The sequence below is a fragment of the Callospermophilus lateralis genome, unplaced genomic scaffold, assembly GCF_048772815.1.
Source record: "Callospermophilus lateralis isolate mCalLat2 unplaced genomic scaffold, mCalLat2.hap1 Scaffold_160, whole genome shotgun sequence".
NCBI lineage: Eukaryota > Metazoa > Chordata > Mammalia > Rodentia > Sciuridae > Callospermophilus > Callospermophilus lateralis.
This window is the reverse complement of record NW_027512699.1, coordinates 201370-268958: the sequence shown is the minus strand read 5'-3', so window position 1 is coordinate 268958 and position 67589 is coordinate 201370. Positions and strand designations below refer to the sequence as shown.

The following is a 67589-nucleotide window of genomic DNA, read 5'->3' as shown; positions in this document are numbered from 1 at the left end:
CTGTTATTGTGGTTTCAAAACTGCCACAATATTATAAAACCCTGAAAGAAAATATTCACAAAAAGTGAAAAGAAAATAAATAATAAACAACAGCTACAAAGATAATTTTTTTTTAAAAAAAGCAGTTTTGTGTTTTAAAAAACTGTCTATTCCTTTGTGCTCCGAGGAATATGTCTATTCAATTCATAAACCACACCAAAGCAAAAATAACCAGAGGCATCAGGTCTCATCATAACTTAGCTTTCGTACACCAAAGAGCAGTTAATCATCGCCTTGTGATTTAGGATCAAAGTGGGCAATTTTCACTATAGTGAGTAGTGAAAATTCACCCTAGCTAATTAGTAAAGCCAATGAGCACTGCTACTACCATAGGCTGTGCTATATAACTGTCCTACCCAGAACTATTATGAGTGAAACTGGATGTAGGCGAGTAAGGTAGAGTACTTAGTGGGCAAGTGTATAACCCCTCTGAGCGAATTCCCTCTTCTACAAAGGAGAACCATGGTCCCTACTTTGCAGTTATTAGGGAGATTAGTGATGGTATATATGGAGCACCAAACCAGTTGGCTAGAAAACAGAGTAACTGCCATCATTGTTACCGTCAGTTCAAAGTAGTGATTCAGTACATAACAGCATGATACGCAGATTAAGAGTTAAATCATGAGATTCATCCATATAAAAATACATCCAATAAAGGAATTCAACCAAGAACTCTTGCAATCAATGCAACTAGTTCAATACAAGTGGTAAGGAGAAAAATAAGCAAAAAAGAATGGTATTTATATTTTTTGCTTAGAGAAAACACATTTAATTTTTTTTCCCCCAAATGGCTCTTGCTTCTCTGTGTCACAGATCCTCTAAACTATTAACATGAATAAAACCAAACCTTAGAACTGTTTCTGGCAGCATGTGACATATAAACAGGTAATGGGAATGCCTCCAGAGCGCCATGCCAGGCTATCTGAAACCGCAACTTTCAGTTCTCCACTCAGCCTTTGCCGGAGTGCCTACTCAAGTTTAACCTCCAAACTGGTGTTGTTGGGGTATTCATCCAATTCCTTCTCTTTAGAGGTGACTTTAAATGTAAAACCACACCCTCCCCTCTGTACTGCTCATAGTAATATTAAGTCCACCTACTATAAGAGACATCTGTAAGGTGGAACGTGAAATTGCTGAGGACAAGGAAACACTGCAGGAATTTTTAAAACAATAAAAATATGTAATTTAGGAAAAAAAACCTGGAGTTTATATTCAAGGAAAGAACAACAAATTGTTGTTGTTTTACTGTCAATTACTAGTATTTTTTTAGAAACCAACTATTTTGAGCTCATTATACAGGTCTTATTATTCTTTTACCTTTTAGAAAACCTAACCATAATTAAACCTTTTTCTGCATTACCCAAGTCTCACCTTTCCATTTACAGTGGACAGGAAAACCAGTATAACCACCTAAGAACAGACACCGTGCAGCACAGTTCCTAGTACTCCCAATAAAGATCTATTAAACAATTTTTCATTATGGCATATATTAGGATTTTGCAAATGTATCCATTAAAATAGTTGAAAATTTTGCAAAAATGCCTTGGAAAATTTTAGTTAATCAACATAATTTCCTTATTAAAAAGGCTGTATATAATCAAAGACACAAAACAAAAATACTGACCAATCTTTTAGCTAGAGAAATTCAATGAGAGCAGAAATAAAATTAGAAATTAAAAAAAAATAACAACAAAAGTCTAACTCCTACTATTGGAAAAATTAATTAAAATTGTATTAAGCTTTTAAAAATATCCCACACAACAACAGCAGAGAGATCAACCTGATGGGCAGATACCAGAGATAGGACATCCAATGCTCTGCACCACTCAGCTAGAAAGCAGTGAGCGCTTTGGCAGGAACCCACTCCAGAGAACACAGCCCACCTCGGTCCAACATGATATATCCGCAAGGCATAAAGAAAGCACAGATACAAAGCTGCTTCCAACTGCCTCACGACCTGCTCCACCTGCAAACAAGAACTATGAGTGAACGTCTTGTTAGTGAGTGGAGCTATAGGACCCATCTGCCATCATTCTCAGACACCACAGCCATGCTACTGTCACTCAGCTTTGGTCAAGGATCCTGAAACAGAGCTGCCAGCTGCTAGGGAAGATCAGCAGACCAATCCACGAAGGCTCACTGTTCTCTGCTTTTACTAAGTGTATTCTCTAACACTGACTTGAAGCAGAAACAGTGCTAAACAGTGCTGTCCCTTTTTCTGCCCTCTGTGTACAAGTAAGCAAAAAGCAGACTGCATGTATGAATATGTATGGAACTCCTCCCTGCCAGTTCTGACTCTGACATTCCTTGGCAGAGTGATCCTGAACAAGATCTACAACCTTGAGAAGGGCCCAGTCTTCATCTAGAGCTGGTAGGAACCACCTCACAAACACAGGGCTAGTAAGAATACTCATGGAGCACTCAGCACTCTCTGGGATACACACAACTCTGCCAGGAGGCTCCACGTCACCTTCAGAGCCTCCCTCCACATCTGTTTTCCACCTGTTGTTCAGCATTTCCTTCCCTGTGACATCCCATGACCCTCTGAGGGATAACTTATGTGTTGCTCTTTCCTTCTTCCCCTCCTCTCCTTCCCTCTCAAGAACTTTCCCACGAAGCTCCTTTTATCACTCCTCTCCCCAAGACTCCTGTTGAGACACATCAACCATAACCCCAAGTGTGAACTGCACTTTGTTACAATGACAGAGCTCCACACTGCAGGTGTCTAGTGCTGGATACAGCCATCTCTCCAACCTTACCTACCAACCCAGCCACTTATATGGTACTTGGCAGCAAATTTTGAATTATAATTGAGTTTTATAATTCAAAACACTCATGTTGGTTTCTACATGAGCAGAAATGCTATTAGAACACCAAGCTGGACTTGTTCCTGGAGCCCTCAGAGTCTAGAACTTCCTATGTCCTTTATGTCATAGCAACAGAAAGGCTCCCGATTCCTCATCAACAGCTGCACTGCAGCTTACTCATTCTCTACCCCTGGAGCTGACATTACTAAGTGTCTCGCTCACCTGTGGCCTGTGATCCCCTCATTTGGGTCTTCTGCTGTGATTCTACACCCAGAATTGCACCTGACACAAGCCTGACCAAGACCTGTTAAGGAGCTGGAGGGACCTGCAGACACCACTTCTCTGACTGCTCACAGCGCCCAGCCTCCTCTGCAAATCCCCATCCCACCACCCTTTCTAAAGAAGGCCTCCCTGGGCAATCCCGCCCTAAATGCCTTTTTTCTCTTCTGAATGTCACCAATCCTTACCGCCTATGCTCTAGACTAGCAATTTCTTTTTAGGCTACCTGGGACTAAGTTCTCTTTGCATATGGAGTTTTTACCTTCCTAGACTCACTACAGGTCTCCTTTAGAGGCTTCGATTATTCAGCACCCTTGAGCAAGGATTTCAAATACATGCAATTTCAAAATACCCGAGTGACTTCACAGTATCAAGGTTTTTCATTTGAACTACTCTACTTTAGAGACAAATGAAATATTTTCTTTTTAAGCTAATCTTAATTTAGTGTTGTATAGTAACTAAAAGTCACTGTTGATACGCTCAGGGCTATTTAAGGTTTTTATGAAGGGTTATATGACCCTTTTAAGTGATCTTAAGGAACTACACCTGAAAGCCCAATAGTGAAGAAGACAAGTTTATAACAAAACTAGGAATGAACTGTCTTTTTCACCATTAGGCCTATCAAGTACAAAACTTCTTGCACTATTAAAAACACTTTCTTTCCTTCTAATTTGCTAGGAACAGTGAGGTCGGTAGATGAGAACTGGCCTCTAGGAGGGGAGGGTCAGCAGAGCCAGACTCCAGTTCCAGCATGGGGAAGACCATGGAGAAGAGACCTGGTCCTTATGGTTCATAAATACTCACCCATTAAAGGAGTTGCAAACCGAGTAGTTTCTTGGCAAAAAGCATGCCAGCCCCACTGAGACATGGCATTTACAGTTACCAAGACCCCACATGCTTCACAAAGTTCATTCCTTTCCACTATCTCGCAAGCCCTTGAGGACAGCCTTGTGAAGTTAGATAGTGTAAGTAAGTAACATCACTATTCTGACATCCATTTTTAAGTCTTGGGGAGAACTGCACCACACCTAATAGAAATCTAGTGTCCACATTTCTATTTCCTTCCATCAAACCCATCTGTGGAAAGCTACTGTTGTTTCTTCCAGACAGAAGGACTTCTATCACGTATGGATCTCACACAGCCAACCGAGAACAGGCAACACACGCCACTGCACTTCAGAAGTGTGTGCACCAAGAGCCCTGGCTTGTTACTAACAGGCAAATTTAATCTCTCATTTCTTATAGTCATAAATAGGAGCAGGACAGAGATCAAGAAGATGACAGAAACTTGTAAATGTGGCCTTTACTATACAACTTTATAGATTATAATCTTTCTATGGTTCACACTTAAAAAGTCTGAACCCCAACACCACCCCCTCCCTGACAAGAAACTTCTCACATTTAACCTTACAGGGCTACTCAGACATGAATAAAGTCAAACAGAAATGTGAAGCTGAGAATCCAAAATAAATCCAAGTCAAAAATGCCTGGTGTATGTATATCTGTAGCCCATGGCAGAACTGCATGCTCTTTGGTCAGAGACAATATCAACGGTGTTCTCACAGCACTGTGTTCTTTCCTTCTCTACACAATGTTTGTATGAGTCTTTGTTTGACAATCAAGGAATATTTATTGAGGGCCTACTACCTGTCAACCAACCATCTAGGCGCTCATCAGTGACTTAGTGATGTGCTACTGTCCCCCTACCAGCTTGAACTCTAGGCACCAAGGGAAGACTTACTGCTGCCTTTTTCTGATCAAAAAGTCCCCATGGCAGGGACTTAATAAACATTAGTTTAATGTGAGAGAGGAGAGAGAAGGAGCCAGTTTGTGTGTGTAAAGGCATTAGGGCTTTTCAACTGCCCAAACAGGCCTTACCATCCACCAGAAATCTGATGACTTCTGAAAGGCCCACATGCCATGCACAGCTGTAGGCACAGCAGCTGTCATGCAAAGTAGTCAAGGTCCAGAACTAGGAAGAAGAATTCCGCCCTTTGTTTCTCTCTGCCTTTCTCATAACCAAAATGAGGTTAGACCCAATGTCAATCTTCCTGTCAGCTGTATGTCTTCAACATCTGGCTTTCAGAAATACTAAGGTAACATTATCTCTGAGTAAAATTTGTACTGATTCACTCTCTGACATCACTGCCTGAAAAGATATTACTTAAATATCTGAGGTCACACATAGGCCTAAATAGAACTGAGTTAATATAAAAAGCTCTCCATTTCAGGTCTTTGCAAGCTATAAATTAGTTTTCAGAGTATTTAACTTAAAAATAAAAAAAGGTTTGACTCATTATTCAAACTCTCCAAACTTTTAGGTCACAGACAGCAACCAGACCTCTTTTATGAGTAAGCTGTCCAAAGCAGATGTTACGTTCCAAGCCTGAGCTTCATGCTAGTCCTTTAATTAAAACCTAGGATTCAGTGGGTTATATGCTTCTCACAATAGTTATGTGAACAATAATGGGATAAGAAAAAATACCAATTATTTAGCTCAATATGAAAAACAATAGTCTAGGCATGAAATATATAAATTCATCTATCAACTACTAAAACAAACAGTTTACATTCAGGTTTTTCCTCTATATCCAATTAAATGGACACAACAATAAAAGATAAATAAGAAAGCAAATGAGTAGTGAAATACATTCTGAAAATGCACAAACTATGCCAAACAGAAAAGCCTTAGGGTGAGGTTGCTATTAAGCTACAAATGTTTAAATACATAAATATGTTTAGTAGCACAGTAATGAATCCCCACTTCCCAATCTCCAGCCCATACAAATCACAACTCTTGTGGAAAGGCTGATAACATAAATTATAAATAAAATACATACTAAATAAAGGAGCAAGTAAAATTTTGTGAAGAGTTTGCCAACAATCAAGCACTAAGCTTGATATAAAAAAAATTCCAATACAAGGTTAAAACAATTAAAATAAGACCTAGAATGTTCTAAACTCTGATCATCTGATTCAGAATCAAATTATTTAATGACCTTCAGTGTAGTCAGCACAAGGCCCACCAACTAGCCAGCCCTTAGGGAATTAGTTATGTTTCCATTATGCGGCGAAATACAAAGAACGAGTAACTGAAAAATCAGAATGGTCTTCTTGCCTACATTTTTTAAATATTAATGTTAAAATCTTCCAAAAGCAAGTACTTTATGCTTTTATTTACAGCTGGACTTCCACAACATACTTTGCAATGTTCTGGACAAAAAAACAGACTCATTTGTTGGGATGATTACAAAAAGTTACTTAAGACCTAAGATAGGATAATAATAATAATGTACTTGTATTAATTTTAAAAAACAAATAAACAAAAACAAAAACAAAAAACTACCAGACCATGCCTTGGCACATATTCAAACTGAGCTCTATAAAAGACTCCCAAATTCACACTAAAATTCTTCATTAAAAAAAAATTCCAACAACGTATCAGCATGCCAGCTGGAAATATGATATAGCCGACCAAACTATTTTCCTAACCAGAAATTTAACCCTCCTTTGTAAATGCGACTACACTTTACCTTTTGTTCAAAAACATCATAAATCATAAAACTATGAGAAGTGACTCAAAACGACCAAGCAGCAACTGCCCCCCCCCAACTTGCACGCCGCCCGCAGCACCCTTTGGGGAGTCCCTGCCCTCCGGGCCCGGCCCGGGCCCGGCCTCTCCCCTCCCCCCTCGCTGTCTCCTCCCGGTCTCTCTGCTGTCCGCGGAGCGGGCTGTCAGCCGTGGCCGGAAGGCAGAGGCCGCCCGTCCAGCCCGGGCCCGACTCTGACGTCCGCTGGGCAGAGCCCGCACCCTGCCGCGCCGTGCACTTTCGCCGCGCGAGCGCTCAGGCACAAGTTAGCAAACAGCCCGAGCGGCAGCCGCCGTGATTCAGCAGCGGGGCCGGCGGTGATCGCGGGCCTGCCGGGCCGAGTCCGAAAAAGGTCACCAAGACACCGCGGGCGCCACGCCCAGCCCGCGATCCAACCCGCGACCCTGCCGGCTGCAGCGAGACGGCTGCTGCTTGCGGGCCGGGCGAGGGCGGGCAGCCAGCCGGCCGGCTGGCAGGTCCTACCTTTCCGGGTCTTGGGGGAGCTCTGCTTGCTCCGGGCGCTGGCTCGCTCTTCCTCAATCGCAGCTGCTATCTCGGGGTTGTCTTCCCCATTGTACCAGACCAGGAGCTCCTCGCCCGGCGCGATTGGCTGTGGGGAGAGAAGAGACAAGCACCGGGCCAATCAGAGAAGAGGTTGTTGGCAGAGGCGGGGCAACGCCTCGGCAGGCGGGAGCTGCACGCCTATGGCAAACAGCTGTCGGGCGGGCTCGCCACCAGCAGCGCACGCTGAGGTGTTGCGGGGGAGGTGGCTCCACGAAGGAGGGGGCGCTTCCGGGAGGAGGAGCTCACAGCCGCGCGCGAGGAAGGGGCACGGCCAGGAGGAGGAGTCTATGAAACGGCCCCGTGCAGAGGTTCCTACGCAGGGAGGCGATCGTGGCCCCGCGCGGGGCTCCTACCGAGGAGGAGGGGTTCACCGCCGCGCGCCCTGCCAAGAGGAGGCTCTCTCGGTCACGCGCAAGGGGCTCCGCAGGTGAGAGAAGCCCAGGGCCCAGTGCCACAGGATGGATGAAGGATAGGCCGGCTGTGGATCGCGGAGGCTCTCATTCAATCCCCAGGCGCTTCCCCATCTTACTGCTCCAGTCCCCGAATCCCCCATGAGAAGAGAAGACACAATATGGAACCTCTTTCCGCACAAAATCCGAGTGAATGAGAAATTTAAAGCACAATTAACAAGCAGGTGGCAGCACATGATTCTGATTCCAAAAGCAAGCGAAGCCTGGTGTTGAGCTGCACGTCTACCCCTGCCCCGCTGCCCACGTCACAGAAAGCTAAGAGGAGGCAGCACAGGACTGTGCGCAGCTCTCCTCCGGTCAGCGAAAGGGCATTACGACTTTTAAACACAAGGAAAGCACCACCCAGGTATAATGTTCCTAAAACTCAGAATTCTTCCCGGTCAGTGTGACTGGGAGAGCAAAGACACACCAGTAGATTACACCTACAAGACCCTGGGGGCGCGGGGGTGCTGAGTGGAGAGATGGCCTCTAAACAGAACTGAGGAAAAGAGCTTCTTGGTTTCTCTCTCATGGACTGACCTGATCAAAAAGTTGCAAGAATAACAATGCAGGTAAAATTCCATCAGAAACCCACTGAATAAATAAGAATTCATGACTCAATACTAACATAAATGAATGAACAAGTAGATACATACAAAGGAAAATTCTTCCTTAAAGTCCATCACAAGGAATCACAGTGAAAAGAGAGAATCAGAAAACTGCCCCCTTGGCAATCTTCGTTGTACAACTGATTCAGGGAAGACTCACCAATGGTGAAAGTCTGAGGAGTAGCACAATTTGCATAGGCTCAAAATATCTCCTAACAAAATACCTATTAATTACAAGGGGAAAATTGTGTTTTCCTAATGTGACAAATGAATATCATATGTCTCTTGGAAGGATACACAAAGAACATGACATTGCTTTTGGGAAGATTTCTGCCCAAAAGACATAAATGGAATTTATTCATGATGAAACCTAAGACATTCTATAAAATAGCCATTTCTCCTTGAAACTGAAAAGTAAGCAAAGACTAAGGTATTGTCCAAGCTAAGGAAACTTGATATGATAACTGAATACAACAGTATTCTTACAATGAAAACAAGTAGAACAATTGACAACATTTGAGTCAGGCGGACCAATTAAAATGTTGTCTCAATGCTAGCTTCCTGATTCTGATCATTGCACTATGGTTATGTAAGAGAATAATCCAGGTATTTTGTTTTGCTTTGTCTTTTTTTTTTTTTAAGGGGAGGGAAATTCCATCTAAGAGGTCAACAAATAGCTCCTCACGCCAATATAACTTCTAGTATAGATAAAGTCCTTAAAAACAAGTTACTATTAAATAAGATAGTGCACCATAATCAAGTGGTATTCATCCCAGGAATGCAAGTTCAATAGTTCAATATACATAAATTGATAAACATAATTCATCACATCAATAGACTTAAAGAATCATATGCTTATCTCGAAAGATGCAGAAAAAGCATGACAAAATACAGCAGCCATTCATGTTCAAAACACTAGAAAAGCCAGGGATAGCAGGAATATACCTCAACATTGTAAAAGCTATATATTTAAACCTAAAGCCAACATCATTCTAAATGGAGAAAAATTGAAAACCTTCCCTCTTAAAACTAGACAAGGATGCCCTCTTTCACCATTTCTATTCAACATAGTCCTTGAAAGTCTAACCAGAGCAATTAGACAGAAGAAAGAAATTAAAAGGATAATAAAAGGAAAAGAAGAACTCAGACTATCCCTATTTGCCAAAGACATGATTCTATATTTAGAAAATCTAAAAAACTCCACCAGAAAACTTATAAAAGAATTCAGCAAAGTAGCAGGACATAAAATTAAAACCAAAAATCAAATTGCATTCCAATACATCAGTGATGAATCAACTGAAATGAAAGGGAAATTAGAAAAACTATCCCATTCACAATAGCCTCAAAAAAATAAAACATTTGAGACAATCTAACAAAACAGATGAAATACCTCTACAATGAAAATTACAGATCACTAAAGAAATTGAAGAAAACCCTGGAAGATGGGAAGATCTCCCACATTCCTGAATAGGCAGAATTAATACTGTCAAAATGGCCAGACTACCAGAAGCACTATATAGATTCAATGCAATTCCTATTAAAATTCCAATGACATTCTTTATAGAAATAGAAAAAGCAGTCACGAAATTCATTTGGGAAAATAGGAGGACCAGAATAGCCAGAGCAATCCTTAGTGAGAAAAGCAAAGCAGGAGGCATCACAATACCAGACCTTAAGTTAAAATACAGAGTAACAAAAACATGGTATTGGCACCAAAACAGACATGAAGACCAATGGTACAAAACAGAAATACAGTTTCATCATATTAGACAAAGGTGCCATAAACATACATTGGAGAAAAGACAGCCTATTTCAACAAACAGTGCTGAGGAAAGGAAATTCATATAACAAAATAAAATTAAACCCCTCTCACCCTGCATAAAACTCAACTCAAAGTGAATCAAGGACCAAACTCAACTCAAAGTGAATCAAGGCATTAATTAGACCAGAGACACCCCGCCCACTAGAAGAAAAAGTAGGCCCAAATCTTCATCATGTCAGCTTAGGAACTGACTTCCTTAACAAGACTCCTAAAGCGCAAGAAGTAAAATCAATAAATGGATCCAGGCGAGATGGCACACACCCGTAAACTTGGTGGCTTAGGAGGCTGAGCCAGGAGGATTGCAAGTTCAAAGCCAGTCTCAGCAACAGTGAGGTGTGTTAGGCAACTCAGTGAGACCCTGTCTCTAAATAAAATACAAAATAGAGCTGGGGATGTAGCTCAGTGGCGAAGTGCCCCTGAGTTCAATACCTGGTACCAAAAAAAAAAAAAAAAAAAAATCTCCAGGATAGATAAAGAACTCAAAAAACTTAACAACAACAAAAAAAAAAAAAACAGAAAAATCAATAAATGGGCAAAGGAACTGAACAGACACTTCACAGAAGAAACAAATATATGAAAAAATGTTCAACAATTCTAGCAATTAGAGAAATGCAAATTAAAATTACACTAGCATTCCATTCACTCTAGTCAGAATGGCAATTATCAAGAATATGAGTAATGAGAGCTGGGGCTCAGTGGCAGACTGCTTACCTAGCATGTGTGAGGCACTGGGTTTAATCCTCAGCATTTCATAAGAAGATAAATAAATAAAGTAAAATAAAGGTATTGTGTCCACCTACACAATACCTTTATTTTAATATAAATATAATCATTACTAACATAATGATAAATGTTAGTGAGGATGTGAGGAAAAGTGTACACTCATACATTGCTGATTGGACTGCAAATTGATGCAACCACTCTGAAAAGCAGTATGGAGATTCCTCAAAAACCATGAAAGGAACCACCATTTGATCCAGTTATCTATCCCACTCCTTGGCATATACCCAAAGGATTTAAAATCAGCATACTATAGTGACATCAATGTTTATAGCAGCTCAATTCACAATAGCTAAACCATGGAACCAACCTAGGTGCCCTTCATGCCCTTCAACAGATGAATGAGTTTAGAAAATGTGGTATATATACACAATGGAATATTACTGAGTCATAAAGAAGAATGAAATTATGGCATTTGTCAGTAAATGGAGACTACCATGATAAGTGAAATAAATCAATTCCAAAAAACCAAAGGTCAAATATTCCTTCTGGTACACAGATGCTAACTCACAATGAGGGGTGGGGATAGAAGTTCACTGGATTAGACAAAGAGGAATGAAGGGAAGGGAAGGGAGGGAGGAGAAGAATAGGAAAGACAAAAGTAAGATGAATCAGACATGACTTTCTTATGTTCATATATGAACATACAACCAGCGTATCTCCATATCATGTACAAACACAAGAATGGAAATTTATACTCCATGTATGTATATCAAAATATATTCTGTCATGAATAACTAAAAAGAAAACAAGCAAATGTTAATTTGTTGCATTCTCCACAGAATTCTGTTTATATAGTTCAAATTTCAAAATAGTCTAAATTCTTCAAAATATAAGAACCAGCCACTGTTTCTTTGGCTCCCCCAAGAATGGCTAAAATCTGCCACTTTCTTATCTTTGAATCAATATTTTGTGTGAGGCACTGGGTTCACTTTTCTTTTTTCGTGAATCAGTTAAACCTAAACCAAAAAATCTAATTTAATAATCACAAATGCCTTTGGGCACCCTGATGAGCTAATTTAATAATCACAAATGCCTTTGGGCACCCATTAGCTTCATTTATCTTCTTGTTACAAGTCACAAATTTATGAATATGGTGGTATTAAATAATATTTGAAATGCCTAGGGTTCTAGGAAGTAGTTAATTGTTAAACAAAATCAAAAGTAAAACAAGAACACAGAAAGGAGGAGTGAGGACAGCTGTGTTCTTGATATATTCCTCCCCCAATGAGAGTAACCAGGACCCTGGTTGAAAACTGACAGTTTCAGGGGATCACCAGGAATAAGCGTGCCTGCCTCCAAGGCTCCTCCACCCGGCCTGGGCAGACTGCCTGCTGCACTGGCTACTTCACGGGGGAGCACGCCAGCACCCCCAGTTACTCTTGTTGCTGCAAAACACACACTATGAAAACACCAGAATCCTATTGCACCTGAAATCTAATACAAAATTTTTAAAAGACTATTGGGCTGGTAAAGCACTTCCATCAAGAGAAACAACAACCTGATTACAGAATAGCTCTTAAAACTGAGATGTTATTATACTATGGAGCAATATACTTCCCAACTTTGTATTAAAGCAGCTACACAGCATTCCCTTATGAAGAAGGGAATACATACATTTTTAAATATATATATATTTTTTAAATCAAGGATTGTTTTCTTCTGTACTATGCTGTTTTCATTTCTGCACTCCTTAGAATTTTCAAGATTTACACAAAAGTTCTATCATTGTAAGTACAAATCCACATTTTTAAAAAATGAAGTTGAAAGACCAACCAACCTTTTTACATACAATTATGCTTCATTTAAGGATGAGATACATTCTGAGAAATGTGCCATCACGCAATGCCACTGTGGTACAAACCTCACAGAGTGTGCTCACACAGACTCAGGCACTGTGAGGTCACTGACTGATGCCATCGTATGGCGGTGCATGATTGTACTGTATTTTGTTGTTAAAGAAAAAATTAAAACAACAAGACTTCAAACCCTTGCAACTTTTCCTTTGGATTCAGGCAGTCTTTATAAAATCAAGCACTCTCTCTTTTCTAAACATCGGCATATATAAACCTGAAATTTACCAGACCAATTAGGAAGAAGCAAGGGTCCCTAATATTCCTGATGCTAGATCAAATAAGAAAACTGCTCCAGAATCATTGGAATACCCAAATTCATACACACTTATCCACCCAAATCCATTCCCCAACATGATGTATAAAAAGTCATGAATCAGATCTCAACCTCAAACCTTGAACGAGTGAACTGAGCCTAAGACTAAAACTCATACTTCTCTCTCTGTGAGTCATGAGGCCCCACCTGATCTGGCCCCTGCCCACATCACCTCCTACTATTCCTCCTATTCCTCTCCTTCCTCCAGTCACATCAGCCTATGTTCTGTTTCTCTAAAAAAAAACACACAAAAACAAAAAACAAAACTACTAGTGTATTCCTCCTTCAAGGCCCTTTGCTTCTACCAGCCCCTCTTCCTGGATCGCTCTCCTCCAGATCTTTGTGTGGCTGTTTCCTTTCTAACCAGGGATGGAATTCAACCTCTTTCTCAGGAAGCCTTCCCTCGGCCGGAAGCCAATCAGCCTCTCCCTACATAGTCCTCCAGGGCATCTGACTGTCCTCAGAGCACTTGCTTCGATCTGGAATGATTCTATCGACTTAATTACTTGTTTATCTGCTTCCTCCCCTATAAAATGGAAGTTCTCTGACACTAGGACCTTGTCTGTTCTGCCCACTACCCTAGAAGAGTACCCGTCTGCAGTGCACACTCAGTATCTGTCAAACTACTGAGTAGATGAATAAATGGATAATAGGCTTGTTAACTTTGAATAATTTTTAATCAAAGTACCACAAAACTAGTGTTGAGATTTCCCAATTATCTGGGTAGAATGAGAAAGTGATACAAAGCCCATAAAACATCACACGTAATTCATTCACAACACCTACCCCACAGAATGCTTAATCCAGAAGAATACAGTTAGACGATCACCAATAAGGAATCTGAAAGGCCTCATGAACACTTGAGTAAATATCAAAGGTCAGGACTGGGGGAGGTCTGCAAAAATCAGAACTGTGTTATTTCTGACAAATTTAGGTAAAAATGATAGTAGCACAACTAGTTACTTCACATTCTGAGTAATTATGTTGGCCTAAGCTACTACATATTGGATTGCTTCATCTTTACAACAGGTATATGAATTAGTATTGCAGGTTGAGTATCCCTAATCCAAAAAATCTGAAATCCAAAATGCTCCCAAAAAGGAATCTTTTAGGGTGCCATCATGATACCACAAGTGGAAAATTCCACACCTGACACCTCATGTGATAGGTCATAGTCAAAAGGCAAGCACACTAAAAATATTGTATAAAACCACCTTCTGTTTATGTGTATATGAAACAAATGAATTTTACGTTTGGAGGCATGAAAATGGGGGTCTCATCCCCAAGTTATGCAGATACATACAGATACTCCAAAATTCAAAAATATCTGAACTTCAAAACACTATTAGTCCCAAACATTTCAGACAAGGAATACTCAACCTATACTACTACCACCATCTTGATAAGTGAGAAAACTAAGAGGAATGAAGGAACACCACATGCCACACGTCTAGAAGCCAACATTTGCTCACTAGGTGGTTTGCTCTAGAATTCCCACTCCTGGCACACACCACATCACCTCAGCAAAAACGACAGCTGTCATTAACAGCCCTTAGTTACTGGGTGCTTCTCTATCCATGTTCACCCAGGTGCTCATCACCACACTCTGTGACCTGTATCTGACCAGGAGTGAGCTAGGGCACCAAGAAAGGACATGGGAGGGCCACAGGGCTAGGGCACCCTGGCTCGCCGTGCCCAGGCGGTGTGGCCTCGGAGTTCCCCCTCCCACCCACTGCCCTGTGTGGCTTCTCAAGGTCCCTGCAGTCTAATGTCACTGCAGGTCTGCTCTTGAAGAGAACAGACTTTAGTTTGAAGCCTAAAGAAGTAACTGCAGGGCCACCTCCCAGGGCTCGTGCTCCTTCAGAACCTCATTCCCACGGCCTGGACTGACTGACTGACGCACAGTCACCTCCTGGCCTGCGTTCCATCTCCACCAAGATTCCACCTCACAGATTCAACCAGGTATCTCTCACCTAGGTGAATTTGTAAAACAGAATGAATTCTTGAATCACATTTAGAATCCAATTTCAATTCCGGTGGAACAAAACTGCAGTAATACCTACCAGAAAAGCATGCTGCTATAATTCAGCAGAAAGAAAACAGGAAGCAAGATTTCAGAAGTCACATATGAGAAAGTAACACACACATACAATTCCTACAAGGGCTAAATGCAAGGCCATGGGTATAAATGAAGTAACGGGCCCTCCAACTGGGTAGCAATGGCAGGAAAAAATGTAGCAGAAAAAAAATTGAACAGTTACCTGCTTAATGGCCAGTGACAAAACTCAACCTGCAAAGCTGGCCTGTACCTTCAGTGTTTGCTCATCAAGACTTATCAACTCCATAGAGACAATTATTTTTACGGACTGTCCCTCAGTCTATATTTAATGGAAGCAAGTGAATAAAAACAAGCTTTCCTTACAGCAACTTTAGCAAAGCCATCTATTCCAAACAAGCAACAACCATCGGCCTCTACAACCTCAACATTCCACCTTGGAACAATTCCATGCATGATGTGTAGACCTGTCTTCCCCAAGACCATGACCAGTGAAAACAAGGAAAGAGATGCAGTCTTGTTGGTGGCACACCTGACTTGCCCCTTCTCACCTCAGTGATTAATGTCTCCCAATAAAAATGTGGCAAAAAAACACAACATTCTGTGTAATTTCTATTCTGAATAAAACTTAAGGAAAGGAAAAGCCAACCCAAGGCTTCATTGCTTCATTTACATTGAAGACTATGAACATATGAAGACTTTGAACCCAGCATCACCACAACTATTGATGGCTTCTTACAGTGGAATAAATCTGCCAGTCAGCCAGTTTCCGTGTGTCCTGGGAGGAGGGGAGCAGCTGCCCCACGCTTTATTCACAGTATCCAGAAAGACACAGCATGTGATTACTCAATCCCATCTTCGTGTTTAGTTAAGTTCCCTGACATACATGAAGTAGAGGCAACCATTTCTTTACCATAGGACCTTGAGTGTAAAAATGAACCACTTCAAATATAGTCCTTTCAAGGTCAGAAAAATAGTTATTGTCAGTCACAGCTAAGGACCACATTTAGAAAACACATGCAGAGTCACTTGCAGTAGACTTATTCCAACATTGTTACCTTTAAAGTTTTATAGTAAATGGCTCTGTTGATTTCCAGTGGAAACAAATTTTGCTCCTCTCCTGAGCAAGCCCAGTTCACATATCGCAGCCAGTTCCCCTTCTCCGGATCAGTGGCATCGATGCTCATCCATCCCAAATTCGGGTAATATACCTTGGAAATGGGGGAAAACAACCTTTGTTAAGATAGGAGTACTTACAAGTATCTTCATGTTCAATGTTTAAAACAAGTCTTCCTCATTACACACAACTACTCGATAAAGCATTTTACAGAAACAAAATAAGTGACAGAGAAAAGAAAAATACCAAGTAAAAACTGAAACTCAAAACCATGTGATTCCCATTATTTTTTTATTTGGGCCTGCTTACTTTTTCCCTTAAACAGAAGGAGCTATGTAACTAATATACTTGATGATCACCAAAAGCTTTGCAAATACATGCATAAAGGAAGTGACAACTACATTCCTGAAAATGTGACTTAGGACTGTGAAGCTTGAAGAGTGCTGAGCAGGGCAAATCCCCATTCTCAGGGTTGCTCTGCCACTCCAGCAGGGGGGCCTGGCCCTGTGGGTGACCCAAGTCAGTGGGTCTTTTTCTGGCAGGATTGACAGGGACTTCAGGAAGTAAACACACACTGTAAACCAGTCACGAGGGTGATGGAGCATGATGCTCTGCAAACTCAGCCAGCTCTTACCACTCTATCCAGGGCTCCTGTCAGGACTAAGGTGCCATGGGTCACACTCTAGGAAACATCAATGCCTTCCAAAAACATACTGAAAATTCAGCCCTTCTTTGAGAAGTCACATCAAATCCACTCTTGCAGGAAGCGTCCCTGCAAGACCCTTAGACAATTTCTCCCAGAGAGGCTTCCAGCGCTTAGCTAACATTCCTTCTTGTATTTATTTATTTTTTGTGAAATACCAGGGATTGAACCCAGGGGCACTTAACCACTGAGTAACACCCCTTTCTGTATTTTATTTAGAGACAGGTTCTCACTGAGCTGCTCAGGGCCTCACTATATTGTTGAGGCTGGCTTTGAACTTGTGATCTTCCTGCCTCAGCCTCCTGAGCTGCTGGGATTACAGGCATGCACCACCATGCCTGGCAACATTCCTTGGTTTTAAAGAACATCTATTTTTCAACAATTTTTCACTTTAACTTTTATATATGCAATACATGTACACATTTTATTCACCAAAACTAAACTGCAAAACACCCACTAGGCACTGAAAGAGAAACGCAGAGAGATAAGAACAAGTTTTTTATTTTCCTTTTAGGAGGAAAGAAAAGAATCTACATGCCATAACTCTTACCATGACTCCCACCACTTGCTCCTCCTCTCCTCTCCTCCCACGTGAATCACCACCCATAGCTGCACTGTTCCTTCCAGAACAAAGCACCAGCCCCTACCTGATGTCCTAGAGGCCTGGCAAGCAGGGTGCAGCACCCACCCTCCTGGGCAACTGCCGGGGCTCGGGGCTCATCAGGCACGACGCTCCGCTGCCCACCACTTCCTGCTTCCTCACTGAGCCCCAGGAGGCTCATTTACTACTACTTCTTCCACCACGTGGAAACCAAGGCTCAAAAGTCAAATGACTTTCCTTTCAAAGTCACTCAACTGCGGACAAAATGGGCTTAAACCCAGGTCTGCAGAACCTCCAAGACCCAGAGCTGCCCCTACCACCCCCATAAAAGTGCATCCCTCCCTCTCCTCAGCACCCAGTCTTTCCACCTCACTTTTCCTACCCTTCCAGGTGCTAGGTGCAGTGCAGTATCGTCTGTCGCTTCAGTTCCTTGTTCAGGGCCTGTCTCTCCCACTAGAGCCTCAGCACCCTGAGAAGGCATCAGCCTTTTCTCTTGTGCCAGTGCCTCCAACATCTCAACCAGTGCCTGGCATACAGCAAGGTAACAATAAATGACCACCCGAGTGCATAACCACCACCATCCAATGAATGCCTACTGTGTGGTGGGGACTGTGGCAGAACCCCCTCTGCAGTCAGTTTATTTCATCATCATAAGCACCAAGGTACATATTTTAACTGCCATCCAGCTGTGAGCTGATTCAAAACTTGACTGCTCAGAAAGCAACCACCTGCACCACTCTCAAGAGGTAACCATGTGGCATCAGGCTCCCTTGCACCTCACTGTCATACTCCCTCTCCACATTCCTCCCCTTTGAAACAGAGTAGCCTATGTGGCAAGAAACTGCATCACAATGCAAAATTCAAACTTAACACACCAAAACAGCAAAAGCTGCTTTCATTTAAAATGTTTCAGAGACACACGTGTTCATAATGTCTGCGGGCACAGTAAAATAAGGAAAATGGGGTGCGTGGTGCTTGAGTATTACCAATCCATCTTAGTTATTGTTCACTAACTCACAAGGCATTATTCCCCTGGACCGGAGAGAAAATGCCCCAGGCGCAGAGACAAAGTCTTGTTTTGATGTATCCCAGTGCATGTCAGGGCCTCACTGGATCCCCACCTGCATACTGGCACAGCAACCAAGATAGATCAATGGGACTGCAGAGACAGGCATGGCTGCCAGCAATCCCACAGTGTGGAGGAAGGCAGCCACATCCACCTGCCCACACAATGCGGCTCTGCTGGAACTTCCTAGCTCTCAGGTCAGCACAGACCTTTGTGAAAAGCAAGCTGTTCCAGTTGAGTGAATTCTTTCTTTGTACATAACTCCCTGTGCTTCAAAGGGGACTAAGGCATCTTCTAAGTCACATTGGTGTGCAAAAAGAAAATACTTAATTTTATAGAAAAAGATGGACACTTCAATTTTTTAAAAATAGGAAAACAAGGAATTCACAAAGGAATACACATAGCCTAAAAACCTCAAAAAAGAAACTTAATGATCAAAAATAATTTCAAATTAAAAGTTTTCATTTATTAAATTGTCAAAAATTATTTTTAAGGGAAAAAAAAAACATATTGGAAGGGTTGTATGAACACATTCTCCCAAGTGCTTACAATCAGAGAACAAACTGGTATAATTGTTTTGGGTGGAATTTTAGCAGCACTTAACAAAAAAAATCTTTCAATATATACACATTCCAACCAGCATGCAAGCTTAGAGGAATTTATTTTAATCAGACAGTTGAGCAACTGTACCAACACTTATGTACAAGGCTGTTCCCAGCAGTGTGGTTTACTACAAAACCATATGGAATCAGCTCAGAAAACTATAATCCGTCAATACAAAAGAGTACTAAGAAGACACTTAAAAGTTATGTAAGTGATTAATCGGATTATTTCCTGTGAGACACTGCTATACCCAAGAATTTTTTAATGTGATACATAATTTCTGTAACTAAAAGAAAATAAAGAATAAAGATAACAGGATATTGTAGAAATCTATTTACCAAGATACATAATACATTGATGATTGAATCAAGCTATTATAGAAAGAATCAATTACATGATATCATTTTGTCTTAAACATATAACTATATAAGAAAAAATTCTTAAAACTTAATGAATGAAAACACAATAGTGGTTTTCTCTAAAAAGATAAATGAGTCATAATTTTTACTTTTTTCTTGTTTAATAAGAATTGTCTATACCTTTCCACCATTGACTTAGTAGAATCTGCATGGCAAAAGAGGGAGATGGACCGGGAGGAGCACATGCTCTTCTGAACAAAAGCCTAAGTCTGAATGAAGGTAACCAAGGCCTAAGTCAAAATCCTCTTCATCATCATCATCACACAGATTTTAAAAAGCAGCAGCGCATAGCTTTCTCATTTTACTGAGCTTAATCTTTTTTTAATATTTATTTTTTAGTTACAGGTGGACACAATATTTTATTTTTATGTGGTGCTGAGGATGAAACCAAGTACCTCATGCATGCTAGGCGAGCGCTCTACCTCTGAGCCACAACCCCAGCCCGCCTGAGCTTAATCTTATACCTAGGAACTGGGATGAGAATGTGCTCTTATACAATTCCCATCTTAGTAGGTCAAAGCCTGGTTTCCAATCAAATTAATTTTAATGAATGACAAACAGAACCTACCTCCAAAATGTGATCAAATTTTGCCTCACGTGACTACAGATCACTAGACTTCAAAAGTGCCATCCGCCATTAGGCTGGAAAACCAACTCCAATTTCCTCCTTTCAGACAAGACAGGCAAAAACAGGACGAACTTCTACCCTCACTTAAACCCACAAATGAAACAAGATAGGCTTCATGTAAGAAGTCTACTTCCAGATCTTTACAATAACCAGGAAATACTCAGCTTACTGGATCCTAAGAGAAATGTTATTACATACAATTAACGATTTTTTTTTCTGACTGAATCCACAAAACAATCCCTTTTCACAAAATAAAGTTCTGTTTATGTAGTATCAATGCCACTCTACCAAGCACCAGACTAGGGGCGTTATGAGTTATTTGTTTAACCTTCATAAGAATCTAAAGATAATCTATGAAATACTAAGTCCCTTTCCTAAATGAGGGAAACTGACAATGGATAGGCCACTATAGTAATCAAGTCAATAAAAATCAGAGCCAGTGTTCAAACCTGGCCCCCTCATTTTTTTCCTATATCCTACACTAAAATAAAACAGTATATAAATAAGGGAATGGAGAGAAAGGTTCCCTTTTGTCTTGAGGGGCGCTCTCAATTTACTTCCTGTCTTCCCTCCTTACAGACCCCCTTGAGTCTCTTACCTCCTATGTTATCTAGGCCTACCTCCTTTCTGCTTCCATCACTAATCAGGAAGCAGGCACCAACTTTGTGGAGTGTCAGTCTGATACCACCCAATTTCCATTGAATTTAATCCTGTCATTTTGAAATTATCATAAAATAATCTAAACTCAAACTTTAGTGCACATACCAATTTAAATACACATTCAAATTCATTTCTTTATATCATTTAGAGAAGATGTGCAGCAAACTTTATCATTTGTTACTTTTTAAGTGCATTAATTCACCTTGTAAATTTTAAAAATTCTCATTCATTTATGCAAACATACCATCATTCACATCCTCAACTGTTTACCTGCAAGGAACCAACTAACTGTGACAGAAATCACTCCCAGAATTTAAGGCAACAAATAAATCTTATATTGTATCAGCTCTCTTGGTGAAAGAGTCTATTTTCATGGGAACCAGCTCCCCAGAGTCAGAGTCCGCAGTAGCAAAGCCTTCTCCCTCCACTCTTCTCTGGACCCCTTGCAGCACAGGAAAACTGGTTTGCCAACACATCAGCCAAGAGACAGAGAATCTCCTGGAAGCCAGATCCCCATTTCAGTGGCCGTGGTGTGCCCACACTGCCTAAGGCTCCTTTTCATATTTCATCTCCTTGAGGATCTAGTTTGCTTGACTAGTTCTGTTTCCCACTTGTACTGCAACTACAAAAAAAAAAAAGAATTTTTATTCTCTATGATCAAATGTTTTTCTTCAATGTTTGGGTTCAACTAATATTTTTAAACTGAGCCAGAATCGTCTTAAACTACTAATTTCATAAACATATTCCAATCTGCAGTCAAGCAAATCAACGAGAATAAAGAAAAAGAAAAGGGTAACCTAAATTTGGTGTGAAAACATTTAATAAAAGTTATATCTTATATAAAGAGAATTTATTAAAACTGCTACCTAGAAAATACCATACTTCCTTAATATGTTCAAATTCCAGTCATTTTTCAATAATAGAGCTGGATATTTGCAGGTCTTATTATGGATTACAAAACTTTCACCCCACAGAAGTAACTTTCTGGGGAATACAAAAATGGACCTTCGGTATCAACTACTTCACTCTTTAGATTGCTTTCAGAGGGCAGGGACTTTTAAAGAACTACTCAAATGTATCACTATTTTCTGAAATGTTCTAAACATTCTGGAATAAAAGAAGTAAGAGAATCCAGTCAGTCATTGCACATTTTACCATAAGCCTGTTACTCACATAGGTGGAATCGAAAATACACACTTAAAAAGTAAATAGCTTAGCCTTTCAGACCCTTAACGCACAGTCTAACATCCATCTCTATGGAGCAAGCCACACTGACTGGACCTCTCTTTTGAAATGACTCTCAGTAAGTTTTGGACTACAACCACACAAATGTTCTGAAAAATATCAACACAAAAGATGATCAATAACTGCTAACTGGTTCATAGCAGGCCCCCAATCAACATCTTCTGGATAAACAAAATAATTTATTCTTGAAACTCTTAAGTCAGAAACTCTGTGGGCCTGTGGGCCAAGGATGTTTATGAATTCCATAGAACCCTAGAAATAACACGCAAGCTCCTCTGTGTACATGTGCATGTGCATGTGCATACTTTCTGGGGAGACTTTCAGGGAGTGCTATGGTTAGAGTGTCTCCCCAAAGGTCCATGTGTGAAGGCTTGGTCCCCTGGTTAGTGGGACTGAGAGGCGGTGAACCTGTAAGATAAGGTGGGACTTAGTGTGAGGTCCTTAGTATTATTAGTGCCATGCCCTCAAAAGAAAATGTGGGGCCCTGCGGTCCCCTCCCACTCTGCTCTGGTTTGAGGTCTGAGATGTGACTGTTTTGTTCCTACATGTGTGCTCACCATGATGTGCTGCCATATCTGCGGGATGCTCTTTGCCAACAGGAAGAGAACTGCACAGGCAATCAAAGGGGGCTCCTGATGTGACTCCAGGGCTACCAGCTTACAGACATCCAGCAGCCCAGGAGGTCAAGAATTTCTGATTTGTGGTAAAATTTAGGTTATTTCTAGTAGTCCTTCATTCCATGAACATGTCATCAGATATCAGGTATCACCAGCAGTTCATAACATGACAAAAGTTATACACCAAGCCTTATGTTCCAGAACTTAGGACAGGGCCTGGTATTTGGTAAAAGCTTAACAGATAGGCACTAAATAGGTAAATAATAGGATCCCAAAGAGAAATTCCTTTTTGTCCTAGACCAGGCTGACAATCTGAGCACAGCTAACTTGCTCAGAAATATCAATTAATCCTCTGTACTTCAATGTCCTCATCTGTCCTGGATTTCCTGAGAGAAGAATGTGATTGGCTCAATTGTTTCCATGACAACCAGCTCTGCAGCCATCCCACTTCCCAGCACCACTCACTGAACGTTTAACACCAGGCACTTCCACGCTAGCTCACTCGCTCACTCCTACCCTCCTCTTCCTCACACACCAGCCGGGTTAAGCATACTTTTTCCATCAAGGATTATGCAAAAAATATTTTCTGCTTAGCAGGCCAGACACAGTTTCTGTTGCCACTGCTTAACTCTGCCATTATGGGACAAAAGCAGCCACAGATAACATGTAAACAAATGAACAGAGCTATGTTCCAATAAAACTTTACTCATGAACTAAAATTTGAATTTCACAAAATGTTCCTATGTCACAAAACATTTGAATTTTTCCTACCATTAAAAAATGTAAAAACCCTTAGTAACTCCAGGGCTTAAAAAACAGGGGGCAGGTTGGACTCCCCCAAAGATCCAGACCTTTCCTAGGAGGCTGCTTTGACACAGGTTCAGAGGCTGGAAAGCAGCTGTAAGGGCTCATTGACCCTTTCTGAAAAAAGGTTCTGCAGAATCAGCTAGCTGACTTCTCTCCACTCTTTCTTCTTCCCTGCAATTTTAACTTAAAAGTGACTTGAAATTAAAAGAATTGAGATAGCAAGGTTTATGCCACACTCTTGCTAATATTTAATTAATCGTAATGGTTCTGACTAATAAAAAGTGCTTTCACTTCATTAAAAAATTAAAGTCTTCTCATCTCAGAGTCATTTCTCTATCAAGTTTAATTGACATGCAATTCTACTATTTCCCTTCATCCTCCTGACTCAAATTTTGCCTGAATGAATAAAACAAACAGAAAGAGTGAATTATCAGATTTCATCCATAAGAAAGGTTTTTAAAAACTATTAAAAAGAGCCAGGGGGCTAGGGATGTGGCTCAAGCAGTAGCGCGCTCGCCTGGCAAGTGTGCGGCCCGGGTTTGATCCTCAGCACCACATATAAACAAAGATGTTGTGTCCGCTGATAACTAAAAAATAAATATTAAAAAAAGAGCCAGGTGTAATGATACACCCACCATATGAGAGACATTTAAAAAGCAGACAGAAAAGCAGAGTTAAAAGAACGTTCACCAAGACATTCACAGTGGTTATACCTGCGTGCCAGGAGATGGAATAATTTTTACCTTCTTGTTTATTTTTCTGTACTGTTTAATTGATTTTGCAATGAGAATGTATAAAGTTAAAAAAAAAGACTTATTAGAATGTACATCACCAAGAGTGAGACCTAACATAAACTAAGAACTTTGGGTGATAAACATGTGCCAAGGCAGATTCAATAACTATCATGAGTGGCCCAGTCTGGTGTGAGGTACTCATGGTGGGGAAGGCTGTGCTTGTGTAGAATGTGGGGGTGGGGATTAAGGTTTGAGAGCATCTCCCAAAAGCATGTGTTGGAAACTCAATCCCCAATGCAACAGTGTTGAGAGGAAGAGCCTGATGGGATGATGCGAGCTCAATGCCCTGCAATGCCTTTGGCCACGTTGAGGCAGCAAGAAGCCCTTCAGCATGTAGTTCCTAGATCTTAGACCTCCTGGCCCCCAGAACTGTGAGCCAATAAAAAGCATCTATAAATTGCCCAGTCTGTGTTATTTTATTATGGCAACATGAAACAGAACAGGATAGAAACATTTATGTATTTTCAGGTCAATTTTTCTGTGAAACTAAAACTGCTGTAAAAAATTAAGTCTCTTTAACAAACAGACATATTAAAAGAATTCTCATTCAAGCAATTCAAAAGTTCTGCTCGCTAGAAGTAATTTGAGTACCACAGAAGTCAAGTGGGAAGGCTTTTATCAGAAGTGGTTTCAAAACACTGCAGATTGCTCAACACTTGGGGTAGCTGGGAGGAGTACTGCACACAGCCCCGCCTGCCAGTTCACTAACGTTACCCACCAGAAACAGTGAAGAATGCACTCTCCTCTTCTGAGCACCTATTTTGTGCATTCACCCTGAGCATACTCTACAGCTTTTCTCCTGTTATTTCTGACTCAGTAGAATATTTTCAGTAAAAGCTTAGAGGACATAGTGCAGGTTAGATTACCAAGGGCTCCAGAAAAGCAATTTAACACTTTGTCTTAGATAAGCTTTAAAATAAGAGTTCTAAGCCAGTTTAAGGGCCTTGATGGAAGAACACATACCAAGATAAGAGTCTGATGATCAGCACTTGTTACATTAGAGACATTCTGATGCAAGTCTGAGAACAAGACCAGAATTGGAATAAATAAATGGGAAAATACTACATTTTTATCTTTTCAATACATTATAACCTATATTTCCTATAGTTCATCACATGCATACTTGTATATCACGTGCAGGCGTATATATACATACACCTTATTTTTTAAAAAAATATCTTTAATATTTTTTGTAGTTATAGATGGACACAATACCTTTATGTTATTTATTTATCTTAATATGATGCTGAGGATCGAACCCAGGGCCTCACACGTACTAGGCAAGCACTCTACAACTGAGCTACATATAACCCCAACCCCTACACCTTTATTTTTAAAAGAGTTTAAAAAAACAAGAGGCCTAAAGTCCATTATATCAAACATACACCCTATGGTGGGAACTAAGTGAATGAGATCCTACAATTTCAATTGCTGAAAAAGAAAGCCAGCCTTAACAACCAAATCCGTAAGCCTGACTGAAGAGAACTGTCACCATTTTAAGAATTTACAAACTATGACTAGTATGTAAGTACAAGTATCTTAAATTAACAGCGTAGTAGTAACAAGTTCATAGTGCAAAGTGAGTCCCTAATATCTCATGGTTCCAAATCACAATTTTTCAACAATCTACTGTCAAGTCAATACTATGTATGAATTTCAGTGCAAATCAAACTCAAAATTCACATAAGGCAGGAGTAATCATTTACACATTATGCCTAACAATACAAATTGTTACACTGGGAAAAATAGGTGCCCTTAACTTAAGCTTAATATGAATGGCATTTGTTCAAACTTGGCATTACATACATAGAACTAGAGCAAGCATTTGCTGGTACCTTGACATTAACATCACTGAGATTAGTGTTTAACCTGGTAGAGCATGTTTGTTAGTTTCCCTTGATAAACTTTTAAAATTTAAAAGTACAGTTTATTTTGGAGCACTGGTAATGACATTTTTAAAGAGACAGGCACTCTTCATAACCCAATTGAGTCAAATGTATGAAAGATGATATATCATGAGCTTTGTAATGTTTTGAACAACCAATAAAAAAAATGTAAAAAAAAAAAAAAGAGAGAGAGAGACAGGCACTCTTCAGCAATTAAGACTTTTTTGCCTGGGCAGTTTTCCTACAATTGCAAAATTCCCTCACCACAGAAATAGTTGAATGATAAAACACAAGGACTCTCAAATTATCTTAAAGCCCCTGGGTTAGTTCTCAGGAGGTGCATTACAAAAAATTCACAAGAAACAAACCCAAAATGATGAACAAACATCAGACCAAGTTAAGAACACTGCTATGGCCTTAGAAAAAAACAGCCACACATTAAGCCTCCCAGTGCCCAGAACTTCTGGAGGAAGTGCCCAATATTTCCTAGCCATGTTTTGCTTTCAGGCTTTCAGATCTTAATATGTGAGAAGCAGATGTGATTCAATTTAAGACAACCTAATAGGAATGCTTATTCAAAAAACTTAACTTGCTTTTAAAGGAGTCACACCACAACCCTCCAATACCTGAGGAGCTGGAACAGGGCACTGGTCTGAACTACAATCAACATAAATGCAGAATTCACACAGAATACCTACAGAATGACACTGACAAATTTTTGTCTTCTCAACTATCCTAAAGTGATTTCTTTTAGTATACCCATTGTTTAAATTGAGGATTTCACTGCTGAGGTCAGGTACCCTGCTCAAAGTCATGAAATCAGAAGCAGGATCTGAGCCCAGTCAATGAAAGACAACAATTTAAATGCCCCACTTTAAGGCAGGACAGATGGCTCCTGACTCTGCATCTGTATTCCTCAAGCCTGGGCCTGTTTCCTGGCTAGTTCTCCTTTAAAAGGGGCCTGCTCTTGCCCTGTTCCATTTTCCAGAACTGTTGTGAGATCACAAAATTAATTAATGAAAATCTTCCGAAAAATTAAATGCTTTTTCAGTTTGCCATGTGCTAAATATAACCAATTCTAAGTATTCCAAGGATACAAAAATTACTTTCTAAAATATAGAGTAACCAGTGTTTTCTTTGCAGCCACTTGGAGAGTCTTTTATGGTATATATCTAGTGACACCTGTAAAGTGACAAACCACCACACAGGAAGTTGAGGTCTTAGTTGCAAAGTAAAACACCTGGACAGTCAAAATAAAAAAAAACAAATTTGACGTTTATTGTTGAGGACAGTCAAGCAGGTTCAAATACAAAAATACATTATCAGTAGAAGTCTGTACCCAGGAAACACATTTTCTCTTTAATAAAAATATTCTTGATTTTAAAGAACATATTAAAATGATTGTTTTAAGTTCAAAATGAGAAAACCTGAGAGAACAGGATCATGATGGCTTTAAAATGTACAGAACTCTGATAAACAAAGAACCAGAATTCTTTCTTACCTCCCACATTTATACATTATTCTTAACCTGAGATCTTTTTTTCTTATCACCAACAAATGGCCCAAACTTTTTGCCTTTTAAAATTGGTTTAGTGGCCCAGACACCTAGAAAATAAAACCAATATTTTTAAATGTATTGTGATTATTTTAAAGATTGAAAGCATTGAATGAAGTCAATTCAATTTCACGAAATAGTTAAAAAGCTAGATTCCCTAAAAGTAAGATAATGTTAAATCAACTGAGATAAATCAAATTACATCAAATCCTCAACAGGGATTTTTATTTTTCTTCTTTATACTTTTCAATATTTTCTAAATAGGTTTAAAGAACCTGTATTGTGTTATAACCAGAAAAGGTTTTATATTTAATTTTTCCACGTAAGATTGCTCATATAGTACAATCACAAACACTTCAAAAACAATAACAACTGAAGAGAAAAGATATTAGAATGGAATAAAACTAAAACAATTTAAACTTTTCATGCCAGTCATGGCAGTGCACACTGGTAGTCCCTGCAACTCAGGAAGCTGAGGCAGAAGGATCACAAGTTCCAACCTCAGAAACTTGGTGAGACCCTATCTCAAAATAAAAAATAAAAAGGACTGGGGATGTGGCTCAATGGTAAAATGTTCCCACGTTCAAACCCTAGTATCAAAATGCAAGTAAATAAAAAAACTCTTCATTTTACATTTTTACGGATTTCAAATTTTCTCCACTAAATATGACTTGTTTTTATAAAGAATTAGAAATATAATTTTATAAGCAAATATTTTTTATATTCATTTGACATTCATTTGTTTACAGTGGAAAACCTCTTCTCTCTAGCTACACTTCCTGAAAATGTAGCTCCTGAGACAACTTGTTTTTTAGAGTTTCAAACAATCAAAATGCATGCTCATCCAGGTATGCCTAGGATTGTTTCTATCTTCTGTGTACAGATCATAAGCAAATGGATGCAATGAAAAAAGCAAGTTGGTGAATCAGCAGGAGCCCAGCCTGGGAGTCAAGAAACTTGGCACTCAGGGCCACTCTGTACAGGCTCCTTCATTTTCTAACCTCAGTGTCCTTATGTACAGAATGGAGTAGAGGGTGGGCCAGTCCTGTCCTGAGAGGACATATGAATTCCACTTTTCTGTAGGTCGGCTATGAACTGCATTTGATGACATGCAGTTAGCAAACAATATGCTGAGCTATAAAATTAATTCCTTTCACTTATACAAAATTAACGCTTTTTTTGTTTGTAGTTGTAAATGGACAGACAACTTTATTTTATTTTGTTTATTTTTATGTAGTGCTAAGGATTGAACCCAGTGCCTCACACATGCTGGGCAAGTGCTTTAACACAGAGCCACAACCCAGCCCCAAATTAACACTCTTAACTGTTCAGCAAATAAATTTTCAATGAGAATTAGGAAAACATTTATTAAAAATGTACTCACTACATATGTATATAAACTATAATATCAGAAGTACATCTTAAAAAATAAAGAAATGGGATATAAACATGATATAGTCCAAGACATTTTGGTTGGATTTTTAAAATTTACCTCCTTAGCCTTCTATAAATAAAAATAACCCAATACACACAAGCTTGGCTTGTATTCAATGAGAAACCATACCAGAAGATTCGGACACACCGGGGTCATGTCATTCATTCAAAGATCTACTGAGAGTCCATAAAATGCTGGTACTGGAGACAAAAAGGCAAGTAAGAAATGAAGGTACTCACAATCAAGGACCAGGACAGACGTAAAGACAACCACAGAATAATGAAATAAGCAAAATAACACGATCATACAAAAGCCACATTGAAGACAGAGAGAAGAGAACACCACATCCTGTTGGAAGAAGCCCAAGAGATGCAGGGGATGCCTGGAAGAGTCAGCAAGGATGGGGTGTGGGTGTGTGCCTAGTTTTGTTTTTAATAATCTATGTCTCTTAAGTCAGGGCAAATCCACTGCCCTTGGGTGTGCTGCCTGCCACCTCACTTGCTCCCACAGGACTCTGCCTGCTCTGCTGCCCATCTCTCTGAATGCAATACTTACCGATCCGGGTCTTGTCAACAGCTGATGGGAACAGCCTCACTTCCTCCGGAAGTCCTCGCAGCACATGTTCAGGTACCTCAGCCAGGGTCTCAGCAGCTGCCAGAGGCTCAGGAGCGTTCTGCAAGTCAAGACGGAGAAGGATCAGAGCAAAAGGAAGAAAGTACAAGTAGTGTTTTGTTGTATTTTGTTTTTCTATCTGGTCCAATAAGTAAATATGCAAAAATACAACTGAAATCTGAAGTGGGCAAATCCGAAACAATGATGCTAAGCATTTGGAAAGTTACTCTGATGCCTATTTGTTAGTGCCCAAAGGAAACCACTCAACCTTCAAGCACATCTGTGTTGATCTATTTTGGTTCTGCCACTGCAGCCATTTTCAAAATACATGAATCTCCAGCACCATACTCCTTTTTAAAGTGCAACAGAATCCTACAGAAAAATACATCTTAAGCTTAATTTAAAATCAAAAGTTACCAGTAGCTATAAGCACATTTTGAAAATAAAAATCAACCCTCCCCACTTAAAAGAATAACTGTAAAAGCTACACATACCATAAAGCCTGTCCTGACTAATCTGCCAGTGCCTCACTCATGCATCCCTGTAGCGACCACACCCAACTTGACCACAACTCACATATTCTCCCCAGGAGCACTGCACTCTTCCTGCAGTCCACACTGGAGCTCTGACTTTCCAGGAAACAGGAGCTGACCACTGTATGCCAACCGCTAAACAGTAAAGCCATCCCAACATCCCAAGGTACTAGGAAATAGAGAATTTTATACAACTATTTGTCAAAGTTTGGAAGAATTCATCATAATTTAAGACATGTATGGAAGGATCTGCGCCAACTGGTAGAGCATGACTATTACATTAAAAATAATTTTTAAATTGATGGAAAACCAAGTGTCTAGTAACTGGTACCACATAAACCCTAAAGAACTGATTTGTTTATCACACCCCTTCTAAGAATGATGAATTTTGTAGTATGAGTATTTTATTTCACTGCAAAGAAATGTTTCAATGATTTTCAAAGGAGCCGATGTAGGCAAAAAAAAAAAAGTTCCGAGCTAAAAAGATTAATTTTTCCCAACAACAATGAAGCTTTTATAGTTTTTAAGAATGTTCATGTGCCAAGAAAATAATATCATCCAAATTTGCAGATTTCCAATATCTCAACCTTTTTTTAAACATCAATAGCTGCTTCGAGAAATAAATCTCCCAGTCATATTGACGGTCTGCTCCCTGGCCTGTGTAGACAGCCAGAAAGTCTGCAGGGGTGCACAGACCAGGGTCACCTCTTGAGCAGGGTCAAGACACCAGTGCACAAATGCTCGGCTCTGCCTGAGTTCCACCTTTGTCTTTTTTTTTAATATTTTTTTAATTGTAGATGAACACGATACCTTTATTAAATTAATTTATTTTTATGTGGTGCTGAGGATCGACCCAGTGCTTCTCACATGTGAGGCGAGCGCTCTACCCCTGAGCCATATCCCCAGCCCTCTACCTTTGTCTTGTCAAAACCCTACACAGGCCTTCCAGACCCTGGGAAAATCAAATTGTCCCAGAAAATGGCCTCATGGCTTCAGATTACCTAAACTGTGAATAAAATTAGGACTGACATTTCTCACTTCTAAATATAATATCCCTGTTTTTACATTTTTATTCTGTAAGCTGGGTTTTTTTATGTGGATAAAGTTTTTCCAAAGGGGGAAAAAGGTGTTAAGTTGGTAATTATATCCAAGGATACATAATGATAATAACATTGAAAAATTAAGTGATATTAACAAATACGAGCCAGAGTCGTAGAGGCACTGACCATTTAGTACAGAGGGAATTTTCTTCCCCTTTCTGGGCTGTGATCCTGGTCAAAGACCTGGCACCATCTGCCATCCCCAGGAGCACTTCCCTGAAAGGACAGCGTCTGCTAGCCCTCTTTCAGGCACTGCCACAGTAACAGGAGTAACAGCTCCACAAGACATTCTGCAGACTCCCTTGGTGCAAGGTCCTGTGCTAACAGTCTTCCACGCTTGATGGAGTTTACCCCAAACAGTCCAAGGGACAGGTGCTACCAGTGCCTTCCTGTCCTGCCCCTGACACACACTAGAATAGGAAAGTGGGACTCAGGGAAAGGGACTAAGTTGCTCAAGCAAGGCCGGAATCTGAACCCTTGTCTAACTCTGGAGCCCAAGTTCACAACCACTGTGGGATCTGCATTTAAATCTCTGGAATATAATCTGATAATTTCTGTCCTAAAACTTCCAGACTTGCATGGAAAAACTCAACAGAAGACTTCCTACAGAAGACATGGCCATGCCCACAGGAGACATGAAACTCAAGAACAAGACAGAGACCACAGAGACTAAAACTTCTGAATCACCTATGAATATAAAGAACCTCAGCAAAGTTGTCAGGCAAAAACAAGAAAAAGGAAAATTCCTATGGCTTTGCTTACCTGTTTAGGTCAACCCATGATTTTTCACATGGGCTCATACAATAATAGGACTCAACTATAACAAGGAACCTAAGTTCACAGCAACCCACTCCAGACACAGTGGCCGTGGGCCTCTCCTCCCACCTCCCCAGCTGCTGGACTCTCCACAGCAGTGGGTCTGACTGCAAACTCCCTGGAACATTCTTAGAAAAAGTAATGACTTGAGAAGTAGAAGAGGGGAAGTTGTGGGATGACCAGCCTATAAAGAAACACCTTCTAGCTTTCCTTACTTTTCTTTCATAGTTCTTATTACATATTTTAATAATTATTTGTATAATTATGTGTTTAATGAGTGCCTCCCCTGGGAGACTGCCGTGAAGACAGATGGTGTCTGACTTGCTCAGCACTGGGTTCCCAATGCTTAACTCTTGCACTAAAGAGTCATAATTTGATCCTGGAATTATTCCCAGATTGATCTTATGTAAAAGACACTGCAATACCTACTCAACATATTAATAGATTTCTGAATTCCTGCTGGGGCCGATGTTCTGGGCATCACAATTGGACCAACAATGTGTTACTGGGGAGGAAGACAGATAAACTCAAACACACACACACACAATCACACACACACACACACACACACACACAATGCCTGATCAAAAGAAAAATCGAGCATGAAAAGGGGACTCAGTGTTGGAGCAGGGATGGGGGTGCCACTCAGACAGAATGCTCAGGACTCTAGAAATGAAAATGAAAAGGGACTTGTATGGTGACATGGAAGGATACTCAACAGCAGGGACCAGATCCTAAGTTAGGAAGGAGCCTGGTGTGTTCTGCGAGCAGTCCCACAAAAACCCAAAGCATCCAGGGCAAAGGAAGTGAGAGAAGCACTTAGAGGGGAGGTAGGCAGAGCAGGGCTGCAGGCCACTGGCTATTTGCGAGTGAGCGGGAGGAGTGTACCATCAGAGAACAGAAGGCCAGGATCAGCAAGGGGCACCGAGCTCCCTCCAGAGCCTCCCAGGACCTCTCTGTGGTGACCCAGCCTCCTGGCACCCTGACTTGCTGCCCTAATACAGGCACATTCCTGGTTTAGAGACCCTTAAATCACTGACAACTGGGACAGAGGTGTAAGTTGAAGGACTTCTCTACTCCCCTGTGACAAAGACCTCAAGGAGGCCTCACTCTTTCATGCCTAATGAGTACCGTCTCCAAACACATCGATACTGACAGGGAACAGTAAGCATCCAACCTAATGTGTCCAATTTAAGTTAATGTAATAAGCTACTTAGTTGTTAACCATTAATTAACCTCATTAATACATATTTTCAACTTCCAACTACCTTAAACTCAAAGAAAAGCCAATATCCCCCCCTTTCCCCAACTAATGGCCACAAACCATTCTCCTTCATTCAGTCCCTCATTCAGTCATTAACAAATATTTCCTGGGTGCCTGCTTCCAGCTGGCTCTGCTGGACAGTGGAGACACAAAGGTTAAGCTGTCATGAAACGTGCCACCTAGGGGACCCTCTCTGTTCCCACCATTTAAGAAACCTCAAGAAAGCTTTTCAGTTCTCCAGATGCCACCTTGCTGGGAGCATGTGACAGGTCCTTCGACACTTTCCATGACACCATTCCCAGGACAACCTTCCCTTGCTGGACAGGTGGGGAGCTGAGGAATGAACCCTTCACTGCTTCCTCTGGGCAGGGAAGTGTCTCTTCAGTTAAGCATCATCCGCACAGCGATGGTGCTTAGAGGAACCCAGACATGCTCGGAGCACTCTGCATCGCCTCTCTGGCCTTCACATCACCATGTGCTACAGACACTTTTATGATTCCCACTCTACCGAGGAAACTGAAACTTGTCCACTGCCACAACAAGCAAGTGGCAGCACTGGGTTATTCCAACACAGGCAGTCAGGACTCGGGGTCTGGACTCAGAATGCAGGCCCAGAGCAGCCCCATAAAATCCAGCTAGTTAAAGTCTAGAGTCCACATTTTATGACCAACCCAGTGGAGTCTCTTCCACATCATCCAGGGATGCTTCAGAAGACCCTCTTGGGGGTTCACAAGGTCAGAAGTATTGTTATCACACCACCAAGATGTCACCTGCCTTGTCCACTCTCAGGTGTAGAAGAGAGTTTTCTGGAAGCTAAAATGTATGATGGCACCATCACTCACCAGATGATAGAATGTCTGATTGCTTAATTTTGTATTTTAAATGTATCAGATTTGTAAATAAGGCCTACAGTTGAATATACTGCACCAAATCACCTTTGCAGTTCTGATGCTGCACTTCAGCTACATGAGGCCACCTGGGGAAAGCCAAGTTGACTGAGAAAGACCTCACTGCAGGCTGCTAAGGGCCCCGCTGGGGTCTCCCAGCAAAGCACAATGGTCTCAGAGTATCCAGTGCAATAGTCTATGCTCAGTGCCCCAGACTGAGCTCCAGGGAAACAAAAGAAACACAGAAGAGAGTTGCTGCCCTCTGCAATCAAGCCCAGGGGCATGGGGCTAAGGCGCCAGCAAGGCAGCACAGAACCTAAAGGGGCCACTTGGCATCGGTATTGCACGCCTCAGCTCTACCCAGAAGACACTTTGGCCTCTGAGAAGCAGGTGCCCACCATCCTACCCTGGGGGACTTCCCCTGAGGTCCTTACAACACTTCCTCAACTCGCTGCAGTTTGCCTTTCCTAAGCCCTGACTTGGACTCTCAGGAAGGACAGGCTTAGACAGACTGAGCTAGCGCAGTTTCACCGCAGCTGTGCCTGGCCCTGGCCCAGCATCCATGCACAGAGCAGTGGCTGCAGTGAAGGAACAAAAGTCCAGCAGTCAAAACTGCAAAGCAGTCTGGGACACCGGGGTGGCTGAACAGTGCCACAGACTCAACTGGAGATGGGCTCCCCGGGGCCGCAGGAGGGCCTTCATGGTAAACAGAGGAGGAGGGAAAAGGTAAGAAGGGAGCCTCGGGAAACCGTGTTCCCAAGTGGAAGAGAAAGAAGAGCAGTGAAGAGGCGCTAGTGCCCCAAATCAGAGGAGAGGCAGTCGGGGAGAAGACCAGAGCTGGGGAGAAGACCCCAGCAGGGGGAGGCAGCAGGGCCTTTGAAATCTCTGTACCTGTGCCCTTCTCCAATCCCACTGCCACCACCACTCTTCAAACCTGAAATGGCACAGTCAACCCCACTTGTCCCCCATGTGGCTGGCAAGTGCTCCCCTAGGCCTTCAGCAACCAAAACAGGCAGGACTCACACGCGCTGGGCCCCCAAGCTGCTGTAGGAACCTGCAGGCATCCCACTAACAGCAGCCATACTGCAGGTGAGCAGCAGGGCTGGGGGTCAGCTCAGAGTGCCGTGCTTGCCCAGCACACACTAGGCCCAGGGCTCAACCTCCAGTACCACAAAAAAATAAGTGACAGGACAAGCTTCCTGCCACCTGCAGCCCTCAGGCTGGCAGGAAGGCTGGACAGGAATGGAGTCAGAGTGGGAATGGGCTGGGGCAGGTAGAGGTTATATGCCGCCTCCTAAGGGTCCACTGCTGATGACTGTATTATAATTTCTTAAATCATTTTCATCCAATCAAACCATGGGGCTACAGCCCTCCAAGTCAGGTGGGGTTCATCTGGTCTACTCATGGCTTTATTTAAGGAAAAAAATTCTACTGGGAGAAATCACAGAAAAATCCCCATTTTTCTCTCAAGATTCCTCCCAGGCCCCTAACTGCCCCTAGACCTGGTCCTCTTCCTTCCTGGTGGAGTCTGTCACTAGTCAGGCTTTTTCACTAACAATCCAGCCACTGGTCCTCCTGGCCCTCAATTCTTCCAACCAGTCAATATCCTCTACATACTACTAGGTCAAGTTCAAATCCCATGAAGTTCTTGATAACCCTCCATGATAGCCCCTTTTCTAGCTTCCTATATAGTCTGTTTTGTGTTATGTAACAACAGAACTCAAGGCCTGTGGGGAATGATTTGCCAGGGAGAGAAACTGTCAGCAAGGCAATCAACTGGGAGGTTTGTGTACTAGTTCAAACAAGAAGTATGTGGGATGAAGACTTAAGAGTGTTAGAAAGCATTTTATATAGCAGAATCAGGATGTGGTTACTGACTGAAAATAATAATGAATAATAATAATACTTACACAATGTTTCCTATATGCCAGGCACTGGCCTGAGCTCGTTTATGTTAACTGACTCCTTTACAGTTAAACAAAAGTACACATCTACCTCTAGTTAACAGACAAGAAAGCTAAGACCAAGAAGTCAGGTGACCTGCCAAGGTCACAGAGCTGGAGTGGCTGAGTCCAAATTAATTATGGAGACTGAGTCAAAAGACCACAAAGGGGAGGCAGAGCTGAGCTATTCTGAAATATCTCTACCACAGTATTAATATCCGAACAACATAAAAGGTAATCCTTCTCACCAAAAGCTCCCCCTAGTTATTTAAGGAAATCCTACCTAAAATTTTCAGAAATAATCTAATAGTTTGATGCAGAAAGACAATGTCCCAGATTTTATAAATTGCTAATTTATCTAGTAGAATACATGATTCAAAATGAGATTTAGGTGCCATCAATATTCAGGATGTTAATTTATTAATAATTTATTAATTGATATTTAATCCGTAACAGATAGGAAGCAGCTTACTTGAAAGTCTTACTTGAAATAGTTGAAAAAAGTCAGAGCTAGGCAATCCCAAAAAACCAAAGGCCAAATGTTCTCTCTGATATGCTATGCTAACACACAATAAGGGGGCATCCAGGGGGAACACAATGGATTACACAATGGGGAATGAAGGGAAGGGAGGGAGTATGGGAATAGGAAAGATATCCAAACAGAACATTTTTTTTTAAAAAGAATATTAAAGTCAGTGGGAAATATGTTCTGTTATATTAAAGAGTATAAAAGAATATCAAAAAATGAAAATTAGGGCTGGGGGTATAGCTCTGTGGTAGAATGTTTGTCCTGCATGTATAAGGCACTGGGTTTGATCCCCAGTATTGCAAAAAATAAAAATTAAAAATATGAAAAATCAACTTTGTATTTATAATTATAAAAAACACAACATATATATTGTTAGCATATGCTTTTGGTTTCAACTATTTTATAATATGTTTATTTTCAGGATTAGAAAAGGGGAGGAAGATAACCAAAATGAAAGAAAGCAACCCAAGTTCACCAACCCTTAAAGCTCGGTTTATGAACTTACTTAACTAGAAGGTCAGATGTTCTCCCCAAACTAGCTCCTGTACAAGAAATGAACTACTGACACATGGAAAGTAAACCAATCTCAAAAACAATATAGTGATCAATGAAAGTCACACATGAAACAGCAGCCACTGAATGGTCCTACTTTTGAACAGGAAAAACCAATCTATAGGCACAGAAAACTCATCCGGGGTTGTCTGGGGTGGCAAAAAGATCTTTGGGGGATAACAGAAATGTCCTGTAATTTGATGACAGTGGACATGCATGTAGACGTTTGTCAAACAAGCTATGCACTTAAGGTGGGTACGTTTTACTGCTAACTAAAAAATAAATAATTCCTATGTTCTTATCTTGAAATCGTGTTAAAATGAAACTTACAGTGAACCAAGAAAATAGTTTAAAAGACAAAAATACTGATGCAATACAAAACAAGTTTTTTAATCAAGTTTCATTTTTTCAACCTGACTCAAACATTCCTCTGCTTGAGACCCTCCAAACATTCCTCTGCTCGAGGCTGCCATCTCCCAGGCAAATTCTACTCTGGTCCTTACAAAACCCATGGAGCTGACCCCACACCTTCTCCATGACCTACCCCTTCTCCCAGCCCCCACCTCTCAGCTCCAGCACATGTAGCCTCAGTTTCCTCCACCCCCTCACCGTGGCCCTCTCTCCATCCCACTGGACAAATGTCCACTACAGTGCTTAGGACAGCCCCACAGAACAGCACAACTGGCCCTGCCTGCTGTTACACAGGCTGCATATACCACCTCACCTGGGCAACACATACTTATGTTTTTGGTTTTTAAAAAATGCAAGAATAAGCATATTTTATTCATATTCCACTTAACACAATTCACCCAGATAGTGACAGGATATGATTATATCTCCTTTAACTATTTAATTAAAGCATCTAGCTTGTTACAGACCTTTCAGAACAAAACACTGAAGAGTAAAAGCAGTGGCTGATGGGGACGTTAAACTCAATAACGTTTAATATTAAGAACATGTTGTAGTTATCTTCATGCAAAGTTAAGAGGCTGCTCCTACAATAGGCTAAGAAGAATCCCATAGCAATTACTATAAGCAAAGAACATCCAAGAATCATAGGGTATTAAAATATTCCAGAACTCTTTGGACAACTCTTCTTTTTTTAGACTTACAATCAAGATTCTAAGCTACTAAACAATAGGGGGAAAAAATCCAACAAGCTTCACTTTACTGAAATAGCATTAAACTGCATTTGGTTAAGGAATGAATCTAACTGCAATAACAATAAGCAGATGGACACAGAAAAGAAAGTCGTTTATACTTATATCTTTGAAAGAACGGCAACTAGTTCTCAAACACAAAAATATACCTTCTTTTCAAAAGCTGGCAGCTCATTAAGTTCTCCAAGTGAAGAAGCTGTCATCAAATATGGTGTTAATCTCAATAATGAGAAAGCATATTACCAAGTCCTTACCCCCTCCCAACCCACTCTCCAAGGCACAGTAAAAGTGATATTCTAAAAATGGAAATCAGATCATGTCGCTATCCAGAGCTTCTAACTGTAAATATAATAAATATGAATGCCTTCCCATGGCCCTAAGTCCTATAAATCTGGCCCTTACCTCTCACCAATGTCATCTTGTCCCTGAGTCAGATGGAGCTCCAAGTATGGCCAAGCTCCACCCCCTGGCTTGCCATCTCTTTCTTGAACCAAACTCATTCCCACCTCAGGATCCCTGTATTTACTGTGCATTTACTCTGCCTAGAATTTTCTTTCTCTAGATCTTCACATATCTAGCTAGTTCGTGGTTATCACCTAAGTCTTGTTTCTACTATCTGTTATCTCCTTAGGACAGCCTTCTCTGTGTAATCCAGAGATCCTCCCCCATCCTGACCTACCATTCTCCACCACAGCACTTTGCACTACTGGAAATTGCCTGGCTGCAGTCCCTGTCCCTCTGTGAGCTCACAGGTTACAGTGCTTTGCCACCTAGCTCTCTGCGGCATCCACCACATCTGGGATAGGGTCTGCACCAGGATGTGAGAGGTGGAGGGACATTCAAGATGTCTGAGATAATGGAACTATGGGTGGCTCATCCCAACTCTCAGGGTTGAATTTGTCACACTGAGTGATTAAAAGCTCCTTTGGTTATTTTACTAATCTTTGAAACAAGCTTAGAAAGCTAAATTGCTTTGCTACTGGTAAACAGCAGTAACAGATTACTAATCAGGATGTACAGACAATGCAATCATAAACCACTAAACTGACACACTAATAACAATTTGCACTGCGCAAAGACTCTTACAAAAAAATCTAAGTGTAATTCAGTGAATTAGTAGTAAAAGTACTTGCAGTAAAATCATCATGGTTGTTTTTAAATGTCACAGTTCTCCTCTGCTACGAGGCACCCAATTGCACTATACTGCTCCCCTGACCCAAGTGCTAAGTTAGAGATGCCAGCATGACTGTACCAATGAGCGCACACCAGGGTGCTGTATATGGAGACAAACTTCCATCACCCTTGGTTCCTGAGTGACTACAACAGCAGAGCCCCAAACAAGTCCACAATGGGTTGGTGGCAAGAACAAGATATAAATTATCGCTGTGTTGTGCCACCAAAAATTTCAAGTTGCTTGCTCCCTCGTCATAACATAATTTACCCTACTGCAGCAGTACAGCACAGTGACCAAGAACCTGAACTATGGAATCTGAGGAGCTATTCATTATAAGAACAGCTGTACTTACCATTTGAATGACCACAAGCAAGCTACAGCCACCTGTTTGGGCCTTAATATTTTCATCCATAAAATTAAAGTTACAATATCTATGCTTCATTGAGTGGCTACAAAGACTAAATTAATATAAAAATGTACATACTATGCTTAACAGAGTGCCTGTCCAGTTTGTTAAGCAACCTCAATAGAGAGCAAATGGTATTAAACTCTACATATCTATTCTAAGCGGCTATGAGCCTACTTGCATTACAACATTAAATAAGTCTAAGGAAAGACTAGAAGACCTCAAAAGTTAAATATAGATGAAACCCAACACATTATGGATTGACTTACCATTTTTTGACTTTATGATGGGTTTATCGGGACGTAACCACAGAGTGAGTGGAGAAAAATCTGTACCAGGATGGATGTAGCATGTTAATGAAAGAAAAAAAAAATAGGAAGGATTTGAAAATAGAGAAGATGAGAAATGGGGGTGGGGAGGTCAGTGATTGCTACTCCACCTGCCAATACGGCACGCAGAGCAAGCTGGAATTCTATGTGGAGAGGATTAGAGATTAAGAGAGGAGTAAGTACTGAGTAGGAACAAAGGGCAGAGGAAGAAAGACAAAGAATACTCCAGGGCCTGGTGGAACCCCATAGCTGACCATAAAGGGAGAACCTGGCAAGGCACGACCTGGTGGGACAGCTCAGGATGCTTTTCAATGGTCAATGCCAACAATACTGACAGGTGCTGAACTCTATTTTCTTCTAAAATAATCATTTGCTAGCAATATGGTGTGCAGCGCCCAGGACCCTTCAGTCCCTGACCTCAACTGGCCGGGACACATGAAACAAACAGTTCTGTACTATTCTCTTAGATAGCATGCCCTTCATCAGACAGGTCTGACAGCTCAAAGCAATGCCCATCAGTTCCAAGAAAGACTACACCTACCTCAAAATAATCATCAGGATTTCAACTGAAAGTTAATCTTGCTCAAGTTCACATTTTTTAATATCTGAATTTTTTGTGTAGAGTTATTTTGAAGTAAATTTTTAGTGCAATTTATTAATTATTTTCACTGGCTGCAAATGAAAGGAATAAATACACAAGTGAAAACTATCAACTATCAAGAATAATCCTTAATTTCTTAAAATTACTGGGACAATCGCTGGAAAACACCAACAGATTTTATGCTACAGCATAATGATCAAGTCTAAATAGCATGCAACTAATACTTTTTCAATAATGAAATCTAAGCAAAAATGCTGAAAATTTTAGTCAGAGAAAATGAGCAATTTTTATAAACCAAATAAAACTTTCATTACTACCAGACCATTTAAATTACACTCAAATCAGAAATGTGCTAACCATTAGAAACATAAGAGGACACTTTTTCACTGATATCTGGCATTTAACATCAAAGGCAGCCCTCCATAGATCTGGCATTAGAACTTGTCAAAAGCAGAATGAAACTGTAAATGAGCCAAAAAGAGAAATGGTTATTGCTGCAACTCTTTTGAATGGCATGTGGTCTTCTTTCAAATGGAAGTTGATTTGGTATACATGGAGTGTTAAAGCAAATGTGTGAAGTGTCCAAAACAAACAAACAAACAAAAAAAAAAGTTCACACACAAAACACACTACTGGCCCAACAGGATATAAGAATTAGGCATAGTTAAGCCTGAGGTTAAAACTGCAGGCCCCTCAAACAAATGAGTGCTGAACATGGATGCAACAAGAACCAAACCAATATTCAGACTCCACCTGGGAAGCACTGGAGAGCATTCTAACCAGAATCCAGACTCCTCTAACAAAAGTCCTGAGGCAGCAGAAGAGCAAGCTCCTCTGAGTGACCAGGTTCACATCAAGAATCAGAAAATAAATGAAACCTATGATACATACGCACATCACTTTGTTGGATGAAAACTGTGAAAATCCACTGTTCTTTATTCCTTCACCCCACCCTCACCATTTCAAAAATTATTTGTCTTCAAAGGCATGTCAGTAAATCTCCATGTTTTAAAAGAATAGAAACCATGTGCCCATGTGTTTGCCAGACTCATTTTTTATGAAGTATAGTCCTCTGCATTAAAATAAACATATTTCTGATAAAGAAAGTAATGAAAAAAAATCAAAAGAACCCATTCGAAAAATTTCACATCTCTCAATGCAACACAGAACTGAATTTATTAAGCTTCCTCACCTAATGAAATTGGACTTGTGATCTCAAGTTAGAAGCACCTGTAAATGATAAAAATAGTGTCTAAAGTTTCAGCTGAAGGATACAAAATGTTTTCAAGTCTGAGAGTTCTAAGTTAAGAACTAAAAAAAAAACACATACTTCACATTTTTAGGTTTTATCCTGCATATTAAAAAATGTTTTTATGAAGATTTCTGAGAAAATGTTTCTGACACCCATAAATTTCGGTAACTGCAAATGAAATAATATTGAAACCAGAAAATAAGAATACATTAAATCCACACAACTGATTCCACTCATCAGAACATCCTTGAGGTTATAGAAATAGCTGGAGTAGAATAATTTAATTTCCAGGTAATCCCATACCCTTCTGTAAAAAGAAACACATCTTATTTTTCAATATCTGTCCTCTTTATTCTCTGAAAAGGACTTTCAAGGACAAAATATTTCATGTTTACACTGGAGCCATGGCAGTCTCTAAAAATAACTCCCTCTTCCTTTTTCAATCAATGGAAAATTGCAAAATAAAAAGTGTTTAAAACAAAAGCTTAATAAGCTTAAAAACAAAGACAAAACCTCACAGTAGAGTGTGGCAGGGGAGAAGTAAAAAAGAAAAGTTGAACTAAAATCCCTAAGTATGAGCCCTCTACTCAGGGACCCACAGAAATGTCAACCCCACCAAACAGCACATTCCACTCCACAAATGCACACTGTGAAAGCAACAAACTAATAAATGGCATTAAGAAACAAAAGTGAAAATCTGGGAGGAATGAATACGTGTGTGGCTATCTTTTAAAATCAAGAACTGGTCTGACATCTAGATCATGTATTTGTATAAATTTTATTTTTAAACTCACCTGATTCATTTTCAATTCCTGTTGTGTTCTGTAAAGATACACACAACAAAGAAACTTCTTTGATTACATGAGCCCTAAAAAGAAAAACAGACAATTGTAATATGTACCTGCCTACAAATTCAGTGATTTAAAACCACATTCAGAACTGCAGAGTCTGCTCACAGGGTCATTCACAAAGCAACTGCATGCCAGATTCACTTCAGTCTATGCTGACAACTTCTCAGATTTATTATCTACAACAAAGTAGGTTTCTCACTAATCCTTACTAGGGCATCATTGCACTCTACAATCGAAAGCAGACTCATTAGAACTGACATCAAAATTTTGCTTTGGAATTGCATCACTCCTAAGAAGAAATAAATTTGCTTTGTTAATAGTCAGAAACACAAAGCACCAGGATTAACTCATACCAGGCCAGCATGCTCTGCCTTCAATCCTGAGCTGCACGCAAACATTACCAGACCCCAGCATGCTACTCTGTTCTTCAAGTCCCTGAGGTAGAAAGGTGAATTTACTAACACTGGCCATGAGGAATATTTTTTGAGGAAAAGGAAAAAATATGTGAAGATGCAAATGTTTTAATAAAAGAAGTATAGAAAGAGCACAATTATTCCTTCAATTTTTAGTGTTCAACATATTCATAGTACAGCAAAAGATCAAGACAAACTCTTTCCTTGTGACATTTCAGTCAACAAAGGACCACACACATGAGGGTAGTCCTATAAGCTCATGCTTCATTGTGATGCCACAGCTCTTGGCCACGCTGGGCACGTGTACTCATGATGTTCACAAAGCTCTGAAGCTGCCTAATGACACATTTCTCATAGTACAGCCTGTAGCAAGCTGATGCACCACTGTACTCATTTCTGAGTAGCATCCACGCAGATGATTCCTTCTACAATGCGTACCAAGTCACAGGATGTTATCATACTACTTGAAGTAGGACTTCCACTGCAACATTCTAAACATTCCTGGAATGGTCACATGTACCATTAAGGGTGATTCTTCTATTTCTTCATGCACTTATTTGAAATAAGTTGTTTTCCTCCTTCAACTCCCAAGACTCTGCTTTCATTGTAACTTTATTTCTAGTTGTTAATATCTCAGGGAATATGTAATTTAGTGATATTCTTCATGCTCAAGTATATACTGCCTACCCACTGTCACAGAAAATTGTGCTCTGATATTTTATACTTTACCCCGGTTCTATATTAAGGATGGCTGATTTTTTTTTCCTTCCTCTCTTGAGCTATTGAACCACACTCACCTGATCACCTTTCACAAGCAAAGGCACCATATTTAAATCAGGGCCTGGTAATATGGACTATAATTTGTAATTGGCATAGGGAATGTGTTCCCAAACGCTGCATCTTGTTAGAGGGCAGTGCTAGCCAAACCAATATAATCTCAATGAGTAAAACATGAGATCCCTGCAGGTAACTCATGAAGCCCATTCCTTTGAAGTTTAATAGTAAACATCTTTCTCACACACACTAAGCATGTCCTTGGTATGCATCGTATGTTGAACATAATCAATCCTATTGTATGAGACCTGAGATTGTTATTATCACGTTAAAATGTATACTTGAATGTAAAAATGTGATAAGGCTCATAATGCTTAAGATATGCTCACCTGACCCCCCAAGACCACAAATGGCCCCAACTACCGTGAGTTCCTCAAGGAGGTACTGTGCAATACCTTATGCCCCAGGTGAAAAGGTTCTAGGAGTTGCACCTGTTCTCTCACTAAGCTTTTTACGGGTGGGTTTATTAACTTTAGCCAAAGGAAGTTGTCTTTGAAGGAAAAAAATGTGCAGTCAAAGGCAGATACTTTCCTGAGATGTACAACAGGAGCGACCGAGCTATACCACCTCCCTTGACCGTGGTTCCTTCTCACAGCACCATCAGTACCATCTTCATGAACAGGACACAAGAAGCTCCCGGGCCCAGCAGGTCTGTGCTACCTTCGAAGGACAGACTGGGATAGGATCTTCACCAGAGTGCTAGCGCCTCACCAACAAGACAGGTGCAAGCAGGCAGGGGCAAGCTGGGAGGGCCACAATTCTGGCTCCTGCTCCTCAGCCCTATTTCATTGTTGTTCAGGTTTTGTATTTTGGCATCTTCACTGAGATAGCCACATAGCATACAACTCCGTTACTCTCAATGCACAACTCCAGAAGGTTTATATTCACAACTGTGCAACCAATACCACAATCCATTTTAGATCATTTTCATCAGTATGAACAGAAACCTTGTGCCCAATGGCAGTGACCCCCGAATCCCAGTGCAAGGCAATTACTAATCTACTTTCTGTCTCTACAGACTTGCCAACCTGGACACTGAATACTGTCAAAGGACAAAGTGACAATTTACTTTAAAGATTTTAATTGGCTTTACCTTCCACCCTAGAATTGGGCAATACTTCATCCCCCAAAATAGAAGTTTTTCCTCACCACCTGTTACTCCTGCCTCCCCCGAGTACCTATACATGTCCAGCACTGTTCTTGAGCAAGGAAGAGAAGGAAGATCCCTGCCTTCTAGGGGAGGAGATCTGCAGTAAACAAACACAAACTAAAGAAGAGCGTCAGATAGGAAAGTACTTTAGAGAAAAATGAAGAGCAAGGGAGAAGGAGACAGGGGATAAAATCTGCCTCTGTCTGCACACCTGCAAGTCCAACCATCCAGTCTGAGGGACAGAGGAGTCATCTCTAACAGCCGGGAAGAAGGGCTGTGATGGGGCTGGGGCTGTAGCTCAGTGGTAGACCGCTTGCCTACCATGTAGGATGCACTGGGTTTGATCTTCAGCTCCACATATAAATAAATAAATAAAGATATTATGACCATCCACAACTAAAAATATATAGGAAAAAAAATTTTTTAAAAAGGGCTGTGAGCTGCAAAGCCAGGGCAAGGAGCATTAGGGGAAAAGGGTGCTCATGAGAGGGTTCCTGGGGAGAGACCAGGGGCTAAGGGACAAGGAAGCAGTGTGGCTCATGCACAAGGATGGGGTCAACATAGGAGGTGATATCAGAGGCCACTGCCCAGTTCAAGCAAGAGTGGATGCTGGCTAGGCCCCAGTGGTAGAAGAGACATGAGAAGCAACTGGATCCTAGATGTTTTTAAAACAGAGCCCCCAATTTTGCTACAGTGAGGCATGAAAGGAGAGGAAGTCAGGGATTACACCCAATTTTTGTCCCAAGAGCACAGGAGGATGAGCTGCTGCTTTCTGGGGCACTACCTTCTTTCCACCTGTTTTTCACTTGATTTCCCCTTATTTAATCCTTCTCTCCTTTCCTCACCTCACCCTTTGTAGTCACTAGCTCTCACATACTATTCCAACCAAGATATCCTGACATCTGATTTCAGATAACTAGTACAGCACTTCAAACACTTTACTCTTTGATTTATTATCTCAATGAATGGTAACTTTTTTTCTAACTTAAAAAAACTAGAGCATAATTCAGATTATTACACGTGTAATCATCTTCTATGACCAGGCATGGCATCACAATCCTATAATCCCAGCAACTGGAACTGAGGAGGTTAAGCCAAGAGGATCACAAGTTCAAAACCAACCTCAGCAACTTAGTGAGACTGTCTTTAAAAAAAAAAATATATCATTGCCACTGAGCTTTATCCATAGTCCTTTCTAATTTTTATTTTGAGACACAGTGTCACTAAATTGTGGAGACTGACCTCAAACTTACAATCCTGCCTCAGCTTCTGGAGCAGCTGAGATTCCAGGCACGTGCTACGGTGCCCAGTGATACCCTTGTTTTTTTTCTCTTTCCCTTGTGACTCACAACATGGTCATCTAAAGTATTTTCCAATGCCAAAAATATTGCAAATCTGATACTGACGTCTCAAGTGGCACTTTCAAATCAAATTCTGAATTAAACTATATTAAAAATAAGGGATGTTAAAAAAAAATGAAGCCAGGCACAGTGGCACACACCTGTAGCCCCAGTTATCGGGGAGGCTGAGGCAGGAGGAACTTGAGCCCAGAAGTTTATTCACCAGCCTGGAAACCATCTCAAAAAATAATAAATAAAAAATTAAGTAAGTAAATAAAAGGAAATGGAGACTTCAGGCAGAGCATCTCCACAGAAGACCACTGTGCATGAGAATGGACGACTTGGGTGAGACTGAGCCTTTCACCATGGGCCTCCAGCACTGTCCTCCGCAATCCGTGCCCACCATGCCTCCAGTCTTTTCCACATCCCAAACATCTATGCGCACCCCCAGTACACTCCCAGACAGAGCCTCTGAACTGTGGTCCTGGGCAACTGGCTACAGTGTGGCGCACCAGGACGCACGTTAAAGCAACCGTGATTCCAAATGCTATTTTAGAGAGATTTCCTTAAGATTCCTCCAGCAGTCTCAAAGTCCCTGTGACCGCCAGCGCCTGGCAATCCAACACGGTTCTCACGTTCAGTACTGATTCCACAGCACTGTTTTCACCCACCCACTTCAGTATCAAATGGTATCTCAAGGTCAACATTTCAGCCAAGGTGAGAAATTTCATGATGGATCCTGTCAGTACAGAGGCAAGGAGGAATTGTTCCATACCTGTCACTGAAACCTTAACATCCTATGAAATGCTTTCTTCAATGCTAAAGAATTAAATGCTGGGCCAGAAATGCAGATCAATGGTAAAGCATCTGCCTGTCATGTGCCAGGCCCGAGGTTCCATGCCCAGCACAATCAAAAGGAAAAAAAAGAAATTAAGTGTCTCAGGTCTTCTAATGGTAGATACTAAAAATCTTAAAAACTCCAGAACTTCTCTGACCATGGCTTATGACATAGTTTCTCACATGGATTTCCACGCCTGATCACACATTCTTGAATACGTCTAGATCATTTCTAAATATGTCTTATGTAGTCCTCCTGGTCCCCCTTGTTAATATTAATCAGTCCTGAAAGAGCAGAAAAAGTACATTATGCACATTTAGAGCTTTTGAATTTTTATCACCAACTACAGTATACTAACAGCATACACTTTTTTAAATTATTTTTTAATTGTGGATAGACACAATATCTTTATGTTTATTTATTTATTTTTATGTGGTACTGAGAATTTAACCCAGGGCCTTATACATGCAAGGCAAGCACTCTACCACTGAGCTCCAACCCTAGCCCCAAACAGCATACACTCTTAAAAAAAAGGTAAGTTTGATCTCTTTTTTACATATCTAAAGTTTTAATGCTGAGTATATACCGAACTTTTTGAGAAATTGCTTTCAAATTCTAGAATCATCCTTAACAATATTTAATCTATTACTATCATAAAGATGATTTGATTATAAATTATCAGTATTAACACAGCAACAATAAAATAATTTCGGACTTTATTTAAACACTGGCTGCGAAAGTGTCAAGGCAATATGAACAACTGTTTAGCTGGGCTATCTAATATGGAGGTCCAGAGACCAGAAAGTCTAGAGAAAGGTGGGACTCTCACATCCCTAGGTCTGAACAACCCTGCAACTCAAGTCCTATCTCCCTCACCAAACCTCTGAATAAAGCAGAAACCAGCTGGCACTATGAATCACACAACACCAGCTAAACTGTGTCTGTGTACCTTTGCAGACTTGTAAAATCTACAAAGTTATATGAAAGGCAAAAAAAACCAAACAAACAAAAAAGCAGATTCTAAGTCTGGAGGAAAGAGAGAATTGAAAAAATACTCAATAACATTTTATTTGATACACACAGTCATCTCTAAATCGATGATTTTACAATTATTCTTTAGGATAGGTTTAGATCTTTTGTGGCTGTTTGGAAAATACTGTAATTAACTTTGCAATGCCACTTAGAAGGCTTGTAAATCAGATCTAGACTTGAAAGGAGACTTAAAGAAACAGTTCCATGAATAAATAAACATCTAACACAAAATAATCCTCAAATGAGTATGTGTGTAGATATATTTATGTAACTGCAAAATCCAACTGAGAAAACAGGGAGCTAAAAACTGTTATTTCTCATAACAGTATCTGCAAAAAAAAAAAAATGCTTAGAGGCTTAGAAGCGGAATTTACACTTTGCACATTTTTTAAAAGATTATAAAACTTCATAATAGAAAAAGCTTTCAAAAATTTTTAATAATAAAAAGAAAATCTCAGGCTTTAGAAACATTACAGATCATTATGAAATTAATAAGTTATGACTCAAAGTGAAGAATAGTTAATGGCATTGATACATATAGCATCGTATGGGAAGACAGGTCACAATTAATACACAATACTAATCCTGCATAAATGCAAGCCAAGTTCTACACATAAATATATATGACTAAGGATAGACATATGGACACCAAGAGAGACTAGCAGGTGAGAATTTGCCAAAATGTTAACAATGGCTACCTGAAAAGGAAGAAGGTTATAATCAATTTCTATCCCTTCTTTGTGATTTTCTATTTTCCATCTGTTCTGCTGTGAGAATATTTTGTTTATGCTTTGTACTTACAAAACTAATAACGTATTTACAAATTTAAACTTTATTATTTCAGGCACTACCTACAAAATAAGACAAACCCAAATAAATGTACCAACTTTTCCAGGAAAGAAAATACCTTCAAAATTGACAAAAGCAAACACTTACTAAGCATTATTATTATTACATTCCTAACATTTTCCTGAGTAATTCAAATGTACTAGTTTAGTTCAATCAAAGCAGAAAAGATGTGTCAGGTAAAGAGTCCTGAATTAACAGCAAATGCAGATAAGTGTTAGTTCTCACTATGACTTTCCATCTCTGTTTCCACAGCCTGAACTGAGGGAGGTTTAATAAGGTGATCTTTACAGGATTCTCAAAGCTAAACTGATATCCACTAGGAAAAGAAAGGCTGGAGAATGAAGAGGCAGTTAGTTGCATGCCATCTCAAAAACAGAACCCTACTAAAGGGAAAGGGCGTGATTATGTTTCAGTTCTCCCTCCTTAATATCTGTACACGCATATCCTATCATGTTTAAAAAAAAAAAAGGAACCTACTTTTTTTTCCATACATGAACAAAACTAATCAAACTGAAACGAAATCTGTGCTATTGTAGATAAAAGAAACAGGGAAAGGTTCCATTTGCTATTAATTTGCTTTTATTTGTAACAATAAAACTGGAGTAAACAAAAACTTCTATATATTTTAGTCATGTTTGGGGGACAATACTGTTCTAGAGGCAATCATTTCAGTGTCCCATTAAAGGGGTCTAAGAACAAGTTACTGGGATTCAGCAATAGGCGTTCTGCTTATCAAACACACACAGCAAAAAAACCCTCAACACAACCTTAGATGCACAGCTCGGACCAGCAGGAACTGCATTTCTGCACAGGGACAGGATTCCAGCAGCGCAGGCTTGGGAAATGGGGCTTCCCGGTTAACTGGGGGATTTTCCCCACTGCTCACAGCCTGACATAGGGTTGTAAGCCCGTGGGTGCTCCCCGCGTGGATTGGGAGGGATCCTGGAGGCCTGACCTCTTAGGTTTGCTCCATGTCTCGCTCACCACCTTCAGAAAAAGGTGCATGCATTGTTCTTAGTAACAAATGTGTTAACATACTCAGAAGTGCACATCTGTCACTCACTCACACACACACACACACACACACACACACACACACAGACACACACACGCCGGTGGGTCCACGGAGACATCCTGGGAGACAATCTCTAACACGAAACCTACTCAGGAAACACAAAGACGCAAGACACGGAACAGACGAAGCACGCAAACGCGCAGGACACACTCAGCGGGAACACAAAAGAGGCGCAGGACGGCAACTTGACAATCGGGACAGCCGCGAAGCCCACGTGGGGTCCCCGGCGGCCCTGCAGCCGCGCGCCCCTGGCCCGCCAATCCGCCACAAAGCGAGCCCCAAACTTCGCCGGGAGGGACCCCCTGAGTCGTCAGGGAGGGACCCCGTGACGCCGCCCGACGCCCGCCAGCGGGGCCACCGACGCGGCGAACCCTGCCTCGCTCCCGGGCCCCCACCGGCCCGTGGCGCCCGGGACCTCGGAAGGGACGTGGCCGCCCGCCCCTGGCGTGTGGCGGCCACCGCGCTCCCCGCGGGACCCCGGCGCCGACCCCGAGGCCGCCCGCCCCCGCCGGCTCTTACCCGCGCCCGCTGCGCCCCGCGCCTCAAAGCGCCGAGAGCCGCCGCCGCCACTCTGCCTGCCCCAGCGCCCGCGCCTCGCCGCCGCCATCTTGGCCCCGGCCGGAAGTGACGTCGCGGCGGCGCAGCCTCCGCGCCTCGGACCGCGCGCTGCACCCCGGCCCCACTCCACCGCCAGCCGCGCTTGGCCGGCACCGTGGCCCCGAGCGCACTGGGGTGTTGGGCTTCCGTGCGATTCCGAGTTACCGAAGACTCCGCGGCCTTCCCGAAGGCAGGGGAGTGGGAGGGAAGGGCCGCCGAGAGGTCGCCTGGTAGCCGGGGAAGCTCGCAGGCCCGGTCCCCGCCGTCCAGGGCCCCGCTGTCCAGGGCCCCGCTGTCGCCTCGCCGGGAAAGACCAAACCAGGGAGGCGGGCCCCGCGGTCGGCGTTGGCCCGTCCATCGCGAAGGCGTGTGCGCTGGCTGCCCGCCTTGAGCTTAGCACAGGTCCAACGTGCAGCGGCTCCAGAACGACAGGACAGTGGCCTTGTCCCTGTGGAACCTGGTGTTTGCAGAGAGGGAGCAAACAGGTTCTGAAGGACGAGGCGCGGGGCCCTGCGGAGGTGAACTGGATTGAACTGGATGGGAGAGAGGGTCTGGGGGGCCCTGAATCCGGAGCTGCAGTGAGGCGGAAAGTTCGGAGTGGTCACTTAGATGTGGTATCTGAAGGTATCCTGTGCAGATGACATCAGGAAGACGCTGACACTTGCCCTCGGTGGGAAGGACCCAATCTAAAGAACAGACTTTTAATTCAGTGCAGATGCACCTCTGACGTTGTCCGGAGATGTGATGAGCCCCCTGATGCACACAAGTTCATCAACGCGTGTCCCTGTGTCGTCTTATTGTGAGGGGATGATGCTGTAGCTGATGACCTAACTCTAGTGAATGAATCAGTGTTACTAACGCCTTAAAAATTGACAGGGCCGGCACATCCTAAGGGAAAAGGAAGTCACACTTTAAAAGTTTATTTCTTCCAGTCTTTTAGGAAAAGAGATTGTCCATCTCCTGGATGCCTGCAAGCAAGTCACTAATATGAAGTCGTATGAATCAAGCGGTCATTTGTCTTTTGCACTCCTTAACTTAATGCCTTTCAACTTGATCTATGTATCAAAAGCATCTAAGGTGGGAAATTTAAAAAAAAAGGCCCCACCATGCCATCCACCATCAAAACACTGACTTACAAATCAGCATTTTAAAAGAAAAGCTGTAGGCTGACTGCTGTTCAATTGCACTCTAAAGAAAAAATAAAGGAATGTTAAGTTAGAAGTGATGTGGTGAATCAGAACCAGACAGGGTAGTGCCAAGAAATGATTGATAGAATGGTCAGTGGTTGTCCTCCCTGGCCTTAATCTAAAATGGCTGGGTGTGTTTGTTTCCTGGGGCTGTTGTTACAAATTTGACAGGTTAATACAACAGAAATTTATTCTCTTAACAATTGTGGAACCAAATATTAGTGTCACTGGCCTAAGTCAGGATGTCAGCAAGGCCACACTTCCTCCTTCCCTCTTCTGACTTCTGGTAGCTGCCGGCATGCCTTGACTTAGGACTCCCATTACTTTAATCTTTGAGGCCAGCATCTTCATCTCTCTCTGCTTCATCTTCAAATTACCTGCTCTAGTCAAATTTCCCTCTGCTCCCTCTTGTAAGAGTACATGTGATTGCATTGAGGGCCACCCGGATAATCTAGGGTAAACTCCCTGTCACTTAGTCACATCTTCAGAAACTCTTTCCATAGTGGGTAATAGGATTACAAGTTCAAGGGCAGCCTGGGCAACTTAGTGAGTCCCTGTCCCAAAATAAAAAGGGTTGGGGTTGTAGCTCAGTGGTAAACACTTGTGAGGTACTGGATTCGATCCTTGGCACCACATATAAGTAAATAAAGGTATTGTATCAATCTACAACTAAAAATATTTTTTTAATTCTTTTTAAATGTACTGTCTAAATCTACAATGTGAATTAAACTCCACTCTATACAAGTGCACCTAGCACAGCTTCTGATTAGTTTCTTCCATTGTGTGGTGGTGCTATTGTAGAGGACATGATCTCAATCACTACAACATCCCAGGACTCAGATCAGTATGTGGTATGTGGTCAACACTAAATGGACTAGGGGCGGGGTACTGGGGATTGAACCCAGGGGAGCTCTACCACTGAGCTACACCCCTAGGCCTTTTTACCTTTTATTTTGAGACAGGGTCTAAGTTGCTCAGGCTGTCTTTGAACTTGCCACCCTCCTACCTCAGCCTCTGGTATTACAGGCGTGCACCACTGCACTCTGATAAATAGATGTTTTTATGACGGGGAAAAGCCTTCTCCCTTGCTCTGGATGTGGATGGATTAAAGCAAATATGTTGTTGCCCAGACGTTGTGTATTTAAAAGACAACATATGGTTATAATTGGAACCCCAGGGCTCATGCTCAGTGTAGCAGCCTGACGCCTGCAGCATTGCTCCTAAAGAGATTAAAGCTTTTACAACTGAGATTAAAGAGTTTACAGCACATTTCCACCGAAAATGTAAGTGGACTTCAAACTCCCCGAATGATAGCAGTACTTATTCTCTGCTGAGTTCAGTTCTTGATATTTTACATGCACTTTCTCACTTATCCTCACGATAATCCTGTGTGATAAGCACTATGCTCATGTACGACTGAGGAACACAACCCAGGAGGGATGAAAGAATCTGCCTAAAGAAATACTAGACCAGGTTTTGATCCTAGACAGGTTAGCCCCCTAGTGAGCAACCTCCTCACCCCCAGTGCTCACACGTGTCTGTATGTGTGCACCTGCACGAGGACATACACCAAAGCTGGGCCAGGAGCCAGGCAATTGCACCACACACATGCCATCAACAAGTTGTTCCTCCTCCAAAATACTCAATACTCAGGGTGGACGTTCAGAAGTACTTTTTAACATTTTTTTTCATTAAGAGACCATTCTAAATACTGTTCCTGGACTCTCATACAGAACACCTATTAAAGATCAGAGGAAGGGGACCCAGGGCCTGGGAGAAACTGCATCAAATCAACTCATCTTTTGATCAGACAGCACATTGCTTGCCTTAGAAAACAAAAACAGAAGAACTGAGTTCCCTTTCCTGTGGCTGCAAATGATTTTCAACAAGGTTAGCATGTCTTTTGGTTTCTTCACGTTGCCCTTCCCACCTGCCTTTCTACTGCAGCATGATGTGCCCCAGCAAGGAATCACACTTTAGCAATCACACCTGCAAATACCTGCACTCTGGGTTCTGACTAGAGAGGTGTGAATGAAGTGCAAAGATAGCCACTCTGAGGATGAGAGATACATCTTATTGTGCAAGAGACACTTTGGGCTGCTCAGTTCCATGAAAAAAACCTCTGCAACCTCACAACATATCGATGATTCTCAGCAGTGGTGGAACTTAATGATAAGAAGGGAAGAGAGGTCACCTGTAGTGAGCACCAGTCTGCACCTAACACTAAGGCAATATACTGAGTCCTCATTTAATCCCCACAACAGCAAGGACAGCTCCTGTTACAGATGAAGAAGCTGAAGCCAAAATTCAATGTTGAGAGACACAGGCTGGTTGCAGAGTCAAGGACTTGACTGGTGTCAAAGTCCACAATGTGTCTACTGTTCATACTGTTGCCAGCCACGAAGATGCTCTCAGATACTCTGGACAAAGACACCACCCCTACCCTCCAAGAATGCAGGGTCTGATGGAGGAGGCTGGATTTGCAAAAGCAGCTTAGAGCTCAGTGTGCAACTAGGACTGCACCCTGACACTCCGCCCTGTGGAGCAAGTACTTAGCTTACTGAGCCATACCCCCAGCCCCTTAGATACTATTTTTAAAAAGAAGAGAAAGAAGACTGACTCCAAGTTGCTAAAATTTCTAACCAGAGCACTGACTCTAGAAGTTTCCATGGTCTTTCTATGTCACATATTTTTTATAACCAGACATGTAATAAATCAGTTAACAGGCTCAGCCTCTCCAAAACAGATGCCCCTAAGTAGCAGAACCTGTTTCAGAACTTTCAGTGTACCAAGCTCTTAGGCTGCTGTGGTTGGTCCTGAGAATACAAAGGGAAGTTCAGTCTCCATCTTCCTGGAAGGCAGAATTAATTCACTAATTCACCACAACGAGAGCATGAATAAAACATATAGGTTGACAACAAAGACATAAAGTGAAAATATTTTTCAGCAGGAAATGGCAGCAGCATGAAAAGGAACAGAAGATAAATCAGGTACAGAAATGCGCAGGCTGCACCGCGGTGGTGACACCATGAGCCAGGTTTGCTGCCTCAGATGAGATGCTGCAGTGTGTCACTTTAGAGGATGTCTACAGACAGGATGACATGCTGCCTGCCTGGTCATCACCCACTCATCCCCCGCACGAACCAGCTGTTCCCAGGGACCCCTGCTTCTGCAGAGACACCACTGTAGGAGCCCCATATTCTGGAAATGCTTGGAGCTTTTCTTCGTCTTGCTTTCTGGTTGGGATTTGCTTATGTCCCCTCTCTGCTGCACCCAAATTTTGCCTTTCCTTAGAAGCCAGCTTTTGGATGAAATCTTGCTTCATTGTATCAATTTCCTAGGGCTTCCATAACAAAAGACAGTATCCCAAGTGTGGTGTTTAAAACAACAGAATTTAGCCTCTCACAGCTCTGCCATTGTGGGCAGGGTTGGTACCTTCTGGAGGTTCTGAGGGGAGATTTTTCTACGTCCCTCTCCTAGATTCTGGGGTTTGCCTTGGCATTCATTGGCTTTTAGACGCCTCACTTGAACTGTCTTGGTCTTCACATGGCCTTCTTATAAGGCCTTCTTTATAAGCCATGGATTTAAGGTCTACCCTAAGCAGTATGTCCTCAACCGAATCCATTACGTCTGCAGACATGCTTCAGTGAGGTCACATCTTGAGATTCTTTCTGGTAGATGTGAATTTTGGGGGGACACCACCCAACCCAGTGAGGAGTAGAGCCCTCTTTCATCATTCCATATTTCTCTGAATCCCACTATAACCCCCACCAGCAATTGTCCATGTGCTGTTTATCCCACTGCAGTCTGACCCCTGGATGTGTCTTAGGTCCCAAACATATTCTAAGCCCCTTGAAAATGGAAACAGAGTCATATATCTCCACTCTAATCAGTGATGGGCACAAGTAATCCTTCGATCAATTACAGACCAGTGCACTGTTTCGTGATGTAGAAATGATTCCTGAAACAGAAACACATCAGCCACTGCTAAGCAAGGACTCAGGCCAGTGTGTGGAATTTGCTTTTCTCCCAATTTTGCTTATTTGTCCCCTTGCCCTGAAGGATTTAAACTCTAGTAATCAAGATTTTCTGAGGCTAACAAAAGAAGGAATAATTCCTTTCCAAGGCTCCATAAGTAGAGTGAGAAGCACAGCCTTCCTTTGTCACAGAGGTCATTATTTCAACCTCATAAGGCAGCCACAGAGGTGTCACAAACAGAGAGCATCTGCCAACACCTGCCAAGACAGAGATACCTGATCCGGGTTCAGAAGCATCATAGCCAACCTACATGAGCCTCTAGTTAAAATTGGCCCATCAGCCAAGTTATGGTTAATTTTAATTGTACAGCAATGGTCCCAACTGGGATGAGATTTTACCCCTAGGGGACATTTTGCAATGATGGGGACATCTTGAGTTGTCATCACTGGGTGAAGGGCACTACCAACCCCTGGTGACTCAAGGCCTGGGAAGTCTATTTCATTTAGCGTACATCTCCAAGGTTCATCCCTGCTGTAGCATGTATACAGATTTCTCGTGTTTTGAAGGCTGCATAATATTCTATTGTATGTATGTACTACATCTTGCTTATCCATTAATCGGTCTATGGACACGTGGGTTGCTACCAACCTCTTGACCGTTGAGAATAATTTTGTTATGAGCATGGTGTACAGACATCTCTTGGAGGCCCTGCTGTCGAGATCCATGACTAAAACACTCAGGGTCACTCCAGGGGAACTGGGCTGCACGAAATAACCACACAAGAGACAGAGATACCTTTTTCTTTGGGTCCTGTGATGGCTCCTCTGACCTTAGGGGTTCGTGGAAGGAGGGAGAGGGAGAGAGGAGCATGTGCTGAACCCTTTTACTGGGGAGAAGCCATTCAAATGCAACAAGAGGTCAGGTTTGGGCGAGTGGGGTTGAGTCTAGCTTTGTGATGTCTGCTGTCAGCAGGTTGATTGACATCTAGGAAGGCCACACCCAAAGGCAGAGCAAGAAAAGGGGACACACACCAAGGGCGTTTCCATGGAACAGTCTATCCCAAACAGGGCAAAGGGGTAGGGTTACAAAAGAATAGGTGAATGCAGCTCAACCCCAGGGGTGTGCCTGCTCAGAAGACTGGCCTTGCTATCCGGGGGGGGGAAAGATCGAGTCCCCAAGTCATGGCTCTACCGTGCCTGGCTACAGTGGATCCCCTGGTGCATCAGAAGTGGAGGGCGTGGTCACTCAATGTGGCTCCCCACACCTGCCCTCAATAATTTGGGGTCTATATGTGGAAGCGAAATTGCTGGGTCATGCAGTCATTTTATTTTTAATATTTTGAGAAACCAACTGCCCTTATGATGAGTCTGTAATGACTGCACCCTTTACACTCCCACCATCCCTGTACAAGTGTTGTAGTTTCTCCTCATCTTGACAGCATTTATTTCCTGACTATCCTTTCTTAATAGTGGCCATGTTAATGGACATGCTGAGGTATCTTATTGTGGTTTTGGTCTCTATTTCCCTAGAGATTGGTGATACTCAATCACTTTTCATTTTATTGGCCATTTGTTTATCTTCTTTGAAGAATTGTCCATTCAAATTCCTTGTCCATTTTTATTTGGTTTTCGTTGGGTTGTTGGGCTATGGAGTTCTTTACATATTGTGGATGTTACCCCCTTATCAGATGTACAACTAGTAAGTATTCTGTTCCAAATGACAGGTTGTCTTTTCACTCTGATGATTATGTCCTTTGATGCACAGATTTTAATTTTGATACAGCCTGGCGTTGTCTATTTTTTCTTTTGTCATGTGCAATTTTGGCATGATAACCAGGAAGTCATTGCCAAATTCAGTGTATGAAGTTTCTAATAATTGTCTACTCTTAGCTTTTATGTTTAGGTCTTTGACCCATTTGGAGTTCATTTTTGTATATGACATAAGGTCAAAAACCAACAAGAGTTTCCCCAAACCATTTGTTTAAAAAGACAGTCTTCTCATTAAAACATCTGAGCACCTTGTTGCAATCACTTGACCATATAAGGGAGGGCTTATTTCTGGGCTTATAAACAGTTGTTAAACGTAAATTTAGCTTCCATGTTTCCTTTTTTAAATATAAGTTTCAACCTTTAAAAGGCTGTTTAAAAAAAAAAAAAATATATATATATATATATATATATATATATATATATATATATATACACACTAGTTGTATATGGACAGAATACCTTTATTTTATTTATTTGTTTGTTTATTTATTTATTTTTGGTACCAAGAATTGAACTCAGGGGCACTCATCCACTGAGCCACATCCCTAGCCCTATTTTGTATTTTATTTAGACACAGGGTCTCACTGAGTTGCTTAGCATCTCACTGCTGCTGAGGCTGGCTTTGAACTCTAGATCCTCCTATCTCAGTCTCCCAAACTGCTGGGATGACAGGCGTGTGCCACTGTGCCCGGCTTGATGTTTAATTTTTGTTATGAGAATTTATGGCCATAACTTTAGATTTTTATTTTGTCACTGGGGATGGATCCAGGGGGCACTTTGTCACTGAACTGTATCCCTAAACCTTTTTATTTTTTAAGACAGAGTCTCAATAAGTTGCTTAGGATCTTGCTAAATTGTTAAGACTGGCCTAGAACTTGTTATCTCCCTGTCTCAGCCTCCCAGGTTTCTGGAATGACAGGCATGTGTCACCATGCCTAACTATGGCCAGAAATTTTTAAATGTCTTATGACTAAGATTTTGTACCTTTCGACAATCAATTTTTGCCCCCATTGAGAGTTCATAAATTCTAACCCATAACATTGCAGTTGCTAAGGAGTAGCTCAATGGCAGAGTGCAGGCTTAGCCTGTGTGACACCCTGGGTTCAATCCCGAGAATGAATGAATAAATGAATGAATGAATAGTGATCAAGAGATGAAAGTTGATTAAAGTGAAGGTTGAATGCATGGGTCAGGTAGGGTTGTTATACTTTTATTTAAGTTTTAGTTTTATTACCTATCATTTTCCCAACTATTCCCATTCACATTCTTCATGTGAAAATGGCTCTCTTTTGTAAATCTATAAGGACCTGCTTAGCCAAGCCAGAGTCTGCCAACTAAATCCCCCTTATAAGGACAGAACCCAGCTGACTTTCTGAACTGAAGTTACCTGAGCTAAAAATACACACAAACCCAGGCTCTGGGGCCTGCAGAGGGACTCTGGCCCCTTGCAGGTGGACTCCGCGACAGCTCTGAGGAAAGCTTTTACACATTCTCCTCCAAGAGCAGATGTCCAAAAAGTGCCCGAGCAAGCCTAAGGCCTCATTATCCAGGCGGGATCATGTGTGCTCCAGAGGCAGGCAAAGAAGAGCAGGCAGCAGGCGCCGGCCAGGGTTTTCAAGTTTCCTTCCTCGGACATAAAGAAAGTTAGCGATGGGTGTTCTTAGGAATCACTAACACCCACCACGGAGGGTCACACCTCACAAGGCCTCCAGCGCTCCTTAGAGTAGACTGTGACCAAATGTCAGGGCTACAGTTGCAGGAGGGCAAACAAACATTTCAGCAGGAAATAGACTAATCTTTATGTAAGATTATAAATGACACTTAAATGTAAAATCGGCTCCCGTGTTTCCTTTCTAAATTATTTGTTCCTGTCTTTGAAAACTTTTTCAGGGAGGGGTAGTGGATTTGTTGCTGTTGTTTTTAAGGATCTGTGGTTTAAGAATTTGTATGAGCCTAGTCATGATGCTAAGGTTGCTAGGCCTACTTTATATCATATCTGTGAAACCAAGGAGCTAGACTAAACCCCTACAATCCCTTCAAATTCCAAAAGATATTGTTCTGCTTTTATTTATATAAATTACTCCAGGACAGTTTCATGATTTTAACGAATCCCAGCAATATTTGAGAATGAAGGGTAGAAATAGGATATGTGAGAAATGGTCTAAAAAATAAATTTCATTATCTTTTTTTGAAACTTCTGGCATTTTTCAACAAAAACAATTGTTTAAGTCTACTCATATACAATTCACCTTTTATTACAGGTGGCATAGGAAGAAAAATACAAACAAAGAAAACCACAGTATTATACAACTTGAGACTTATGTCGTATTCTGTTGAAATGTCATTATGGAATTTGGACATTTGAAGTTAAAAGGGAATGTTCTTTCTGTGACAAAAACCAAACCTCATTACTTTATATGTAGTTGACTATATAATCTGTAAAATGCATAATGAAGACATATAAATATATGGTCTAATATGAAGTAGGCAAATGTATTTATCTAATATAAAATTATTATATTATCTATATTAAAAGTCACTATTCTAAATCAGAGGACAAGAGGACTATCATTTAGAACATCATTTTACCTTAAAACACTATTTATATTCTTTCCCTGAGTTGGAAGATATCTAAATAATAGAACAAAAATTGACTTGAAAATGGGAAGAATTTTCTTCTCTACATCTGTAATATATATTTTAACAAGCAGTTGCAATTCCAAAAATATATGTAAAATTATAAGAACAGTATATGTGAGGCTGGTCAAGGTTGTAATGATGGTTTAATCCTTTCTAGCTCCGATGAATCTTTGAAGATTCTGACCTAAATGTGTAAAGGAAGAGCCGGGGATAGGTTGGTTTGTTTTTCTATTTCACCTCATTCCTAAAATAATAATGACAGCCATACATACCTAGGGTGTGGCAGGGCAAAAATAGTAAAAAAGAGGGGAATAAAATTAAGTGAGCACAACAGAAGTTTCTACAACAATGGCCGTAGGGTCCAAAGTGTGAGTATCCCTCATGTTCATAAGTCCCCACCTGGACATAACAATAAAGTGTAGGCCAGAAAAAGCAATTCTGCCAGCAGCTAACATTAAAATAGCATCAAGATGGTGTTATCCAGTGTTCTCCAGAGAAACAGAATATATGTCTATCCTATATATTCTGTGGGATATATGTATCAGAGGAAGAGAGAGAGGTTCATTATCATGAATGGCTCACTGGCCAGTCCCAAGTCTGCAATGCAGGGAGTAATGTCAAGATCCAGGAGTCAGTGTTCTAGTTCTGATCCAAAGGTGGGCAGACTAGGGACCCAGGAGAGCTGACAGTGCAGGTGAAGTCTGGAGACCGTCTGCTGGAGGATACTCTGCTGTTCATTGCCGCAGTCTGGCTGGGCACAAAATCATGAGCCACTCACAATTTTGTAGATTCAAACAGCAATTCTTTATTCCCAAACTCACACCGACACTCTTCAAAACAGGTTCTGGGGAAATCCACGTTCTCTGCCCAAATACTCTCTGAATCCTGTGAGAACTCAATGGGAACTACTGGAGCGGGCACGCCTGAGGCAGCAGGATACACCCTATTCCCAGCAGGGTACACCTTAAACCTGGAACCGCCCTAAACCCAAGGAGAGCCCTAAACCCTGATCTGCCCTAAACCCAGATCCGCCCTGGTCCTTGAGCAAGGTCACCTTACATGCAATGTCACTGCAAAATGTCCAAGGCAAGTCCATTTTACCACGAGTCCTTCCTCTAAGCAACATGGGGTACGCTGGCAAGGAAATTGTCATACCTACTTGGCTAATGGCTCTCAGCAGTTCATTGTTCTATTCAGGTCTTCAACTGATGAGAAGAGGCCCACCTATGTTACAGAGGGCAATCTGTTTTCCCAGAAGGTCACTGATTTAAATGTTAATCTCATCCCAAAGGACCTTCCAAGTGTAAGCATGAAATGAACCACTTCAAAGATACAGTAATACTAGTAAATGGCACCTGATATCATTGATTTTTGTCTTGGAGGTCACATGTGCAGATAAAGTTGGTCTTTCCCAATCTACAATATTCCTCCTGAAAGGGTAGTGCAATTCCTGATGTCAGATCTTTGGCATTTGATTCACTGTGTTCTCTTACATACATGAATTTCTGATGGAAGATTATTCCCATATGAGTGCAAGGGCACAAACCTGTAGTCCTAGCTCCCCAGAGACAAAAGCAGGAGGATCATGAATTCAAAGTCAGCCTGGCCAACATAGCGAGACCCAGTCCCACACCACCTGAAAAAGTATTCCTCTGAAGAAGAAAACAAAAAGACACTAAAGCAAAGCCAAGCTTGATCGTGTTTATACATCTCTTAGTATTTGCACATGTTTAGCTGCAGATTAACACATGGAATTTAGACAGGTCTTGACTTGAGGTCTGGAAGAATCTTTCTTACTGCTTCAGCACTATTTTATAACAAAGTGTTATTTATTTATTTATTTATTATTTTTTAAAATTTATTTTTTTATTAGTTACACATGACAGTACAATGATCTTGACATTTCATACATTTGAATCAAATGGGGTATAATTTCTCATTTTTCTGATTGTACAGGTTGCAGAATCACATTGGTCATATAGTCACGTGTGTTTTTTAATATAAGCGTCTTTAAACAACATTATTAACCAATAGAAGAAAAAGCACTTCAAACTTCTTGGAGGAAAATGTGTTTATGTTCTGTGTGCACACACACGACATTTGTTAGAAAAAAAAAAAAAACTGCACCATGACATTACATTTAAAAGCAAAAACAAGAATACAGATATAACATCATTAAATGTAAAACATTATTTTCTCCTTTAAATGACCTCTTTCTCTGAAGTCTTCTATAGGAACAGACTCTGATATTTCCCTTTCATCTTGTATCCTTTATCTATTTTACTGCCTTGCTCATAAGATGAACTAAGCAGAATTGTGGGAAAAATTGTTATTTATGTCACTAAACTGACCATGTGTCAAGGCAAGGTCTGGTTAGTCCAGATTCATCTGTTCATTCAGAATGGACTTATTGAGTATGTTGTGGAGCTCAGGGGATTCGGCGTGAGCAGGCAGACCGTGGCCTTCCTGGATAGGGATTTACAGTCTGCCCACCAAGCCAGCGTCTGTTCTGCTGGAAGGTCAAGGCCTCGAGTGCCACTGCATTCACGTACGCTTCAGCTCCATCGACCTTGACTGCTTGTCAGCGGCCCCTGGACCCCCACATCCTGCTTCCCTTCCTCACTTCCCTCTCCCGGGAAAGCCCTTCTCCTGCCTGTCCACATGTTCCAGGTCCTCCCCATCCCTGAGCAGGGAGAGATTCCTCCCATCTCTACACGCCCTGGATTTCCCAGAGTGCGTCTGTCCCATGGCATCTAGAACCTTCTACCTGGTTGTCTCTTTATTTGCACGCACGTCGTTTCCCCTCTAGACTGCTGTTGGCTTCAGGATGGGGCCAAGGGTATTTACCCCATTACCTGTGTGGCACAGCACCCTGCAGACAGGACAGGTAATGAGTGAGTTTGGGTAAATGATTCAACCTCATTTAGTCTGATGTGGAAAGCAAGCTGGGACACAGACAGCACGCCACTTCATAAACATCCACAATGATATTTTTTATCCTGCTTCCCCTTGAGTAGGAAACTGATTAAACACATCTCAGCCTTACATAGAAGTCTGGATCCACAACTTGAACTTAAAGGGTGTAGAGTGCCCTTTTCTGGCCCTTGTGGGCTCTGCCTCCTCCAGAACCAACCAATTCTCAGCCAGACAATAACCAAGTGGCTGTCAGCCAGACTCTTGGACCCCCCCTTGCACAGAAATCATCTCTCTAGACCCCTCCCCTCCTGCCTATGCTGTCCCCTGCTCTGACACTCTCGTAGTCACCTTGTGACCTCTCCATAGACCTGTCCCACCTCTCTGTCCACACTTGGCTTCTTGCACATGCAGACTTTTTGAGTTGTAATTCAAAACCCCCTCAAACACAGATGCATATGAATAACTTTGTTCATATTATTGCTCTTCAAAATGTCCCTCTTCCTGCCATGATTCAACTTTTTGCCTTCATCTTGGAGAACCCTCTCCTGACCCCTCAGGTGGGGCTCCTCCTTCAGTGTCCTGCAATGCATGACTCCTTTAAAACGCCATCTCTTCAGCACTCCTGGTCTGGTTCCTATGCCAGGTGGCCCCAGGAGGCGAGAACCCTCCAGCCTACCTCTAGATTCTCTTCTTGTCTGGATTAGTAAATTCCAATGCTGTGGGACACCTTAGGACAAAGTTAAGGTCTTCAGGGCTGGGGGCATAGCTTGTGGGAGCATGCCCAAGACCCTGGGTTCCACCCCCCAGCATTGGAAAAAAAGAAAAAGAAAAAGAAGAAGAGGAGGAGGAAGAGGAAGGAGGAAGAGGAGGAGAAGGAGGAGGAGGAGTTGTTGTTGAAGTTGTGACGTTGTTATCTGTGAATTTAGATAGCTTTGGCATTATAGATATCCTTGCTTTGTGATGAAACCCAAGGGTGCACACTATGCTGTTTGCAGCGAGGAGCCCTTGAGCCAGACAATATGACCAAACATCCTGGCTTCACAACCGGCAGTTATGTGACCCTAAGTCAGTTACACATTTCCTGAAAGCCTCATTTCCATTAGCTGTAAGTTGGGGGTGGGATTCGATGAGATGAAGGCGCAGATCACTCTGCACCGTTCCTGGTTTATAGACGTCATGGCTGTTGGCATCACTAGTTTTAGGGCAGCTCACCTGGAATTTCACTAAGGGAGCTTCAGTTTCTCTTTCCCTTGCCATGCAGGTTTCTGCTCTAGAATATCAAAAGTTCTGTGGATTTTACGATTTGGAGATCAGCGGTGGGTCTGAAGTTCCTGCTGCCACCAACTGCTACATTTCAGAAATCAGAAGGTGAAACATGCAGGATGTGTCGGTGTGGGAGAAGGCACCAGGCAGATTAGAGCCCATTCCATTTCTTTTCTTCTGTCCTCCCCCCTCTTCTAATACTAAGGATCTAACTCAGGGTCTCACATATGCCAGATCTCTACCACTGAGCTCCATCCCCAGCCCTTTTTATTCTATTTTGAGATAGAATCTCACTAAGTTGCCCAGTTGGCCTTGAACTTGCAATCCTCCTGCCTTAACCTCCTGCATACCTGGGTTATAGGGGCGCACTATGCCTGGCTTCATTCCACGCCTGCACAGAGGACCTGGTGAAACCGCCCAGTCTAACGCCTGCTATCCGCACGGGAATCTACTATCCAAAAAGGAAAAGAGATGGTGGGCTGCCTGTTGTCCTTAGGAGCCTCAACTCCTCCTTGAAACCATATCACCAGTAGAATCAGATGACCTTGGCCACTTATCTAATGGGCAAGCATCCATTCATCCACATCCCACCAGCAGCAGTTCTGAGCTACCCTTTAGGGATGGAAAGAGGAATCGAATGAATAACTTTGCTTCTTTAAGTAGAAAAAGATCAACGTAGGGAAAGAGGTTTGAAGTTTGGTGGTGTGTACTCTGGCATCCGTCTCCCTGGAATCTAGTGCTAGAAGAACCAGACTTGGTTCTGGTGCCCTCCCCAGAAGGATGTGTGGTCCTGGAGGCTGGGCCAGATCAGGCAAATCCAATTATCATGATCCCATTCTTTTTTTCTATGACAGGGCAAAAAAAGCAGAATCAAGACAGAGTACATCATTTTTCTGGAAGCCTGCTGGACTGGGGTCAGGCATGGGATCATTTATGAAGACAATTCAAATGAAAGGGAGACCATGCCCCATCTCACATCAGAGCTGTCCAATCAAAATACAACACAAGTCTTATACAGATATTAAATTTTGGCTAGGAAGTATTTTTAAAAGATTAAAAGAATATATAATTTATTCTGTCTGCTTGAAATATTCAAATAAAAACAATAGTTTTATATATATATATATATATATATATATATATATATATATATATATATATATATAGGCAGAGTAGTGTTGTAAAAAGAGCTTGAGGTTTGGCATCAGACCCATTTCTGAATCCCCAATTCTGGAGTATTCTGAGGTAATGTACAGTTTACAGGAGTTGTAACGGATTAAATGAGGTAGTTGGTGACATTCCTAGCACATGACAGGGGATGGAAATGCAGGGCAGGCGGTACCCTTTCTGCTGATCAGTCATCCTCCCTTAAGATTGGAGATCTTTATTAATTCCCTAGGACAGTCACTCTCAGGCTGCTCATTCACAGCGGTGGAGAGAGGGAGTTAGTCCTCTTGGCCATGTGAGTACTTAGCCTTCTCCTGTCTGGACACATTTTTTTAACATGTGCTTTTCTATATTAGATGCTATTAGAGTCTTGTACTCCCCTGTTATGTACAGGTCTTCCTCCCAAATTCTCAAAGAGACCCAACCTTTATTAAATACCTCAAGTGCAACAAATCCTTAGCAGCTCACAAAGATTTCAGGGCCTCCAAAACTGGCAAGAAGTTCGGGGAAATCACAGGGAAATCCATTCGCTGCATGATTAATCCTGGGTGAGTTGGTCCCAGAAAAGCGCACATGGGTTGGCAGCAAGCAACGGCTTGCAGAATTTCACAAAACAAACTGTCTAATGGACAGGCCCCAAAGTACGTGTTTTGGACCAAAGTTCAGAGTGAGGGTGGGGCTGGACAATTGGGGAAAATGCCAGATGTGTGGACAACCGTCTTCTTTTGAATCCACGAACACCCCCAGAGATGACACATGGGACCAGATTATAAAACTGAACCAGATTATAGCACTGGATGGGAGAAACCCAGTAGGGCCCAGGACCCTAAGAGAAGGATAATAACATTCATCACCATAATTACCCCCAGCCCAGCTCCCCAACAATAGCTCAGCTCCATGAAGTTAGTCATCCATATTCAAGTCGCCTCACTCATTACTCCCAGACAAAAACCCTGCTGGGCCTCAGCTCCTGCCCAGTGCAGCTTCCACACACAGCCACCCCCGCCCCTCCCCAGGCTGCCCACCCCAGTGGGGCTTCTTTCTTTCTTTTTTTCTCCAGTCCTGGGGATGGAACCCAGGGCCCCACGCACATTAGGCAAGTGCTCCACAGCAGACTCCATCGCATCGCAGCCCCGGGCTGGCCTTGATTCTTTATCAGTGGACTTTCTAGCTATTTTTTCAAACAAGATTGAGCACCTCCTTCTAGGAGTACTTTTGATGCTTAGGAACTGG

The 67589-nt window shown here is 41.7% G+C and overlaps 1 pseudogene; it reads right to left on the bottom strand.

The window, feature by feature from the left end:
* Positions 1 to 6860: 6860 nt before the first annotated feature.
* On the bottom strand, positions 6861 to 33506 carry LOC143640272 (PR domain zinc finger protein 2-like; annotated as a pseudogene).
* Positions 33507 to 67589: the final 34083 nt, after the last annotated feature.